The sequence below is a fragment of the Eucyclogobius newberryi genome, unplaced genomic scaffold (genome assembly GCF_026437365.1).
Source record: "Eucyclogobius newberryi isolate DKJ021-1_F unplaced genomic scaffold, fEucNew1.0.hap1 SCAF_237, whole genome shotgun sequence".
Lineage (NCBI taxonomy): Eukaryota > Metazoa > Chordata > Actinopteri > Gobiiformes > Gobiidae > Eucyclogobius > Eucyclogobius newberryi.
Window position 1 is genome coordinate 1 of NW_027315876.1, and position 65,825 is coordinate 65,825.

At 41.4% G+C, this 65,825-nt stretch overlaps 6 protein-coding genes and 1 pseudogene across 7 annotated transcripts; 3 read left to right on the plus strand and 4 right to left on the minus strand.

Annotated features, from left to right (window-relative positions):
• Window positions 1-1,985: 1,985 nt before the first annotated feature.
• Window positions 1,986-4,520, plus strand: LOC140372488 (3-keto-steroid reductase/17-beta-hydroxysteroid dehydrogenase 7-like; the record flags this gene model as incomplete). The annotated part of the gene is made up of 8 exons (XM_072459587.1): window positions 1,986-2,198; window positions 2,295-2,387; window positions 2,615-2,729; window positions 3,495-3,689; window positions 3,758-3,871; window positions 3,945-4,001; window positions 4,191-4,289; window positions 4,389-4,520. Coding segments are annotated over 8 exons (1,018 nt in total), but the record flags the coding sequence as incomplete, so codon positions are not given.
• A 1,382-nt stretch (window positions 4,521-5,902) lies between these two features.
• LOC140372487 (SERPINE1 mRNA-binding protein 1-like) lies at window positions 5,903-9,989 on the plus strand. Of its 2 annotated transcripts, none has more exons than XM_072459585.1 (9): window positions 5,903-6,280; window positions 7,304-7,487; window positions 7,631-7,774; window positions 7,852-7,923; window positions 7,995-8,069; window positions 8,157-8,328; window positions 8,418-8,459; window positions 8,605-8,778; window positions 8,882-9,989. In XM_072459585.1, the coding sequence occupies exons 1-9, from the start codon at window positions 6,025-6,027 to the stop codon at window positions 8,936-8,938; spliced, it is 1,176 nt and encodes a 391-aa protein (XP_072315686.1). In that variant the 5' UTR covers window positions 5,903-6,024; the 3' UTR covers window positions 8,939-9,989. The 2 variants fall into 2 exon arrangements, with proteins under 2 accessions (XP_072315686.1, XP_072315687.1); XM_072459586.1 differs by having other exon boundaries at window positions 5,905-6,280; window positions 8,160-8,328.
• A 1,179-nt stretch (window positions 9,990-11,168) lies between these two features.
• LOC140372478 (interleukin-12 receptor subunit beta-2-like) lies at window positions 11,169-21,846 on the minus strand. Its single transcript, XM_072459576.1, has 16 exons — window positions 21,812-21,846; window positions 21,708-21,760; window positions 20,701-20,976; window positions 19,870-19,981; window positions 19,185-19,375; window positions 18,783-18,925; window positions 18,068-18,203; window positions 17,155-17,219; window positions 16,296-16,494; window positions 16,039-16,215; window positions 15,100-15,198; window positions 14,572-14,715; window positions 13,099-13,230; window positions 12,917-13,013; window positions 12,757-12,841; window positions 11,169-11,728 (listed from the first exon to the last, which is right to left on the minus strand). Exons 1-16 carry the CDS (start codon window positions 21,844-21,846, stop codon window positions 11,315-11,317), a joined length of 2,358 nt encoding a protein of 785 aa, XP_072315677.1. The 3' UTR covers window positions 11,169-11,314.
• Window positions 21,847-28,627: 6,781 nt separating this feature from the next.
• LOC140372479 (interleukin-12 receptor subunit beta-2-like) lies at window positions 28,628-37,171 on the minus strand (annotated as a pseudogene).
• A 1,595-nt stretch (window positions 37,172-38,766) lies between these two features.
• On the minus strand, window positions 38,767-43,005 carry LOC140372484 (cytochrome P450 2J4-like). The gene is made up of 9 exons (XM_072459580.1): window positions 42,824-43,005; window positions 42,608-42,757; window positions 42,113-42,216; window positions 41,403-41,459; window positions 41,076-41,252; window positions 40,690-40,828; window positions 40,312-40,499; window positions 39,887-40,028; window positions 38,767-39,094 (listed from the first exon to the last, which is right to left on the minus strand). The coding sequence occupies exons 1-9, from the start codon at window positions 42,933-42,935 to the stop codon at window positions 38,919-38,921; spliced, it is 1,245 nt and encodes a 414-aa protein (XP_072315681.1). The 5' UTR covers window positions 42,936-43,005; the 3' UTR covers window positions 38,767-38,918.
• Window positions 43,006-45,121: 2,116 nt separating this feature from the next.
• Window positions 45,122-53,631, plus strand: LOC140372485 (cytochrome P450 2J2-like). The gene is made up of 9 exons (XM_072459581.1): window positions 45,122-45,364; window positions 45,518-45,680; window positions 45,768-45,917; window positions 46,531-46,691; window positions 51,079-51,255; window positions 51,811-51,952; window positions 52,259-52,446; window positions 52,732-52,873; window positions 53,204-53,631. The coding sequence occupies exons 1-9, from the start codon at window positions 45,182-45,184 to the stop codon at window positions 53,377-53,379; spliced, it is 1,482 nt and encodes a 493-aa protein (XP_072315682.1). The 5' UTR covers window positions 45,122-45,181; the 3' UTR covers window positions 53,380-53,631.
• A 6,510-nt stretch (window positions 53,632-60,141) lies between these two features.
• LOC140372482 (cytochrome P450 2J4-like) lies at window positions 60,142-64,406 on the minus strand. Its single transcript, XM_072459579.1, has 9 exons — window positions 64,182-64,406; window positions 63,510-63,672; window positions 63,294-63,443; window positions 62,742-62,902; window positions 62,415-62,591; window positions 62,029-62,167; window positions 61,651-61,838; window positions 61,226-61,367; window positions 60,142-60,469 (listed from the first exon to the last, which is right to left on the minus strand). Exons 1-9 carry the CDS (start codon window positions 64,389-64,391, stop codon window positions 60,294-60,296), a joined length of 1,506 nt encoding a protein of 501 aa, XP_072315680.1. The 5' UTR covers window positions 64,392-64,406; the 3' UTR covers window positions 60,142-60,293.
• Window positions 64,407-65,825: the final 1,419 nt, after the last annotated feature.

A 65,825-nucleotide genomic window follows, 5' to 3' on the forward strand; every position in this document is an offset into this window, starting at 1 on the left:
GAAGTACTTACTACGCTTGAATCATTCTTTTTAAACGTATAAACAATAAATTAATGATGGATTTTATGTCAAGAAAGTGCAGTTATTATAAAGTGTTGCTCATATAGTCACTGTAAAACGATTCTACAGGTTATTGAAAAACCTAAGCATGATAATATGTACTTCTGTAATGCAGCAAACATATTTAAATCAGTGTTTCCCGTCTGTGTTGTAGATCTACCTGCCTCAGCCGGTCCTGTGTCAGGACGCTCTGTACAGCGTCATGCTCACCTGTTGGAGGAGGAACACCAAAGATCGACCCTCCTTCCTGGAAATACACCGAGCCCTTTTAGACAAATCATGTTTAACTGAAGAGGACGACTGCGTTTAGGACCGTGTCGGCTGTGGATGATCCAGGTTTAAGCTAATTTTTCAGTCAAAATACTCTACAACTGCCAATTTGTACTGAACATTGAGCTGTACGTGTGAAGAGAAGGAAGACTATATTTTCTTTTTCTAATGGTTTTCACGCCACAATGAGATGAGTCACGGGCAAAAAACATGAACTTTAAACGTTCCTAACATTTTTAGGAAACCAAACTAAAATGTAGCAATGACTTAACTGCACTTTTAGATTGAATTGTGTGTTTCTGATGTAGGGGTGGGTTGTATTGGCAAAAAATACATTTCTCAATATTTTTTAGCATTACCTTGATGTGGATATTTTAACAGCGCATTGAGAATGTGCTAAAATGTGCCTGTGAATGTCTTGGTTGAGGTATCGCACAAAGCATGATTAGACTGTCAAATGAACCACAAAAGAGCAGAAATATCACTTATAATTATACCCTTGTTTTGGAAGATTACACTAGATGTTTCTGTCGCTTTTTTAGGTAATTTTTAATAGTTTCAATTACAGCCGATACACTCAACAATATTCTATCTATATTTTGCATATCCTTAAACCAGCATTTAAAAAAATATATATATATATATCTCCCACCTCTATTCAGATGTTGTGTTTTGGAAGACTGCTTGAATGTAGAGTGAAATATGTCATCTCAACTTCTCACAAACTGCGCACATCAGCAAACAACATCTGTGACATCTTCTTGCAGTGATTTTTATCTTGTATGTGACTGTATTTACTAGTATTATACGTGTTATATATTTATAACAGTTTTATAACTTGTTTGTGTTTGTCCACATTGCTCTGCTCTTATAGAAGCAGTTCATGTTTTAATTGTTTTTTTTATATCTTATACTCATGAACAACTGCAACAGGCAACATTCCCATCTGATTGAGTGTGTTTAGAAAGAAAGATTGTTTGCTGTTGTATTATATTTCTGTTGTATAATGAAGGTCTAAAGTAAAAGACATTTGGTTTTACATAGTCCGAGGTAAAGTTTTTGACCAATACACATGAATACTATTTTTCAGCTCAGTTTCTCCAAAAGGACTACACAATTGTGTCACGTGTTGGCAAAAGTGTAAATGGATTATTAAGTATCTGATTGTGTGAAATGAATGTATACCCATTGTTGATTTCATTGTACTTTATCAGGGCCAGAATTAAACCTGAGCTGAACTGAGAGTGTAATTTATTTATAAGGTGGTGTGAATGTTTCATTAAACACAGGGTGACCAAACCATGCACTGATTGGCTGGTAGCTGCACCGCATGACAACTTCAGGGGAGGAGCCAAGCATTTATTTACAACCTGATGCTGGTCCATCTGGAAACCTGCTGCTTCTGATCCTGAATTAAAACTCAAAAAGGATGAACAAAGTGGTTTTGGTTACAGGCGCAAATAGGTAGGCTAATGTTATTTTTCATATTTACTTTTTTAAATATAATTTTTCTATGCGTTGTGACTTGGTGAATTGTTGCCTTGAGCATTCAGTACTCTTGTCATATATATATATACACACACACACACACACACACATAATTAAAGAGTTCTAGAGCCAAATGTCATGTCATCTCAAAGTTGTTGTCCTCACAGTGGGGTTGGTCTGGCCCTGTGTGAGAAGCTGCTGGATGAGAAGCTGCTGGATGAGGAGGTCCAGTTGTGTCTGGGCTGCAGAAACATGCAGCGCGCCCAGACAGCGCGCTCAGCCCTGCTCCGCTCACACCCTTCAGCTCAGGTGGACGTGCTTCAGGTGGACACCAGCAGCACCGCCTCTGTGCTCAGGGCAGCACAGGAGTTCAAACTAAGGTGGGACAGCGAGAGCGCTACAATTACAGCACATTTAAAATATAGCAATCTCATGCCACTCAGACAAATGACTAATTCGATTCAGTCATGGTGCAGGTATAGCCGACTGGACTACCTCTACCTGAACGCAGGAATCATGCCAAACCCTCAGTTTGATGTTAAAGCATTTTTCCACGGCCTCCTCAATGGGTATGTTTGTTCTGTTCATTTAGTCAGGTTATCTTTTATTCAGTTTTAAAACTGTTCACATAAATGGCATCCTTTTTCATGAATTAAATTATACTCAACACTTGTTTTATCGTTAACTTTCAGTTCCATTTTGACTTGTGCAAATTACAAAAATATAAATCGCTTACAACGCCTCACCCAGAATATGAATCATTAATAAATCATTTGAAAATGTGTTTATATTGCAGCCGAGTCATAGGAATGCTTGCCACAGGATCTGGAATCCTTACACAGAAAGACAGCGTTACTCCTGATGCTTTTCAAGAAGTGTTTGCCACAAACCTCTTTGGTCACTTTCTATTGGTGAGTCTTATTCTCTGTCTGAGTCTGATTTGGCCTCATTTTCCATTTTGTGCTGAAATAAAATCAAAGAGATGACTGCCCTTGAAATAGACATAGTTGACACACGATCTGCACATTGCTTAGCAACATAAACTCATTAAATATGAATGTGTCAGAGTCTCCAGTCCTGCAGGTCACAGCAGACACTGATGGAGTCTGATGTCCAGGTCAAGGTATCTTTACTCTCCCACTCAGGGAAATTGGTTTTGCCGCATCACTCAACATAAAAAAAAAACATTTTAACAGACACATGATATGCAAAACAAACAAGAGTAAAAATTAAAAGGGCAAGAGGAATGTCACAATAACAATGGAAATGTGCCTTTACAAGTGCCATTAAGGTGCTTCACAGCTTTAGGAATAACTGTGGCCCCGGCCTCTTTGTGCTACAACCAGGAGCGCTATATGTTTGCTAAAGAACAGAGTTGAGGGATAACCAACTACGGTTTCTGCTTTAAGGTAATTATACAACTATTTAAAAGGTGAAATCATCACGCAGTTTTTCTGAGGCCTTCTTGCTGGGTATGTTTGTTCTGAGCTCAGCTTCTGGGCTGCTCAGGTCTTTCTATGTAGTTTGTATGTGTCTCCCCATGGGTGGGTTTCCTCTAGGTGGGTTGCCCCAGTGGATTTGAAAGAATGTAGTGGACAAATTTCTACGAAGACGATAGCGTGCATGTTGACATTTAAACTTAAAGCTACAATATATAGTATCTTGTGTTTGAATAGTTCAGGGAGCTGGAGTCAGTCCTCTGTCAAGATGGACAGACATCACAGCTGATCTGGACCTCATCGAGTAACGCACAGCGCTCGTCCTTCTCACTGGAGGACGTCCAGCACAGAAGAGGCTCACAGCCTTATAGCTCCTCCAAATACGCTTCTGATCTGCTCAGCTTAGCCCTCAACAGTCATTATAACCAGAAGGTCAGTGTCTCTCAAATAACCTTTTTCCCTTCCATTTTATTTGACTCAAGTTGATGCTGTTATTTTAGGGTCTCTACTCCTCAGTGACATGTCCAGGTTTTGTTATGACAAACCTCACATACAGAGTCTTCCCATCATTCCCAGCTTTCCTTTGGACACTTCTGATGCCTGTCTTTTGGCTTGTAAATGGAAGATTTCATTATTTTAAACCTGTTTGTGCTCAAATTATTTACGTATTTACGAACATTATTGCAGATAAGGATGTTCACCAACACTTTCACTCTGACACCTCTAAATGGAGCTGAAGCTTTGGTAAGCAAATAACTTTAAGAGAACCTATGCATGAACCATGATGTCAATGTATAAAGATTGACAAAAAGCAGAAATAAAATGATAGCCCTTTGTGAAAGTGCACTAACATTCAAAAGTAATGTTACTGTGTTAGTATGTTTTATTACACCACAGCATTTAAAACTAAAGTAGCATTAATTCCTTCTCCAGTTTTGGCTGTTTAAACAAAAGCCTGAATCACTGGACCCTTACAGCAAGTACCATAGTTTAACATCTGGGCTCGGGAACACGTACACACAAGCACGGAAAGTAAGGACGGCGATATTTCTGACGGCACATTTAAAGATTTGAGAATTACAAGTACTTGTTTTAAGATAATTAATAGTACTCTTATTTGTTTCTTTACAGATGGATATCGACTTGAAAACATCAGAAGTTCTCTATGAAAAATTGCTTCAACTAGAAAGAGAAGTAAAGAGGAAACTTCAGGATCAACAAGAGACAAAAATATCCACGGGTTTCAAAATTATTGAAAATTAGGGCTGTCATAACGATCAAAAATGATATTTTGATTGGTGAGAAGCCCTCAAAATATCACCTATAACAGGATGCTCATTACAAGACCCTTTATTGGTTGGTCTGAAAGTAAATACATTGGCATTTAATACAAGACAGGTCATCAAAGTGTGTGATAATAAAATTCAAAAGTACTCAGTAGATTTCCTCGTACTTTCATCAGCGTCTTCTTCAGTCTCTGTTACGAGTGGCTATGACCATGTTGTTTATCCCCTGCTCCTCGTGGTGAAATCCACTGTAGGCTGCGATCAGGCTGTCTGTGTCGTCCCAAAAGTTGATATAGGTCTCAGAGTACGGAGGCGCTGGCAGATGTGGAGCCATACATCTGTGAGCCTGGTCCCCGAGGTCCACTTCATCACAGTCCCCTTCACCGCCGCTCAGTTTTGGGTTACAAAAAGCCCAAACCATCCCACAGAAATAGACAAAAAAAGTGCCCATTACCATCACCATGAGTGCATAGGACTCTATCATAGCTTTAGTGACTGAAGAGGGCATCGCTGTGTTCCCAGTCGGACTTTGGGAGCAGACTAGTCTCTCGCTGTATGGGACGTCCATCACATTAGGACTTAAAGCAGCCAGGCACCTTTTATTGGCATTAGTTATAGCAGAAATCTTTTATATAAACACAAACACGCGTCATTCTTTCTTTTTAGTGAAGAATGTTAACATGTTTTGTCATTTGTTGTAATGAGCACTTTTGCACTGGTGTGGGGACTGGATCAGTAGAACTACTCGGACACATTACTGCACACGGGGCCCTTAACCTGCAAACTCGAGAGAAGAATGTAGATTTCGCATTAGGAGAATTAAGCACTGATACAAGGATATTTTTCTATTACAACACACATGATTCTAGTGTTTACTCATAATTGTAATGTGTTAGGCCTGTGTTTTTTGAACAAAAGTAGGCCAAGTAGCTGTTCTTGTTTGACAAGGTAAAGCAGGGCTGTAATAAAGATAATTATGGCCGGGACCATCACATATTTTTCTTGAAAGACATACATTCTCCCTTGAATTCTCCCTTCTTTCTGTCTGTTGTGTCAAACTTACCCTTTAAGCTAAGTAAAACCACTCACTTATCTATGCACGGCGCTTCCTCCGAGTCCAGTTTGACTCAAAAGAGTAAAATTAACTGACAATATTATTGTGCTGTTTCAGCCTGAGGGTGATTTGTATGAAAAGTTCAACTTGCAGTGTAGACATGTCCCACGCTGCTCTCTACAACAAACAGTAGACAGTGTAGCCTTATGGGTAATGTAGTTTACGACCTTCTGTCAGCCGTTGGATCTCATTGGGTCGGACTCGTAAAGAACTACGCACCCCTCCCGCGCTACTGCCAGTGTCCCGGATGTCTACCGCACCGGAAGAGAAGTCCGACCTTTTCCAGCCATCTTGTGGCTTCATCTAGCGAAGTGTTCGCACCAAGCCTCGTAGAATCGGAGGAAAATCCTGCTGAAGGGGCGCCATCATGCCCGGACAAATGCAAGAAGGTTTTGGCTGTGCCATAACCAATCGGTACGACCAATTATTTGACGACGAGTCGGATCCGTACGAGGCGTTATTGCAGGCCGAGGCCAAGAAGAAGAAGGAGGCTGCAGCGCCTGCCACCAAGACCGCAGCCCAGGCGGCAAAGCAGCCAAAAAAGGAGTCCCAGAAAGAAAGGAAGGTCCCTCTGGCTGACAAGAAGGAAGACACACAAGCCCCCGTCCCACTTAAGAAAGATGGTAAGTATGCACCTAATACGAAGGCTGCCCTCTGGCAGATAGCCTGCCAGTGCTAACGCCTGCACTAGCCCCGCTGCTCATGCCCCATGACATGAGGACCTCATGGTCTCTTTTGTGCCCGGATCGTCCTCTAGAACAGTCTCTTTACACCGCGTTGTCTCGGCTGTGCGCGGGGCGCGCGGCCTTTTGGCTCTAGCTGTTTTCAGGCAAACACGTTTTAGATCGTGCCGCTGCAGGCCTGAGGCCCTGAACCTCAAACCTGTTGGCCTGCTCCGTGTTTGACTCGTTTTAACTTAAAATTTCTTGTGTCAAAACATTGATAATGACCAGACCACTGCACACACTTGTTGGCCAACCTTTTTTGCCTTGGGCCGTATTGGTCCCCACATTTAGCCAAAACATAATCGTAATCCGTCTAGAAGCATATTAATAGTTATTGTAACAGTAAACAAACGTGTTTAAGTGCGTGGCGGGCTTAGAGCAGGTTTCGGACCGTCATACAGGTGTATTTGTCAGCTCGCTGTCTCGTGGAAACGGACCTCGTGGTTTGTGCGGGGCGTGTTGTGCACTACCTCATCTCTGCCACTTCTCATTGGCTCAGTGCTGTCATTTTACACAGTCTCGTCATGAGTGGCTGCACCGCATGAGCGCTTATTGTATGTATTTTATCTCATTAGTTTATATTGATACACTCGGGGTGTGATGCCCATTGGGTCATCTTTGGAGCAGAGCAGAGGAGACAGGTGGACAGCCTGTTGCTCCAGCAGCTGCTCTGCTAGACTGTCTATTTTGGTATATCTTAGTTGGGCAATGGGAGGGATCAGTAGTGTCACACTCGGCCACTGAAATCTACTACTAGAGGTCAAAAGTGTAAACAGAAGGTTTTGAGCCATTGTTTGTCTCTGTCAGAAGGATGATGTCACTCTTCATGACTGACATATTGCATGCTGAATTTTTAAATCATGTTTGAGTGCATCTACACACTGTTTCATGGACTCTTGACTTATTTTGTGTTGCTTGCAGGAGCTGGCATGAGGAGAATGGGCCGTAAGCCTGAAGGCGAAGGGCCCGGACCCAGAGTCCAAGGCGAGGGTCGTCCTCCCACAGACAGACGACCGCCGACCGAGAGGCGACCACCGCGCCGCTTTGAGAAACCGGCCGGAGAGGCAGGAGAAAAGCCCGAGGGGGGGGAATTCTCTGTGGAAAAGTGAGTTGACTAAAGTTCATAATACCATAAGATTTAGAAATGTATTTAAACTGTAAAGAGTGGAGTAGCTGCAGATAAAAGTGAGATGAGGCTTTTATCATGATCTGTCAGAAGTATTTTATTCTTTGTTATTTTGTGTTCAGACCTGCAGGCGACCGACCAATGAGAGGACGTGGAGGTGGCAGAGGTGCCCGTGGAGGTGGCAGAGGGCGCGGCATGGGCCGTGGCGATGGCTTTGATTCCCGAGGAAAGCGCGAATTTGATCGTCACAGCGGCAGCGACCGATCGTAAGTCTGCCAGCCATCTTTGATTTGATTTAATGTTTGATATCCTCGGGTCTTGGCTAAAGCAAATGTTGTTTCAGTGGTCTTAAAGGTGAGGAGAAGCGTGGAGGAAGTGGATCTCACAACTGGGGCACTGTCAAGGATGAATTAAAGTAAGTTTGTTCACAACAAGAGTATTGTCAAATGTTTTTGTGCGGTTTAAAGACTGGTCACCTTTCTGCAGCGAACTCGACCAATCAAACGTGACTGAGGAAAACCCTGAGGGGGAGGAGCACCCACCCGCTGACTCTGAGAACAAGTAAATCTATGACATGTCTCTAAGGGAAATGGTCTGATGGGACATTTTGTGGTACTGATGCACAGTTTGCTTTCCTTGCATTTATTGAAGGGAGAATGAGGCAGAAGAGGTGAAAGAGGAAGGTCCAAAGGAGATGACTCTGGACGAATGGAAAGCCGTGCAGGACAAGGAACGCGCCAAAGTGGAATTCAACATCCGCAAGGCCAACGAGGGAGCTGACTGGAACAAGGGCTTTGTGCTGCACAAGTCCAAGGCTGAAGTAAGCCCAGGATGAGCCTCCAGACATTTGAAGCTTATTTTTAAATATCTGGATCAAGTGCAAGGTTCAACTTTCTTTTTCTTTCCCAGGATAAGAAGGAAGAGGTGATTGAACCTGAAATTGAAGAGAAGGTATGTTTTGTGATTTTTTTTTTTTTTTTTTTTTTTTTTTTTTTATTTATTTATTTATTTATTTATTTTTTTTGTATTGCATGTTATATTTTGTTTTATCTTTTTATTATTTATGTAATACAAACATAATAACCTATTTCGTCAGGTTGAGGACGAGCACCACTTTAGAAAACCAGCCAATGACATCACGTCCAAGCTGGAGATTAACTTTGGAGACCTGGGACGTCCCGGCCGCGGCCGTGGAGGACCTCGTGGTGGCAGAGGCGGGAGAGGCCGTGGGGAACCCACCAGGCCGGTCCGTGCACCAAGGCCTGAAAGGGTAAATACAACTTTATTTTCATCTCAGTGCTGTAAAAGTGATATACTGCTTGTCTTTGGTAATAGTCTTCATTTTATTTAAGAAGCATTGTGTTTTCCCCCAGTCGTCCACTTCTGTGCCCAACGTGGACGACCCGGAGGCCTTCCCGGCCCTGGGTTAGGCTTCACACTGGAGCCTGAGCACCTCCACTACGAGGCTTGCATGATCCTGGATCCTTCAGCAGAGTGAAATGATGGATAAGACTGTCATTAACTGTGGCACTCAATGTGAGAACTGATTTTGCGTAATAAAAACAAAACGAAGATGGAAAAAAGAAATTACAAAAAAAGTCAAAAAAGAAAAGGACTTCTTGCTACTTGGGAGCAGCTTTATTGGTAGAGGTTTTGTACTTGGAAACAAAGTAGCAGGGATGTTTTCATACAGTGTTTCAGAGGTTATGCATTGTCCATGATTTTTTGTAATTGCTGCTTGAGAATATGCATTCGAAATGTATGAGTATTTTAAGCTGGGTGTGTGCCATTGCTTTCTTGCTTTACAGTAGGCTCGGCCACACCAGATGTTTCACTCAATGACATTTATTGATTTTCTTTCTTTAGCACTGGGAATATTGTTTTATACTTTGTACAGGAGGTCTATTCTTCGATGATCTTTGGCCTGTAAATTGAACTATTTTCATAAATTTAGACTATTTCACATGGTGAAAATGGGACTAACTGGTCTCTGACCAGATATTTCCTCCTTGATCTGCTGAAACGGCTCTGAATTCTAGGTATTTTCTATGGAAGTGTTCATTGATAAAATTAGGTCATTTTCAGGATTATGAGGTCACAGCTAAATTTACATTAATCCTGAGCACTGTTTGATGGATCATCTGAATGCTTGGACTCATGTCCTTTGGGTGGCATTACGGGTGCTAACTTCCCCAGCTCCTAATTAGCTTAAGCCAAGTGCAGTGAAATGCCTTGTCTTTTTCTAAACGTTGGTCATTTCATTGGCCCTTTCCAGACTTGTACACACTCCACTCTGTATTTGGGCTCGGCTCCATTGTGCTGCTGCGCTCTACTCTTTGCTGGTGAACGCCCTGTTGCCCTCTGCATAATCGCTCTGAAAGAAGTGCAGTTCATTGTGTGAAACAGCTGAAGACTCAACATGTGTGTGAATTTAGCCCTGCTATTGGAGACCTCTGTCGGTAAATAAAGGCGGTCGATACATTTTTTGCACTGTGACTTTTGTTTTGTCTTGCTGTTTTTATTTGCGCACAAACACACTTGCGTTTAATTTTTTTTTCCAACTACAAATTATGTATGGTCATAGATTTGAGTAATTATACTCTAGTTCAAAACATTGTTCTGGTCTGTTAACTGCAATTGTATGAAAGAAAAGAAATTGGCAATTGTGCACTCTGATTTGACTATCCAGAATATTTGCAATTCTAAGGCTAGATTATCTAGAGCGTGCACAAAGCAAAGTGCTTCACACAACAGGAAAAAATACATTATCACAAAGACATGAAAGAAATAAACCTTTTATATGAATTCAATTGAACAATTTTGCCGACCTGAATCATACATTTTATCCTTGCTTAGTGATGCACCAGATGGAAAACCAAATCTATTGGAACACTGGCGCTCATATTTGACTGGTGTCTGGGATATGCACATCGCCTTAAGCTTGATTCTTTCCCATTGTACAATTTACTAAGATGAACTGGCCCATGTCATGTTTTTAAAATTGCAAGGTTTATTCATCCCCTGAGTTCTCGAGACAGAACTCATAAGATAAGATAATGCTTCACAAAATGGCAGATTTGACACAGGTACAGTCCTTATTCTTGGAAACTTGAGGTAGTTCATTCAAATGACAATGTTACAGCAACAAATGATCTTTGATTAAAGAAATCACAGGTGGCCATAATATTATCACTTGATTATAACGTGGACACGTATTTGACAAAGGCAAGCGCTGTATTCTGCCACTTTTCCAACAGAACCAGTATTAGCAGATTGTAGGACGAACAGACCTCCACTCCAGTTCACGCGCTTCACCTGTCAACACGCGCTTCACCTGTCAACAGTTCAGGTTCTTCCTTGGATGCACAACAATTGGGAACACCCCTATGAGCTGCAGTTCTGTAAATGTTCTGACCAAGTTGTCTATCTTACAAATACAAATATGGGTTTTAATGGGAACAATTGTAATGCTGATTTATTCTTAACCACAAAAACAAAGACAATTTGTTTGTTGATTGATGTTTCGGTTCCCAAGACAGTTGTCCAATCAGCGTGAGTCTCTCATTTGGGTTGCCATTTTCAAAGCTGAAATCCAGTTGAAAGTCCTCTCTCTGATCCGGATCTCTACCTAAAAGCCTAGCCAATCACGAGTCAGTGCTATTGCAGCCTCTGCAGCTCAGTGAGACATGGCCTGTCCTTACAGTGTCCTCTATCTGCAGGTTAAGTCACTGCAACACAGGTCGAGTTGTCACTGTCGCTCCTTTTTAAAACTGTAAGAGTGCAGGCTACAAACACTTCTGTCCCACTCACTGGTCAATAACTAAAGAAAAAAAATCTGTTCCGTCAATCCTGACAGCATCAAGAGTCAACTTTGGTCCAAAATCAAGTGGCTCTTGGAAGAAACTGTGACTTGGAAAGGTGGGCAAATCTTCATCGTCTTCCCCCACCTCCAACATGTCTGACGTCCCGTGAGAGGATATGTAATCAGTCTCATTAGTGTCCAAGGAGCAAGTCTGAGTATGTCCTGAACTGTCCGAATCATGTGAGAAGCTCTTGATGTAGGTGGAGCGGGGGTACAGGGGCGTAGAGGACTCTGAATCTAAGCTCAAACTGGTTTGGGGGAGCAGCAGAGGGCGGGGCAACTCCTGGATATCCACAAAGACAAGGTCCTCCTCGCTCACAGTGGAGGTGCTGAGCTGAAGCTGGAGATTCACTTTGCCCTGCACATAGAGGAGCAAAGCGACAACAACATCATCAATACAAGATCTTGGTTTAAAAAGAATAAAAGTAACACTGGAATGAAATAAATCTTTTGACAAAGCAGAAGCGAATTGAACAATGCCACAGTGAATGTAACAAAGAACGTGTGATATTTCTATGGTGACTTTTTTGGACATGCAGTGTAAATTTCCTAAACTTTGAAAATTACTTTATCTTTATCAGAAGTATTATAAGACCACATGATTACAATAAAAAATATGATTCAGTGTTGAAAATGGCATAATGTTTATACTATATGTCAATGATTTTATGGTAAAACAATTATAGGTGTTTTCTTTTATGCTGGTATTGAACATTTGATGTATTGAACCTTTTCCTATTAGTAGTGTCACAACTCTTAAAATGTGTACATCATAGATGTATATGAGTTGAATACACACAGGTAAATAACATTACACAAAGGTCCAAAGCTCCAAAAGCATAACAAATGTGAGCTTTCACTTCAGACTGGAAGCTTCTCTCGCGTCACTGTGCCATTGTAATAATTACTTTGATGCTGGATGCCCTGACTTATTTAAATATCTGGGTCATTTAATTATTTGGGGTCAGCTACTGCTTTGACAATAATCCAGGAAAAATAGAATATTTTGGGGAGGGTTATCCATGTGATGCATGGATCACATGGATGTAGTTTGGTTGGCCCTTAAGACCACATGATTATAGCACAATGTTCAACTTGACATCTGCGACTTGACTTTATTCTGCAGCACAAAGCACCACTCTCCTCTGCTCCAGGCTTGTGAACATTGGCCGCTCATCCTTGTGAAGACTGAAGGATTTTATGTACAAATTGAACCATGATATCAGCTGTACCTTTCAGTGATGACTCCATGTGTATGTTACTGCGAGTGTGTTTGGTCAAAACAGACCCAGCGGTTCATTTATCAATTGTTCTTGATTAATCACATGTTAACGTGTTAAGCAGCACTGGTCTAAATATATTATTAGATATTAGTCATTTTTATACCTTCTCTTTTAGACAATCTTTTGCCCATTTACTGTTTGCAGGGTCAGGAATATCAGGCAGGCAAAACTGGAAATGCACCAAAATCCTGAGGAAAGATGAATAACATCCAGTCAGGGCATGTTTGCTCATCATCTTCTATATGTTTCAAGTGTATTTTTACCTTTCCTTCACTGCTGACATTTGATATGCACAGAGAATAAACATCAGCAAAATAAACACGAGAGCCAACGTAACGATAAGGACCATCTCTGAATCTTCTGCAAGAGTAACACACATGTACGTGATACAGTAATGAGCTATGGCATCACACTTCATAATTTGAAATATTCAACGGCTGCTTACGTTGGATGAAGAAATTGACTTTTTGACCTGGCTGGCTTTCTCCTTTAGCGGTGGAGGCCGTGATCCAAATGCTGTGGCTCCCTGGAGTCAGGTCTCTCAAAACCAAAGACCTCTGTGACGCTGATACATTGTCTAAAAGAGGAAAATGTGCAATATGTTGTTAGATTCATAAGAGAAAAAACATCTAAAACCCCCTGATAAATCAAATCTGTCCTCTAGCCTCAACAGTCAGCGTATTCACTTATACCTCCACTGTACATGTCTGAACCCTTTCACTCTGGCCTCTCCGTAACAGACATGAGCTGTGTTTATGATCTCACCATCTCTCTGTGGTCCACTCGTTACCATGGACCCACCTCTGGCCAAAACAACCTCTTGGCTGTATTGCTGTATGGTTCGTTGTAATCCCTCAATCGTCCTAACTAGAACCAGGAAGTACCATCACATTAGTCCTGTTCTCAGGTCTCTGCACTGCCCCCTGTGGCTCAGAGAAGAGACTTTAAAGCAGCTCTGCTTGTGTACAAGTCTCTCCATGGCCCAGCACCAAAGTACATCTTGGATATGTTAGTGCCATATGAACCATCTCGGACTCTGAGGACCTCAGGGACCGGCCTCCTGCTGGTGCCCAGAGTCAGGACAAAACATGGGGAATCTGCGTTTCAGTTTTATGCAGCTAAAATCTGGAACATTCTTCTTGAAGATGTGAGACAGGCTTCTACTCTGACAATGTTCAAATCTAAGCTAAAAACAGTTTTGTTTAGCTGTGCATATTACTGAAAGGATTTTTTTCTTTGCACTCTTCTCTTTTGTTTGTGATTTTATTAGTTTAAACAATCAGTTGGATTGATAATTTTTAATTTAGTTAATTTTATTGTATTTCTGTTTCTGTAATTTCTTTGTGATTTTAATGCATTTTTCCTGCATTCAAAGTGCTTCACACAGAAGCACTTTGAATTGCCTTGTGTATGAAATGTGCTCTACAAATAAACTTGCCTTAGCAGAAACGGTTTCAATTGAAGTCGTCTGGATTTTCAAATTGCGTCCAAACTCTTTTTACTGATTCACTTTACACTTTACTTGCCATTACACCAACTCGTTCCTAGGAGATTGAAACTGACTCCGGATGGCAGTCACATCAGATCAGATGATGGTAATGAGCGTGAATGGTTGAATATATTCGAAGGCTTCCTAAATATGACCATTTACTCCGAGGAAGAAAAACTAGACTTTCTTTACAGTTTACACTCTTAGATTGTTGTTATTGTCTAGATGTATTTTTTTGCCATTCGTGCACATTTTGCATAATGTTTTTTCTCATTTCCCTCTTCACTCCGGTTCAAATAATCATTAACATAAGACCTTCAGTAATTTTCTATGCCTCTGTTGTAGAAGAAGTACCCACTCTCTCATTTACTCTCCATTCATTTTCTATGACAAAATGATGTCAAAGGCAAATGTAATATGTTGTCTTACAGGCCTTCTCACTGCTGCTTTCCTTTAAGTAAACGGTGTACTTTGTGATGCAGCCGCCGCGTTGACTTATATGGAGCTCGGGCCAGGTCACGGTGACTGTCGTTCCCTCCAACTTCTCCTCCACAGAGGGCCCTGCTGTGGGGACTGAAAACAACAGTTCACATAATAAATGTTCCCTCGTCATTAACTTGTATTTGTGTTTGTTTGTTTTATGATCCCCACGTTTGAATCATCAGTATTGTCCTGCATTGACCTGGCTTGAGTGCTCTGGAAATGTCAGTTTGCTCCTCTATCTCTGTCCACTTCTCTGCACTTAAATATGATTAGGGGAAAAAAGTAGGGTTTATACATTTAACAGGGCCATTTTTCATGGATTTATTTTTAAGTCAATGGATTTGTTTCTTTTACCAAGCCCTTTTAGATCATCTGGGTTATAATTAACACAATTATAGTAAAAATGAACTAAAAAACAGATAAAAGCATAAATAGTATAGCGTTTTATTTCAGTGTATTTCGTATTGTCCTTACCCATAACTGCTGTGTTGATATCAGTAAACTCAAGCCGTTCCACTGAGTTTTTATTGAAAACATACACAGCTCCGTCATAGCACACGAACGGCTCCATATCTGCAAAAAAACACAATTCTTTTGTTTGTTTACTTCCAACAAGGACATTATTTATACAGATATGGAACTATGGTTGGTTGGAAAGTATAACAGACATTGGACATTTTTTAAAGTGGCCTAATGCCCAGAGTATTATGACATTTTCAGAAATGGCCACAAGGTTTAGTAAAGGAATACATGATGGAATGACCAACGTTTGTTAGTAGGATTTTGTATTAACTACTAATGTAACTACTCTAGTTCTCAAAGCAGTGGTCTCCAGCCTTATTACCTCTGTGAGCTACTTTCACGAGAACAAAATGTTCCTAAATATTTTATTGCATTTATTTATCCGGTTAAGGCCCAAAGTCACTGGTATAGGCTCCAGTCACCTACGACCCCTAACAGGAACACGCGGTATAAAATGAATGAAGGATATTTATCCAGCGTGCTCACAGCATGTATTTCATTAACATGCACTGTCCTGACTAAATAAATAAAGAGGTTATTTTGGCCGGAACAAACTGTAATTTCTGTTGTCAACATTTATCTCAATAGATAATACAAACTTCTATTATCTATTATTATCAAAGTGTATTTATATAGCGCTTTTCCACCTTGAAGGCACTATACAGTAAATATTTTAGAGTAAGTAAAGTTTTTCAGTTATTAATCCTCCTTTTCAAATATGTATGTTTGTATTCATTTATTTATATGTACCATAAGTATTATGAATTAATACTTTTTATGTGCCATTTATCAGAGGAAAAGGCCACCTTAATCAGATTATGTTATTGTCATTGGTTGAGGCTTTTTTGTTGAACTAAACGAACAAACCCACAGAAATATCTCACATCTCACCTTTAATGACGAAATGGCTGATGTTTGGGTCCAACCTGAGCCACTGGAGCTCATCCAGTTTCTGACCTTTGGGGAACCATTCGATCACATGTTCAAGGGGAAGGGGTGCACTTACACCCTGTCTCCAGGAGATGGTGACATTGTGGTTGTTTATCACTGACACAAGAAGAGGCTTGGCTGAACAGAGACAAAGCAGAAATAGCACGAGTACATAAGATAGAACATATAGAACCCATGTTTTTCAATTGAATAGTTACTTTTAGCAGTGTGGATGGTGATATTGGCAGGAGGAGAACATCCCCTTTTGTTGCAGGCGCTGACTGTTATGTCACAGTTCAAACAAAAAGGCACCGGATAATTTTGTTTATCCGAGCTGGCATTTGGCCTAAATGTTGAGTTTTGGGATGTGATGATGTAGTTCAAAATGTTTCCTCGAGCCGCAGAGACTTCTAGTTTCTGAAAAAGAGAAGAGAAAAAACACATGCAGCTATAATTACCTGAGAAAATATTGAACTTATATGTTTTGGATATGTATGTAGATGACAATACAAGCAAAAGTTTGAGGCGACTGTGTTCTACTGCATCATTGACTTTGACTGCACCTTTAAAACGGACCTTATAGAATCACTACTGGATTTCAGATTCATTTGCGTGTAACTCTGCATTGTACATGTATTTTCTATGCAGCCCTGCATTTCTTCTGAAGTGAAACCTGCGCTTGGTTTCAGGTACTCCACAGTGCTTAAGTTAAAAGCAGCTCGCATGTGTGTGAATGTGGTCAGAAGCACCGAGTGCGCTGTGCGTGCCAGACTCTCACACCTCTGAAGTGGTCAAACCGATGACCTTTAGGTTGAAGAGAACTCAGACTAAATGAAGAAGTGAAAGTGCTGTTAATAAAAGGATGTAGAGCTTATATAAGTGTAGTTAAAGTGAAGCAACTTTGCACAGTTCCACAGTATTGCAGTTATTTATGTATTATCATTATGTGTTTACTGCCATACTGTGCGAAGTTCCAAGCAAAGCAATACAATCCCCATAGAGACAAGCAGATGCCACAATGTTACAGTGTGCATCTTTAACATAAGCAATGACTATACAACAAAAACACAGACATACCTTCCAGTAGACTCTCATGGAGCGGTCCTCTACAGCGTACCACGTGTCCAGAGCGCGAGCCGGAGCTGAAAACATGAATACTTTACATATCGCTGTAACCATATACAAATACAACCCCCCCTGCTCAGTAGGCATGTCACAATAATTATTATATCGTTCTCCTGTTCATATTTTTGGAGGCACAATATTTATTCCGTGTACATTTCCTCTGCACAGTGGGGATTTTTTTTTTTTAAGCCCAATATGATTTGAGCAGCAGAGCAGCAGGTTGAATTAATGCTCTCTTCACAATCAGAGTTTTACACCTTCAGGATGTACCCGAGTTTGTTCATTTCTTTAAAATAGTATCTACAAAACACAGCGTACTCAGTATTTGCTTGCGAAATAAAAGTTTCAACGTATTGATTTGTTGTTTTGGTCGAATGTTTACATGTTACATTTCACTTCTTGATGAGAAGGTAACACAATTTGAAACCACTTCCATCTCGGTGCAAAATGCTTTAACTTAAATGCTTGGATGTGAAACTTCTACTTGACTGGTAAAGTAGAAGTTAACTTAATTTACGTCACTGTCGTTAAACTTATCTTCACTCCATCTGAAGGACAAATCCTGTGTTGCTTTTTCCTTCTTCACTTCTTCTTACAGTAAGAAATGACTTGAAGATTTTCAATGTACTTAACTTTTATCTTAATAAAATCGACCCACAGTTCCCATCGACTGTTTCAGTGGCTGGTTAGAAAAAGATTTCTAGGAAGTTGATTGCAAAGATATTACACCACAAAGTCACCGAACGCTCAACAGCAGTCGCACTTTCAATCAGGAAGCTCAACAAAGTAATAAGCTTGTTCTCTATCATTAAACAGTTTAATGTTTATACGATCAAGATGAAAGCAAAAGACATTCACACTTTACCTTCTTCTTGAGTCCATCTGGAGACGGTTCTGCTCCAGTCGCTCCACAGTCCCGTTTTAAACCTGGATCTCGCTCTGAAATGGTGCGGTTTATAGGGCAGCAGCGACTGGACCAGGGCCGAACCATTGGCCACAACCTGCAAATGAAATATAGCATTTGTAACTAAGAGAAAGAAAGGCATTTCAGATCGCATTGTTTGAATCCATTACAACAGAAGCTGGAACACCACAGCTGCCCTTTTTACCTCATGTTATAAGAACTATTTTCCCTTTACATTCAACCTTTAAAGCTGCTCTATGTAACTTTCCTGCTTAAGCTGGTGGTGGTGGTTAAGCTCCTCTCATTGCTTTATCTGGAATGTCCCACACTATAGCATTAAACTTAAACATCTGACTATAGGGCAAGCCACAAGCCACAAAACTCTGCTCTAATAATCTTTCACGTAGTTTGTCTTAACCTTTTCCAACACAAACTAAAACCCAGGTTCTTTTCTACATAATGTCAAATGCACCAATAATACCTGGAGTAAAAAACAGTTTTGACTGAAGTGAAATTTCATTTGTTTTTGATACTAAGTTCACTTTTACCCAGCAGCAGCAGCAGCAGCACTCATTTCTGCCTTTGGCTTTGATTCAGCGAGGCAACAGTGAGTATGAGTAAGCTGAATGTAAATGTCAAACTGACGTGTGAACCTTTCTTGAACTTAGGTACTTGCCCAATGTGGATGTGTCCAATGCGCGTCATCTTCTACTTTGTAATTAATATCTAGGTGATGAGTTGATGGAGATTGCTTTAATTTGACAGAGCAGTTTCTGGATGAACAGTCCACTTGATGCAGAACAGGGGCCGAGGGCATCACTGGGGACAAAAAGATGCAAAACATAAGTCAAAATGCATCACATGAGGTCTTATGATCCACCAAAATAATCCTTTTAAGATTAACATACAGGACTGTTTTAAGATTAATTAATGATATCTTTATAATATTAGTGTCACTTTTACAATTTGGTATATCATTATTCGCAGAGCTACTCTTCCAATGATTCACTTTTCTATTATTCATTCATACATGCAGTGAGTCAAACTTATACATGAGAGGTGCATTGTGGGTACTCACTAATGTCACTCAGGGTGTAGTTTGTTTCGGGGGTCTCTGCGGACCCCAGCTTGTTTGTGACTCTGGCCCGAACTGAGATGACCTGGACTGAACTGTCCAGGGTGAAACGTGCCCTCGCAGAAGGACTTCCCTCTGCAGAGACACGGAAGGACTTCGATCCTCCTGATGCATTATGGGTAAATGTCCTTACCCTGGAACAAAGATTTGAACATGACATGGAGTTACATTCATGGCCTTGTTTATGTGCTATAATTCTGTTTCAGTCTTTGCTTGGCCTTGTTTTTAGACAATCTATAAAACATCATAATTTTTTCTTAAATGGCCCGTGAGCTTGATTAGACAGGATAGTACAGAGTGAAATGGGGGGTGAGAGAAGGGAAGACATGCAGTAAACTGTCAGAGTCGGGAATCAGCGGCCGGCTGCATAAGTGTAATGTGACCTGACCGCTCGGCCACCGGGCAGCATCATACTTTTAATAGATACATTATATAATCATCATTTTCAATAGACAGAAAATAGAGGAAAGGTTTTCTGGCCCACAGGCTTCATCAGAGAGGAAATGATTCAAAATGGTTCAAGTCAAGACTCCCCAGCTTTACATAACCCTGCATTTCACTTTAATTGAACTGTTTTCCATTAATTTGATAACAACATAAGGCCAAAAGCAGTGCAATAATACTATACCATAATTGCTGGTCATTTCGTATGTACGTCTCCTGTCCACTGGCCCAAGAGCAAACCACAGCGAAAGAAATGTGGTAAACGCACGAAAAGGTGGTGGGAAGATCTGGCGGGTCTGTGAAAACACCAACGCGGTTATCACCTGCTGACGTGACAAATGAAAGTGCAAGTTTAAACATGTTTCTTTTCTGCACGCATGCACAACGTTTTGGGAAAGGGTGTTTGTAACAAGTTTATTTGACACTTTTAAAGAGTGCGGCTAGAACTGTAATAAAGAAAGTGGAACTATGAATTTCCTTTCGTGGATCACCAGACAGCTTCATACAGTCATTATAGCCTGCAAGAGCCCACTACTGTAACTTTGGGCTTCAAATACAGCACAGGACGACATTTGACCTCTTAGTTCCAACATGGGCCTGTGTTACGTGTCCCACCAAACATAACGTGGTGCTCATCAGCGGTGCCACCCTCATTACACCGATGATTTACAACATCTTTCTATTCCAGTGTCCGACCTACGACTTCAGGGATTCTTGTATTGTTTGTTCTAAAATTGCAGATGTTCCAAACCACTTTTTAACCCTGAAAATTCATGCTGGAACGCTGGTTTTCTCCACACAACTTGTGCCTCTGTGACGAGTTCTAGGAGCTAAACCGTGAACATAACGGTGGGAGAATGAATTACATTAGAAAACCCACATTTCACATTGTTTTTCCCTCACGGCTAAACTAACAAACCTTTCTAGTCCTCCTCTTGTTCCCACATCAGAAGCTTGAATATGCAACCGTCCCGTCAAGTGGGGTGCGTGCGTCAACCCCGTTTTGAATACTCACATCCCGCCGAAATGTCCAGCCCACAGGAGTCGGGCTTGTCGTCAGTGTTGCTTTTGATGTCGTCACAGTCACAGCTGAAGGTGCGGCCCTCCGTCAGGCTGACCACGTCCAGGTAAATGGTGGTAGAGTTGTGCTTTTGGTGCTCCTGGGGTTTTGGGGGGTGCCCGGCGTACATAGAGGGTCTGCACTCTACGTTAAAGGTGCAGTAAACCCTAAATGTGGAGGTTCTCTGCACCACGTGACCAGCGCTGGACCAGATCTTACAGGACTTGTCACCTGAATGAGAACATGACCATGTAATGTAATGTAATGTATGTAATGTAAAAGTATTCATTCATTGTGGTCCAAATAAAACAGAAAACAAACAGCGAGTCTTCTGCTATAAACGATAAGGAGCTTTGTTCTCATAATACATAAATACATAAATAGCTATATTGCAAAAGCTTTTATTTTTGTACTTATTGTATGTATGTTTTTGCACTGACATCAATTGTTTTTGTCAGACATCAGCAAAACAAGTCCACTTATGAGTATAAATAATAGCCTTAACCTGTACTATCAATCAATCAATCAATCAAACTTTACAACAGCAACAACCGAACCAAATCACTTTTCATTAGTGCATTAAAAGATAAAACAAGTCAAAGTATCAACCAAGACAATAAAAATACAACAAAATTACAGTTAGGAATTAAAAGCGAGGTACTGTAAAGTATTGCACATTTTTTTGAATTAGGGAGGGGTTCAAGCATTTGACATTAATTAATATAAAGGCCAAGAAACCATGGATGTAAAAGCCAAAGCTGCAACTTTCAATGCGTTGTTAGAATGGACAGTTATTTTACAATTTCAAAGTCGATCTACGTCTTTTACTTACTGTAACGTAAACCACAAACCAAACTTTAATTATGTGGTTAGTGTACACAATATCAATAATGCAAATGAAAATGTCAGAAAGCACTAATAAAACACGGTGGTTAGTTGTGGAAAGATGAAGTCAAACTCACCCGTGCACGTCTGAAGAAGCGCGGTCAGGATGGACAACAGCAGCTTCATTATCCTCAGCCCGCATCAACCGTCTCCTCAAGGTCACTTCACAAGGTCACTTCACATGGTCACGTGAGCTGCCCGGTGCAAAGTGGACATGTCTTTACTAAAAGTGGAGTTAGAGAGGCTCATTACACCAAACTGACTGAACTGTAACGCAATGACGTCAACGGGCTTCACGTGGTTCTGAAAATGAGATGAAGTCGAAATGAAACATTCCCTCAACATGTTTACGCTGTTTAAGCCGTGAATAAAGGTGGATCTTTGATTAGAGCCATGTTCAGGCTGAAAGTGTTTCACAGTTTGGGTAAGTGACGAGGTCACGCCCCCGCGGCACGCGCTGTAACCAAGGGGCGGGGTCAAGGAGGGAAACCACAGCAACCAGTTACAGCAACAGAGTGTACTCCAGAGAGTGTACTACAGAGAGTGTACTGCAGAGAGTGTACTGCAAACAGTGTACTGCAGAGTGTACTACAGAGAATGTAATAATAATAATAATAATAATAATAATAATAATAATAACTTTTATTTATATAGCGCTTTTCAGTGACCCAAAGACGCTGAACATATATAAAAAAAAGGGGGGGGGGTATTTACAGACAGGGGGGACAACACGTACAATACACATTAATATACAGATAAAATGAACAAGACAGAAGAAGTAGAGAGAAAAAGATGGGGATGTAACAGGGGGTAGAAGAGTAGGCAATGGGGTAGAGGAGGCTAGGGGTAGGGGAGGTCATAGGCTTGGGTGAAGAGGTATGTTTTTAGGCGGGATTTGAATGTTGTGAGTGAGGGAGAGTGGCGGACAGGTTGGGGGAGGGAGTTCCAGAGTCAGGGTGCTGTTCGGGAGAATGCTCTGTCGCCAAAACTTTTGAGTCGGGATGTTGGTGCAGTCAGGGTGAGAGAGGAGGAGGATCGGAGAGCTCGGGAGGGGCGGTGGGGGAGGGGCGGAGGGCTCGGGTGGGGCGGTGGGGGATGAGGAGGTCAGACAGGTAGGGGGGGTCAAGGTGGTGAAGAGCTTTGAAGGTGAGGAGGAGTATTTTAAATGTACTGCAGAGAGTGTACTACAGAGAGTGTACTGCAGAGAGTGTACTGCAAACAGTGTACTGCAGAGAGTGTACTACAGAGAGTGTACTGCAGAGAGTGTACTACAGAGAGTGTACTGCAGAGAGTGCACTGCAGAGAGTGTACTACAGAGAGTGTACTGCAGAGAGTGTACTCCAGAGAATGTACTGCAGAGAGTGTACTGCAAACAGTGTACTGCAGAGAGTGTACTACAGAGAGTGTACTGCAGAGAGTGTACTCCAGAGAATGTACTACAGAGAGTGTACTGCAGAGAGTGTACTGCAAACAGTGTACTGCAGAGAGTGTACTACAGAGAGTGTACTGCAGAGAGTGTACTACAGAGAGTGTACTGCAGAGAGTGCACTGCAGAGAGTGTACTCCAGAGAATGTACTGCAGAGAGTGTACTGCAAACAGTGTACTGCAGAGAGTGTACTACAGAGAGTGTACTGCAGAGAGTGTACTCCAGAGAATGTACTACAGAGAGTATACTCCAGAGAGTGTACTCCAGAGTGTACTGCAGAGAGTGTACTACAGAGAGTGTACTGCAAAGAGTGTACTCCAGAGTGTACTACAGAGAGTGTACTGCAAAGAGTGTACTCCAGAGTGTACTGCAGAGAGTGTACTCAAGAGAGTGTACTACAGAGAGTGTACTCCAGAGAATATACTACAGAGAGTGTACTCCAGAGAGTGTACTCCAGAGTGTACTGCAGAGAGTGTACTCCAGAGAGTGTACTCCAGAGAGTATACTCCAGAGTGTACTCCAGAGAGTGTACTCCAGAGAGTGTACTCCAGAGAGTGTACTCCAGAGTGTGTACTCCAGAGAGTACTCCAGAGAGTGTACTCCAGAGAGTGTACTCCAGAGAGTGTACTCCAGAGAGTGTACTCCAAAGAGTGTACTCCAGAGAGTGTACTCCAAGGAGTGTACTCCACAGAGTGTACTGCAGAGAGTGTACTCCAGAGAGTGTACTCCAGAGAGTGTACTCCAGAGAGTGTACTGCAGCGAGTGTACTCCATAGAGTGTACTCCAGAGAGTGTACTCCATAGAGTGTACTCCAGAGAGTGTACTGCAGAGAGTGTACTGCAGAGAGTGTGTACTCCAGAGAGTGTACTGCAGCGAGTGTACTCCATAGAGTGTACTCCAGAGAGTGTACTCCATAGAGTGTACTCCAGAGAATATACTACAGAGAGTGTACTCCAGAGAGTGTACTCCAGAGTGTACTGCAGAGAGTGTACTCCAGAGAGTGTACTCCAGAGAGTATACTCCAGAGTGTACTCCAGAGAGTGTACTCCAGAGAGTGTACTCCAGAGAGTGTACTCCAGAGTGTGTACTCCAGAGAGTACTCCAGAGAGTGTACTCCAGAGAGTGTACTCCAGAGAGTGTACTCCAGAGAGTGTACTCCAAAGAGTGTACTCCAGAGAGTGTACTCCAAGGAGTGTACTCCACAGAGTGTACTGCAGAGAGTGTACTCCAGAGAGTGTACTCCAGAGAGTGTACTCCAGAGAGTGTACTGCAGCGAGTGTACTCCATAGAGTGTACTCCAGAGAGTGTACTCCATAGAGTGTACTCCAGAGAGTGTACTGCAGAGAGTGTACTGCAGAGAGTGTGTACTCCAGAGAGTGTACTGCAGCGAGTGTACTCCATAGAGTGTACTCCAGAGAGTGTACTCCATAGAGTGTACTCCAGAGAGTGTACTCCAGAGAGTGTACTCCAGAGAGTGTGTACTCCAGAGTAGAAAAAGCTTCAGTTGTAGTCATCTGGACTCAGTTTGAAAAATTAGACGTTTCGACTCTCATCCAAGAGTCATTGTCAATAAAATAATTTAGATCGAGAACTCCGATATTAATACTGTTCTGTGGTAAGACCCGCCCATTGGGCGGAGCCTTCCTGAAGTAGCAAGAGTTGTTTGTTTCAACAGAAACTCCCCCCTTGTATCTACCGAGCTAGCCTATTCAGAATCTTAATGGGCTATTAGAATCCTCTTTGTCTTTGTGAGACCCTGGCTCAACCACCCTGAGTACCTGATTAGCATCTGAATGTCCTCTACCTTTCCAGGGGTTCAGTATTCCATTATAGATACCAGGAAGATTGAATCTTAGCCCTCCATTTCTGTTTAAAGAAGGTCTTTCTTTTTTAACAAAAATAGCTTCCTTGACTCCTCTTTCAAACCATCTTTTCTCCCTGCTTAAAACCTTCACCTCACCGTCTTCAAACGAGTGATTAGAGGCTTCAAGATGGAGATGCACGGCGCTCTGAGGTCCTGAACTTGTATTTCTTCTGTGCTGATAAAGCCTCTTGTGTAGAGGCTGTTTCGTCTCACCTATGTAACGTTCTTTACAGCTTTCTTCACTGCATTGGATCGAATAAACTACATTGCTCTGTTTTTGAGTCGGCAACTTGTCCTTTGGGTGAACCAGTTTTTGTCTTAAAGTGTTTCCTGGTTTAAAATAAACAGGGACTTCGTGTTGTCTAAAAATTCTCTGCAGTTTTTCCGACAGGCCAGACACATAAGGGATAGAGACACCCTTCCTTCTCTGTTCAGTTTCCCTTTTGTCCTGCTTCTTGGTTCTCTTCACTCTGTTGAGAGCCCAAGCGGGGTAACCACAGGCTGAGAGGGCATTTCGGACATGTTTTTCCTCTTTCTTCTTGCCCTCTGAGCTGGTGGGCACACCTTGAGCTCTGTGTTGTAAGGTTCTGATCACACCCAGCTTGTGCTGTAGTGGGTGGTTGGAACCAAAGAGCAGATACTGGTCCGTGTGTGTAGGTTTCCTATATACTTCTATTTGGAGTTTCCCGTCCTCTCCTCTGATCGTGGAACAATCAAGAAAGGCCAAGCGATTCTCCTTAGCGTCTTCTCTTGTAAACCTGATATGTGGGTCCACAGCATTGATGTGATCAGAGAAGGTTTCCAGCTCTTGTTTCTTAATTGTTACAAAAGTATCATCGACATAGCGGAGCCACAGTTTTGGGGCTATGCCTGAGAAAGAGGCCAGTGCCTTCTTCTCAAAGTGCTCCATGTACAGGTTGGCCACTATGGGAGAGACGGGCGAGCCCATGGCACAGCCATGAATCTGTCTGTAAAATTGTCCCCGGAATTGAAAGTAAGTGGTGTTCAGACAGATGTCCAACAGTTTACATATGTGTTCAGGTGTCAGTTTGGTCCTTTCCTGTAGGGTGGTGTCTTCCTGCAGTCTGATCCTCACCGCTGCTACTGCATCAATGGTTGGGATGCAGGTGAACAGGGACACCACATCATATGAAACCATGAGGTCATCTGGGTCCAGTTGGAGATGTTTCACTTTATCCACAAAGTTGTGCGTGTTTTCCACATGATGTTCCGAATTCCCCACAAGCGGAGCCAATATAGTTGTTAAATGCTTGGCCACATTGTAAGTGATGGAATCTGTGCTGCACACTATGGGTCTGAGTGGAACCTCCTTTTTGTGTATTTTTGGAAGGCCATAAATGCAAGGCATGGCTTCACCAGGATACAGTCTGTAATACATGTACATATACATATTTGAAGGCGGTGGTTTGGCACTCTTCAGGGTCGCTGTGACACGTAACCTCAGGTCTGCAGCCTCCGATTCAGTCATTTTGTTCTTCCTAATTGAAGAGTGCCAAACCACCTCCTTCAAATATCACATCTGAAGAGAGAATAGCACTTTCAGCACTGGAAAAAGATCATAGCATCAACATCCTCCCAGCAGACAAGGGACGTTGCACTGTGATTCTCAACGCAGCTGATTACGAAGCCAAAGTCCACACCCTCCTCGAGGACACGACCACATACGAGCGCTTGAAAAGAGATCCGACCAGTGGCTACAAGAAGAAAGTGATAGACTGTTTACAAAGGCTGGAAAAAGAGGAAGCGATAGACCGGCCTCTGTATTACAGACTGTATCCTGGGGAAGCCATGCCTTGCATTTCAATAAATTCTTTTATTGACAATGACTCTTGGATGAGAGTCGAAACGTCTAATTTTTCAAACTGAGTCCAGATGACTACAACTGAAGCTTTTTCTACTATGGAACACTCCTGGACGAATGAGGGATTACACCGACATATGTACTCCAGAGTGTACTCTAGAGAGTGTACTCCAGAGTGTCCTCCAGAGTGTACTGCAGAGTGTACTCTAGAAAGTGTACTCCAGAGTGTACTCCAGAGAGTGTACTCCAGAGTGTGTACTCCAGAGAGTGTGTACTCCAGACAGTACTCCAGAGAGTACTCCAGAGAGTGTACTCCAGAGAGTGTACTCCAGAGTGTACTCTAGAGAGTGTACCCCAGAGAGTGTACTGCAGTGTACTGCAGAGAGTGTACTCCAGAGAGTGTACTCCAGAGAGTATACTCCAGAGTGTACTCCAGAGAGTGTACTCCAGAGAGTGTACTCCAGAGAGTGTACTTCAGAGTGTATACTCCAGAGAGTGTGTACTCCAGACAGTACTCCAGAGAGTACTCCAGAGAGTGTACTCCAGAGAGTGTACTCCAGAGAGTGTACTCTAGAGAGTGTACCCCAGAGAGTGTACTCCAGAGTGTACTGCAGAGAGTGTACTCCAGAGAGTGTACTCCAGAGAGTGTACTCCAAAGAGTGTACTCCAGAGAGTATACTCCAAAGAGTGTACTCCAGAGAGTATACTCCAGAGTGTACTCCAGAGAGTGTACCCTAGAGAGTGTACCCCAGAGAGTGTACTCCAGAGCGTGTACTCCAGAGAGTGTACTACAGAGAGAGTACTCCAGAGCGTGTACTCCAGAGCGTGTACTCCAGAGCGTGTACTCCAGAGAGTGTACTACAGAGAGAGTACTCCAGAGCGTGTACTCCAGAGCGTGTACTCCAGAGAGTGTACTACAGAGAGTGTACTACAGTGAGTGTATCCGAGCTGAACAACTGATCTGAGACTTACAAGATGACACTGGCTCCAAATGCAAACAGAAAGTTCAAACTGTAGTTTAGAAGTTGCATGACTCATTTCCCATAGTCATATATATATATATAGATAGATAGAAATAAAAACAGTGCATGGAAATTATTTTGAAATGACACTACACACCAGATAATCCATTTTAAGATAAACTACGTAGCTACATCTCAAAACTCTCAGTCTTGTGCGTTCACAGAAGTTGGGAAAACTTCAGTTAGGATAAAAAGAATAAAGGATTAGAATAAGTTAGTAATGTAAATGAGTAGTATTCATAGTATTCAATAGTATTCAATAGTTGGCTACTTGTTACAGGGAATAGTCAAAGTTAGTGAAAATGTAAATTCATCACACATACACTTTATAGTACCTTTTTCTTGGGAGAGTAGACTATATATACATGTGAATATACAAATATATATACTACAATCTACTATAACGAAAATGGAAGTGAGACTGTTTTTTTTGCCCAGGTGCCAAGACATCTGTACTTGACACTGCACAAGGGTTTTTGAGGGACTTCCCCTTCGTTTGATCAGGGTGGGACTTGAACTTATTTAACTTGCTTCAGTCAATTCTGAAAAGGGATCGAGGGGGAGGGGGGACTTTATGATACAGTTTCAGGGCAAAAAATACTGCTTGATGGTGAAGTAATTGTTTGTCTGGTTTTATTACAATACATTTAATCAACAAAATCAAAAATAATTCTAAATTGAAACAGAAATGAAATACAAACAATAGACACTTAACATAAAAAATTCAGGCAAGATTGATTATTATTTATTGAACACCAGAAAAGTGAATACAGGGAGAGCTGAGACGGCCTTAATGTCCGTCTCCTTGAGTTTGTTCCTCGGACCACTTTGGGCAGATTAAAGATCCAAATCCAAAAGTCCACTAATCCACTTCATCAGATCCATCTTCAGCTAGTTCCACGAGCAGCAAGTCCGGTTTAAAATCCATTCTCTCAGTCCGTTTCCATTAAAGACATGTTAATTTCATCCGTTTTAGACCCGGAGGGGCATTGAACAGTGTCCAGATTTAGCCCAATAGGAGAGTCATTCAGATCCACTCGTACATTGGACAATAATCCTGCAATAAATCCCTCAAACTGATCTATGGATGTGTTTTGCTCTTCACTGCACTTCAACTCCTCGTCTTCAGGAAAACACAAGGCAGTTTGTGGTTTATAGTTGACATGATCCATTCTAATGCTCGAATTGTAAATGTCATGTGTAGATTCTGCTAAAATCAAAGTGGATTCGGTCCGCGATGGTCCCGTCTCCACGAGGACAGAGGGGTACAGCTCCTCCCCCTCGTTCTGTGACAGTAAACTGATGGGGGACAAAGGCGGGTCGTTGAATGAGGAACATAAGGATGGCTCACTGCTCTCCAACTGCAAAATACAAGGAAATGTTCAATGATTACGGATGAATTAATTGATGACACATATCTGAGTAAAAGTTGTATTTAGTGGTGGGCTTTTGTAGCCTTTGGGCATTCAAGTTATGCTTAACCCATGTCCAATGACACAATGAAGGCAAAAGCGCAAATCTCATTTTATCACAATATTCATTTCATGGTATGATATTTTTTGAGATATTGTGGAGAGACAGAAACGTAGAAATACTGCCTTTTCCTTTAAAATGCATTTGCGTTAATCATTACTGTCATATTTTTTTCTAAAACGCCTGACTAAAATGAGCCCCAAATGAAACTGAAGCTCCTGAACTTTTTGGAACACAAACAATTGGCCTTTATGAAGCTGAGACTCTGTAGTTTTGGATTCTGATGTCTGTTTACTCTAATTATGAGTAAAAACAAGCTACATATGAATGAGTAAAGCTGGTTTCTGGAAGGATGGTCTGACTCTGACTCTAGTTTGAGCTTTTATTGGTTTTAAACTTAAGGTAAATTCACTAAAATGAGTTTCAGGGATTTGTAATAAAGCAAAAATGTGCTTCATTACAAAAATGTGCAGGCAAATTCCATACAAAAGTCCTATTATTGTTTTAAAAGAAATGAGAGGGTTACAGCTTCATTTTTACGTCCAACATATCAAACAGCTTGAGAGTTCCCTTTTAGCAGATGTGGACAAAATGGAATAAAGAAAAATTCAAGTGTAAAGGGTCATTTTTCTGCACTGACATGTCCCAGAGGATCATGGTCTTTGTAGTTTCCTTATGATTTTTAGCTGCTGCTGCAACGAAACAATTCATGTAAACAAAGCATTACATTGACAATACAGTATCACGATATATTGCTTTTTTGTTTCTTCCTTACAATAAAGATGTTTTCCTCCAGGAGTTTGATAGCGTTGCTGTTTTTTAGCTGTGGCAGGTTGTGCCCGAGCCACTCTGGGCCCCATGCAACGCACTTCTGTTTAATCCTAGAGAAAAGCAAACATAATATCATAGCTTGGTTAGATCAAATATGTCTTCACAGCCTTAAGGACATTTTGCTTTTGATTGTCATAGTTACACATGCAGAGGACACATTTCGCTATGGGGACAATAAAGTGTAAATTCACCTTAACACATAAGCAATAACAAGGTAAAAAGTATCAAATTAGTCTGCATTTTAATATTAAGTGTATTTGTTTGAAGCTTTGTTTGAATGAGCACAAGTAACATGAGTTATTTCAAAAAAGCCCAGTCCTCTTTTGTACCCGTACTGGATGTAGACAAGGGCAAAGAGCTGTTTCTTCCACAGTTAAAGTTCCTTATACAAAGGCTTCAGTTCTCATTCATTTTGTGGTTTTTGGTTTTGGTGGCGGCTCGACCGTTTATATTCTGAAGCTGTCACACGTCTGGATCACACGTTTTGAAATGACACTTGTATTGACATGTGTCCTTTATTATGTCTCCATGAAGATGTACGTTTGTCTGGAATGTTCCACAGTATGGCGCCACCACTATTCTTTTTAGCAACAAAAACTCCTGAACTTGACTAAATGCAAGAGGCTAGATAAGTTAAATGCCTAATTGTGGAACATTCCAGACAATCCAATAACATTTCCATAGAAACGAGCAGGTGTGAGAAAAGCTACATAGTGCACCTTTCAATTACCTTTGCCGCACACATTTCCAGCACATCAGGTTGACTATGATGGCAATAAATAAGGTGATGATGAAGATGATGACCACCACAAGGCCAACTGCAGAACACATGAGAGAGGAAGGGTTTGTTTAGTGAAAACATGTTATTTTAAGTTGTTTTATTCACAGACAGAAAGCACTGAGCCTGCCCACACTCTGTCCCTGGCACTTGCAGACACTCTCACCTTAACCAAATGCTTAAAGTATTCTATGTTTTTAACCCTGTTTTAAAGATGTTGGTGATACCGGAGAGTATTTTTTGATTGATTCAATATTGAAGATTTTGCTGATATTTGGCTGAAATATTTTCACTGAGCGGCCCCAGTCTCTTTGTGCCTTTGTCCTCTAAACGATCCATATTGGACCATCCCTGAATGTGTCATGACTAATAATTTCCATTTTATTTTAACATTTTTATTTTGTGTACCTACTTGCATCAAAGTTTGGTTTGTGGTTTATAGAAGAACTTAGGAGCTTGTTGAATAATATCCAACAACTATAAAATGTGATGTCTGTAACCTGGAGGAGTGGGCGGGTGGGAGAAGATACGAGGTCCCCTCGGACCCTCTCCGGCTGCAGTGGAGGCGGTCATCTCCAGAGCCAGGGTGCCCTCTGGACAGTCCAGCCAGTGCTGTCTGGGTCCTGGCGCTGGCACAGACACTGAGCGGAAATAAAGGGCCAAATTGTAGGAAATATACACCACACAATAGTCAGAACCACAAGGGTACTTTTCACAACCACACAAACTGCTTACTGGTGTTTTTGGGGGAACGGCAGCAAGAACTATACACTATATATATATATATATATATATATATATATATATATATATATATATGCTACTGGCCATAAAGCAGTTATAACCTGCCATAAAGAGGCACATGGTGGGTCTCTTGAGCCTCTGCTGCATGTTGCATGTGGTGCACTTTGCCATGCAGCTTCCTGTTTACGCTTTGAGTACAGCCACTTCTCATATACTTATGATTCACTCCAAAGAAATAAGATTCTCATTAAAGCCACTCATCCATTGACTACACCTCAAAATAACTATTTTTTGTGCATAGTTACAGTGTGATGTTATGGCACTGAACATCAACTCCTTCTGATACAACTAAATGTCTTTTTACAATATGTATGTTTAAGTTCTACTTTAAAGTTAGGGTTTATACTTTTACATCTATTTTAGTCCTGTTTTACACCAAATGTTTTCAGATCTAGTGGCACATTTGGCTCATTGTTGACTGCGTAAGAAGTGGTTGGATTAAACCGCTTTACTGGAATAAGCCAAAAAACCCTGCGGACAAATTGACTCTTTGTGGGAGGGAGACAGGCTGCAGGGTGCTCACTTTCCATGAGGTAAATGGTAGAGGTGACTGCATTTCCTCACACTCAAGCACACGAGGAAGTGAGAAGTGTGCCAGTTTTTACTAAAGACAAACACAATCAAATGATCCAACTCTGTGTAAGGTTTTGGGAAAATTGTCAAATTGAAGCAAACCAGAAGCTTTTCAACAAATATTAAGCCATCAAATTGTAGAGGATCTTTAGATATTCAACTCAACAGGCCTATTGAAGTTTGCTTATACATTTTGCTGTTTGAGTGGTGTATACGTCTAAGTTTAACTCACCTTTGAGCTGGGAGCTGCTGGAGTCCAACGCATGATTCTGATTCTGATTCTGATGATAGTAAATGGTGTAAGATGTGATGAAGCCTCTCCTCTGCTCCACTGGCAGCTCGTCCCACTTCACCAGGACTTTGTTGGTCTCATGGGCCAAAACTGTCAGGTCTGGACCAAACTGCGGCTCTGGGCAAAACACAAAGAAGTGAGAAAAGGACTTGGAAAGATAAAGGGGATTTGGTAAATTCAAAGAGGCCAAAACTCACTTAGATGTTTGGAGTAGACGACAGAAGATGATGGAGCACAGACGCCCCTTGTGGTCACAGCATAGACAGAAATATTGTAAAGTACACCTGGCGTCAGACCTTTGGAAAAGCATTCAAGATAGTTTAAAGAAAGATAACAACTTATATACAACCATTAAGATATATGTTATTAAAATGCACTAATATAGTCTATATATATATATATATATATATATATATATATATATATATATATATATATATATATATATATATATATATATATATATATATATATATATATATATATATATATATATATGTACGTTGAATAAACAAAGAATCATTGCTAACTTTTTAGTTACAGAACCCATCTAAGTCGCAATGCTGTGGCCGGCCACTAGAGGTCAGTGTTAACGTTCAGCTCACTTCACCTTTTACAGTTGCATAGTTGTGATCTTTGGACACAGTTTTCCAGTGCAGTGCTGTTGGGGGAAGGGTGGTCCACTCTGTTACATAACTCAGCAGTTCCTCCTGTTGTTCAGGGCTGGCCCAGGTCACAGTCAGGGCACTGCCATTTACCGAAGGAGTCAATTCTCTCAACCCTGGCCCAGGTGCATCTAGGAAAACCCCAACACAAAACAATGTATAGCCTATATGTATGTTTTTGTAGAGGGAGCACATTGAAACTGACCTTTTGGTGGAGTATCTAAAGTTTTCCAGGGAAGTTTTAAAAAACAAACTCATGTTCTCATTAGAGAAGCACATCAAAGTAATTACATTATAACTCTCGCTCTAAGAAAGTGTTGTCAATATATTTGATTTATAATGACAATATAATCAGATATAAAGCCAGAATAACCATTCAATTATTCCAAAAAATCAGAGGCACAAAAAACAAATTGTACTTTTATCAAAACATATCCACACATAAGAATTATTAAAGGAGCATTGTGTAACTTTTCTAGTGGGGGTTTGGCCACCTGCTTGTCTCCATGGAGATGTTATTGCTTTGCCTGTTCCAAAGTATGGCTTAAACTCACCTGATGATTGATATATAGATATTTTTTTTAAACACAATATTCTGGGCTCGCCTTTCCACTGATCCGACCTGACACTTGGCCTGATGGTGGCACCTGTTTGTCTCCATGGAGATGGACATACAGTGAAACATTCCAGGCAAAGCAATAACTTATGAAGACTGATACGTAGTGCACTTAAAACTAAAACAAAAATCTTACTGAAATAGAAGTAGTTGAAGTACTATTTATTCCAAATGTTACTCAAGTATGTGTAAGTCCCTGTGGTACTTCTGTCTGCCTTGTACAGTACCTGATTGTGTGAGGGGGACAGTGGCGGGCGGGGACGTCCCATACGGGGTGACAGCAGTGACGCTGATTGGTTGTAACAATGGAACTTTGGCAGAGCACACGGGAGTACAACTGTGTTCCTGTTTTTGACCTTCTCCAAAGACGACCTCATATCGATCGACCTCGCCACTGTAATCGTGAGCTGGAGGAGGCTGAAGAAGAAGACGTTCAACTAGAACAGTTCACCACGCTTGTTTAATGGGTGTTAAATGAGTTATTTGGCATCAGCAGTACCTTCCAGAACACCATCACTTCTTGTTGCTCCTCTTTCATAGTAATTACTGAATCCCTCCAGACATGCAGCGGCTGCGAAGGCCCTGTGTATAAAGATATGTACGTTTATTTCAATTAGTCAATAGAAAGTTCTACAATTGTCTTGTGTCTGTTTGCGTTCATCCGTTTATATTTATTAATACATTTCTCTTTTCTCAATACCTTTCACTCCATCCATACATCTGTTTAGTGTTTATTTAAGAACAGCTCTAATCACAGTATGCTTAAGTACATTCTCTTTCCTCTGCACATTCTCACATGTTATTCTAGACCAGGGAAATTATTAAATGCCATAAATAGTAATCTGGATCAGTGAAAAACAAACACTATACCTTTGCCGGGAGTTTTCTTCAAAAACGATGGGCTCCATTTGCTGCAAACCTTTCTTCTGACAGTGAGAGCATTAGTATCTGTTTGTTGAAATAGTTTGGTGCATGTTTTCACCTGAAACTCGTAGTCTGTAAGTGGGCGTAACCCTGTCATTTGAACCGAACCATCTTCAATTTCTAAGACTTCTACCTCTTCCTGTAAAGCATACATAAGTACTAGTAAAGATGTTTCAATGCATAGTAATGTTTGTGGTAATGGGTGTGTATGTTTGGAAGGCAGTGGCAGGAAAAGACGGGAGCCAGAGTTTATAGATTTAGAGTTAAAGATGCACGATGTAACTTTTGTGTGCCTGGGATGTTCCACAGTGAGGCTTTGAACGTAGATATTTTTGGTGATAAAAAAGAATGAATAAGTTAGCAAGCTATGTTTACAACAGAAAACAGAAAGTGACACGTTGCACCTTTAAGCATCACTGTGATCGTTTATGTAAGATGCTTTGGAGATTAGAGCAGAGCGAGCAGAGTGAAGCAGTTTAGACTTGGACCGAGGATGTGTGATTAAAAAGGACAGAGAAGAAGAAGAAGAAGAAGAAGAAGAAGAAGAAGAAGAAGAAGAAGAAGAAGAAGAAGAAGAAGAAGAAGAAGAAGAAGAAGAAGAAGAAGAAGAAGAAGAAGATACAAGCGGTTGGAGGGGGATTTTTGGCCAAGCTAGAGAAAAAATACAGAATATTTGCCTCAGATAATGTGGTGGAAATGACCCGGTGCCCGTTTGCCGTGCGCACTCTTATGTACGGCTCAAGATTTTCAGAAGATTCATGGGAGTTCCATCGCAAAACGGCGACCAAAGATTCATTCTTAAAGTCTATTTGCGTAACGTGAGGTGTTTCAGGGACCACTGCAAAAAAAAGTGACAGTTCACCACAAAAAATCAGGTTCATTGTAAAAAAAAAAATACACAAATCTGGCAGAACATTATGGCCACTGACAGTCACAGTAAATTCATAGATTTGAACACATTTGACGACAATAAAATATCATCCTTGCAATGGTCAAGTTTAAATAAACCTGCCAAACTGCCTCATAAAGTCTTGTGGGCTGTTCCTGGTCTGCAAAAGTGTGGTCATTATTTGCTTTGCCAGATCAAATAAAAGTTTGGGAGCAGGACCACACCCCTTTTACGCCCCTTCCTGCGGCTACACTATGTAAGTATCCAGGTCACACACATCAGTGTTGTTGATTTCGTGCCCCTCCTTTGCCACCCTCTTTCATTTATTCTAATTCATCTCCTAGACGGGGGTATCGAGGCCCGGGAGCCTTCAGCCCTCATCGCCAGAAGCCCCAAAACGGCATCAACTTCTGTACATTTGTATTGTTCATGTTTCTCGTGTGCCAGTAAACACTTGGCATCGTCGCTGGTGTTGTGGTCCTTGCTAGTGAATTAAAAAAAAAACGACAAGATTAAACCAAGCCTTTGCATTTCACATGGCTTCACTTAAATGTATTCATTGTTTTTTGGGAGTTATATTTCACATTTATAAAGTCAAACGTGTGGTCATAATGTTACACCAGACTATTATGTATTAACACAGTCCATATCAATACCGATATCACTGAGGGAGAAGGTCAGTGGATCCGATCGTGAATTTCCAAAGTGATTGTGGGCAAAAACAGTCAACTTGTACGTCAAAGGATCAGCAAATATTTTGTGTGGTATCGAACAGTTTTCTTCATCCTGCACCTTTCGGGAATAAACCAGTGAACCATTTCCTCTACAACAAATAACATACAGCACATCATTAATTAGATTGAAGCAGTGGCAGTTGTTCAATGCAGATCAGCGAAAAGACATCTTACATGTCGACAGAAACATTGTAGGCGGTGGGGTCATGCGTCTCTTTTCCTTTATTCCATTTGCAGTCGACAAAGTCAGCATTTCTCGTAGTTTCACAGCTGATGTTTAAAGGTTTATCTGGTGGCACTTCAAAAAGATATAAATATGAGTCATTTACATTTTATTGTAAATGACTCATATACTTAGTGCAGTGTAACGTCTGCACTATTATTCCGACAACTACTACTCGCCTCACATTAAAAGTAACTGTAACTTCGTCAGTGTAAATAAAAAGTACTTACGGCCACTGCGTAGAGTTATCCCAGTGACGTAGTAATCTGCCCCAGGATCCTGTTTCTTGCAGTACACCAAGGACAGTGGCTCTCGAAAGTTGGTTAGAGAGAATATTGCGGTGCAGTTGATGAATTTCCATGGCAACACTCTTTCCTTTTCCATCTCTAAATATATATGTGATCTGCAAGACTTGGAGCTTTTAGAAACATGAGATGGATAGATGAATAGATGTGATTTCAGGATGTGTTTTGAACTTACAGGTGTGGACATCGGTGAACGTGGCAGTGCAGAGTCAGGTTGGACCCCATGAGGAAGGGAACAGGCGGCTCCACAGTCAAAGATCCGAGATGGTTGAACTTGGTGCAGGATGAGGTAAGCAAAATCCAGTCTGCAAATGAGAGCAAAACTTAACTGCGACTTTTGTACATCTTTTTTCTCATGAACGCTTGTTGTTTTCCAGATTGTGGAAAGACACGTAGAAATAAGGTCACGCTCCATTAGAAACCACAGACGAACTGCACCATTGTTTTCACACAACTTTGTCCTCACCTGACCCTGGTAACCCTTTGTGCAAGTGTGCATGCAGAACTTGAGAAGAACAAACACTAAATTGTGGGATAAACTTGGACCTGGACAGGACTAAACTGGACTCAAATAAACCAGGACCAAACACGGTCAAGTGTGAGCGCATCCTTATTCTCAGTGAAGATCTTTAATCTGATTTGAGTTAAGTAAAAGTCTATTGTCCCTCGGAGGGAAAGTTGTCTTTGGCAGTGGTACTTGGGTGCAGAGTCATAAATAAAAGAGCCAAATGAACCCATTGCACCACGGCCCCTAAAGTTCATCTCAAGACTTGAACCAACTTTTGACTTGATTCAAATTGTGATCAAGAACTTGCAAGTTTGTTTTATATAGCACAGTTTACACCTGGACAAAACCAAGCCTTTGTTTATTCTTCTTTAAATGTTAGTTTGTCTTTGCATTTGGTTTGGATCAGATTGCATTATTTGGTCCAAAACCAGTCAAGTAAACCTGATTAACACTGAGCATGGTGTAGTATTGAGTACCTATTGTATCTGTATTCTAACCAAACCTCTCAGGACCCATGGAACTACAAAATATAAACTTTTTGAGGGATTTAGACAGATTACAACGCAGTACTCACAGATGCTGTACAAGAGGAGTAAGATATGGCCACTCCAACTGACTGGAGGCATTTCAGATCATTCTTTAGGTCCAGACAACACTCAACATGACCAAGTACCTGTAAAACAAAGACTTTCTTCATTCAAAATTAACTTTACTACTATTTTAAACAAAGAAGTTCCTACCTCTGCCATGTATTCTGGTATGACATTCAGAGCTTGAATCTTCTTGTGCTGCGGCAGTTACAGGCATTTGTTTCTTTGCTAAAACATGACTTCATTATTGAACATTTGTCATAATCCTCTATGACAATGATCACACATAATCTAATCTAATAATCATAAATATGATTACCTAATTTTAAGTTAGTCAGCCAGGAAGCATACTCTGTGAGAATCTGTCTTCGTATGAAGGTTTTTGTCAGTGTGAAACATCTTAAGGAGGTCACTGACCTAGTTGAGAGCTTTGCTTTGACACGTCTTTCTTCAGCGCCTTTCATCTCCACAATGAGGCTAAACATTCAGATTGTGCTCATAAAACATGCTGCATATGCAAAAGGAAACCCAATGTCAAGACAAAAACATGCTGACCAAAATTGTGTGACAAATCCTTTGATCTCATTTTAATGTCAAAATTGTAGAAAAAAAACAAAAAAAGAATCCTCAGTTTATTTTCCATTTCATACTTCAAATGCATTTGAGGGGAAACCCATTTCATGTTTGTGTCAATGACAAATACAGTTCTTCAGGGTTTCGTCATTTTTTTACAAATGTGGCATGTGGCTGCCATAGCAACACTTGACTAGTGACGTCAGTAATGGTTGGAACAAAATTGCTGATGAAAAGTTTGATTATATTTATTTGATTGTTTACAATGTCATAGAAAAAGCTCACATTGCAAAGCATGTCAGAGGTTCTCATTTTATATTTGATTCAAGCTCAAACACAGTAGTTTTTAGTTAGTAAAATGCCTCATCATGGAGATTATCTGAGTTTGACACAAAGGTTGTAGGGCTTTGGAGTGCGCACAATTCCCATGTCAGCATCCAGAGTGGGCTGCTCTCCCTCGGGTGCAAAGAAGGTGAACTGCTGCAGGAGCCCAGAGAAAAACAGGAACAACTCCATACGAGCCAGCTGTTCACCCAGACACACACGCTTACCTGACAACAGACAGTGTTCAGCGTAAAGGTTCTATCCACAACAGACAGACATACATTTTAAACCCATTCTTAAGTTGATGTTTACAACAAATACCAAATTGTTATTACAATGTGTCTCGTTAAAACACTTGGGACTGAATGAATGTGTAAAATAAGACATTCAATTGGACTTTAAAGTATCTCATTTAGAAATAATATTGAGTCATTGTATATGTTTAAAGAATTACAAATGTAAATCCTCTATTAACCCTATTCTGCACGCATCTGCATACAATTGTATGAGGAGCAGTAAGACACTAAACACTTATTATATTATATTTTCAGCAGAAATGTGACCATTTCAAATAATAGATAATGTTAAAAATGTGTACATTTTTCCATTTACTCTCCTTTTTTTAGCGGGAGTGTCTACTGAGCCGCGGCGTGCGGCCGAAACTGCTAGGCTATTTTGTGCCGCAGCTCCTGAAACTGCTGGGCTATTTGACCGCGGCGGGTTAGACCGCGCCAGGTTAGGGTTAGGGTCAGGGTCAGGGTTAGGGTTAGGGTTAGGGTTAGGGTTAGGGTTAGGGTTAGGGTTAAGGTTAGGGTTAGGGTTAGGGTTAGGGTCAGGGTCAGGGTCAGGGTTAGCCATGAGGCTATATGGCCGTGCCGCTGCTCCTGAAACTGCTGGGCCATTTGACCGCGCCGCGGCTCTGTAGCCACAGCCTTTTTTAGCACCTGGCTTGATAAATAATGCTTACTTATAGTAAGGAGCCAACAAATTTGACAATATTTACTGAATCTAAAACCAACCAATAGAAAAGGGCAGGAAGCCGTCTCTCTTCCTGAATTTCCCATTTTCATCCAGAAAGTGCCCAGGGTTGAAGGTGTGTGGTGATTCCCACATCGATGTGTCATGAAGCACCGAGTCTAAGTTACCAACAACCATGACACCCTAAAAAGAAAAGATAGATTTAGACACACTTTCATGTATTCAAAGATTAATACATTATTATAGGTAAACTACTTTACATACGTGAAAGTTTAAAAAAAAGCTTAGGTAGATAAATAATATTAAATCACTAAAAACCTACCAAGATGCAGTAAACCAGACCAGCACGCCAGGTATTTGTTTTAAATGTAGATACAATTATTAAGAAATTAAGGAAGAATAAAGATGGAAATGTGGAGAACTCTTCTTAGAGTTAAAGAATAACTTTAGTCAGTAAAGAGCAAACCTTGGGTATGGTATAATTCTCCAGAGTGGTCTCTTTAGTGGTCATGTGCACCACATTGAGGGGAATGATGTTTCCCATTCTCTGCACCTCGTGGATCACTGCGTTTGTGTAGTGCAGATGGTCTCTGTCCTGCATTGAGGGCAAGCGAGACGACCCCACCACCGCATCAATCTCAGTCTGGACCTTCTCTAAAACAGGAAGAAAGTAACCACTTTTTGTACATTTTTTTAAGTTAACAGAAAGGTGGTTCCAGATAATATCAGATTACTAAAAGTAATAACAGTGAACCAAATACAATTGTGACTTTCTGAGTCTCTATGTTTATTCTTGGTCTGTAATATTCAGCCCTGGACAAAATGCTTCCAATATCAAACCCACCTTGGATGTGCGGGAAGTGAATCATGTACAGTAATGCCCAGTTCAATGTTGTTGTGGTGGTCTCTGTGCCAGCAACAAACAAATCCATGGCAGATAAACATAAATTCTTCAGATCAAATCCAGCCTCTTTGTCTTCTTTCTGTGGATGAAACAAACACATGTATTATTGGTTCATTATCGGCATGAAGAGAATTTAGTTTATGGAGTAGAAAAAGGTGATTTAAAGTTGAAATTTTGAGGAAGGTAATATCAAGCATTAAAATTATTAACATTTTATTTATTCCTTATTTAAAAAAAGGCCCAAAACATCCAACAAAACCTACATCTAAATGAGCAACTTCCCCCATATAATGTGCGGCTGGTGCTGAGCCTTTGGCATCACCTACCTCTGATATTACTGAGAGGAAGCAGTCGATATAGTCTCGTGGATTCGATGGGTCGTGGGATTCTTTGTGTTCATCAATCCTGGCTTGAACATAGTCGATTATGTTTTGAGTCAGAATGAAAATCTTTTGATGAGGTCCAGGGAGCCTCTTCATCAGCCAGGGAGCGACATTGTAAATCTATAAGAACAGGTACTCACATTCTGTACTAATTGTCTTTGTAATGTTTGGTAAAACATGAACATTTAATAAAACATAAAACAAAAAGTCCCGTTTTTATTTTGTTGAACTGAAGAGTCCCATGGACACTGAATGGGACAGAAAACTGACCTGGGCCCAAATGCTGCCCTCTTCTTTAATAAGGTCCTTGAAGTTGAGCAGAATCTTCTGATTGTGGCAGTATGGCCTGCGGGCAGACCATGCCACTTCCTATTGGCTAATCATTAGGGCCGTTGGCCAATAAAATGTTGTTCCGTTTTGTCATTCATCCTCTGACCTACGCACTTCCTGGGTCTGGGTGTTGCTCCACGTACCTCCGCTCTCCAGTGCCGTGGCCTGTCACCTGGCGCCGCTTTGTTAACGCTCCGATGTGATCTCTGCTGACTCGGGATTGTTGTGGTCTCGCTGTCATAGCCCCACAACGCGTGGTCCCGGGCAGCTAACGTGATGTAACCTAAACTCTCTGGAGCGGCGGTGTGCGCTGGAGCCGTTGCCTTGCCTTGCCCTCTGTTGATATGGATGTCTGTGCCCTGTGTTGTCCAGATCCACTGGACTCTTAAAAGACTATACATCCACGCATAAAGAACTGATATGAACTGTGTTGTTACCTAAGCCTGTGTTAAAGTATTTATTAAATTAATAGCCTGTTAAATAAATCACATGTGAAACTGGAATCTGCCTCTGTATAATCAAGAACGAATCTGTGTGTCCTTTTAGTTAGTTTTCCGGGTGTAAGCCCGGTGGCGTTGTTGGTTTTATTTTCTTTATTTTTATTTAATTTAAATTAGTTTAAAACATTTATAGTACCACCAGAATGCCACATGATGCTGCTTGTTGTTGTATTCCATGCATTCACCAAACACCAAACAACAGATGATGTTTGACACAGCCTTGTTCAAAGATGTGTGAGGGTTAATGACTTCACCTGTAACAAGCAACAACGAAGAACCATTAAACAAACCAATACCATCTTTGTGTTGACATTTGATTGAGGTGAGAGTCTTGGTGACTTTGAATTGGTCTTCTCATGGACGTATCACTCTCCTGCCTAAGGCCCATAGCTAAGGGGAGAGGATCCCTAAAGCCCTAAAGGCAACTTGTGTGTCTACACCCTGACACGCCAGCGGTGTAACGGGCTTTCAATGTAAGTTCATGTATAATCGCCCAAAAAAAGCTGTACCAATCATCTTGATTGTCCCTGTGGAGACTTTAGGGGAATTTAGAGGCTCCATAGAAGTGTAAGCATTACAAAAAATAATAATGTAGCAAATAAAAATAATGAAAAGAAAAATGTACACCTGTGATGTGTGTAGTACCTTTCTGTTGAGCTAAAACCTGGATGAGATACTGGCACTCCTGTTGAATGGCCGGTTCCAGCGACTTCTTGCCCAGACCAAAGTTTCTGAGAGTGTGAAGAGCAAACCGCCTTTGCTGCTTCCATAAGTAACCATTGGACGCCACAAGACCTGAATAAATGAATAAAACATGAATAAATGGTAAAGTATTTTGTTTTTCCACATTTCAAAACACACCTGAATTCCCAATCAGATCTTCAAAAATAGGTAAGGTTGGTCGGTCCACGTAGTCCTCTCCTCTGACGGCCAGAGCCTCTCTCACAAGTCTGTATCCGTTTATAACAACCATTTGTCCCCCAAACAAACGAAGGCTGAAGATGTTCCCATATTTCTTGGCAAACTGGAGAAGCAAAGGAAATAGTATTTATTCCAAGTACTACTGTTACTTCTAAATATTATCACTTAAGAAGAAGTACAAAGTAGTAGTTGGATAAATCACTGAAGTGAAAGTTTAAAAGAAAAATATTTGAGGAAACTAAAAGTAATTATATGAGTTATTTTGTTTATCAACTATTCTACCTAACCTGACATTTGACTGCATGTCCTCCCCTCTCTCAGCCCCATGTCACTGTGTCCTTTCCTGTCTAATAAAGCCTACGGGAATTGGAGGAACAAACATGAAATTTTATTATTCTATTCTATGGAAGAGAGTTTTTTAAATATCCATCTTAATTTGTACGTTTTGAATTATTTCGTAGAATAAGAAGAAAAAACACAGCAACAAGCGTGCGTGCGTGCGTGCGTTTGTGCGTGCGTGTCTCATTAAATTAAAAAACAACAAAATTACACTGTCTTATGGTAGTATGGTGCCTGTTTAACAATTCTTAGAATAAACAAGGCCAATAATGTAACTAATGTTTCAACATGTTTACTCTCTTGTATTTGTATGACCCACAACCATCCTTCTGTTTTTTTATATTTCAAAATGTTATTTCAAATATGTAAAAAAAAAAAAGAAGGAAAAAAAGCCAGACAACTTGAACTATTTAACTATGACCAATATACTGTATGCATGCCTACAAAATCACATGATAAGAGGTTGAGCTGATTATTTTATAGCCATATTCCAAAGGCCGTGGCTGCAGAGGTCAGAGCGGTCAAGTAGCCCATTAGTTTCAGGAGCCGCGGCACGGCCATATAGCCTCATAGCTAACCCTGACCCTGACCCTAACCCTGACCCTAACCCTAACCCTAACCTTAACCCTAACCCTGACCCTAACCTTAACCTTAACCTTAACCCTAACCCTAACCCTAACCCTGACCCTGACCCTAACCCTGACCCTAACCCTGACCTTAACCCTAACCCTGACCCTAACCCTAACCCTAACCCTAACCCTAACTTTAACCTTAACCCTAACCCTAACCCTAACCTTAACCTTAACCTTAACCCTAACCCTAACCCTGACCCTAACCCTAACCCTAACCCTAACCTTAACCCTAAACCTAACCCGGCGCGTTCTAACCCGGCACGGTCAAATAGCCCAGCAGTTTCGGCCGTGCGCCGCGGCTCTGTAGACACTCCCTATTCCAAAATGGATTAAATTTTCATAAAATTTCTACGAACAATAGCCCATATATACCCCATCCTTCATTTGTCCAGGAGTGTTCCATTGTAGAAAAAGATTCAGTTGTAATCATCTGACAAAATAGTCCAGATGACTAAAACTGAATATTTTTCTACAATACCCGATAATGATGATGATCTTTTATATATATATATATATATATATATATATATATATATATATAAATATATATATATTTTTTAAATATTTGGATAACAAAGGAACTCGACAGTATTTACCGTATTTTCCGGATTATAAATCGCACCGGCCAAAAAATGCATGATTGAGAAGGGAAAAAACACATAAATCACACTGGAGTATAAGTCGCATTTTTTTGGGAAATTAATTTGATGAAATCCAAAACCATAAACAGACGTTTCATCTTGAAATGCAGTTTAAAATAATAATAGATTAGAGAACATGGTGAATAGGTGTACGTATGCTAACGCTAACACCTTCAGCTACAACGAGGAGACAACGAACTGTGGTAAGTGTCTGGTATGTTAACGTAACATATTAACAGTTATTCAGATAACTATAGCATAAAGAACATGCTTTCACCTTTTCAACAAGTTTACCAAAGCATCAGTATTACCTCAAATCACTAAATCCATTGAATTCTTCTTCCTCTGTGTCACTTCTAAACAACTCCACAAACTCCAGACGTAGAGGAAATGCCCATTCTTATTCTGTGTTGTTTAGAGTCTAGAGCGCCCTCATGCCAGTGTGAAAATAATAAATAATATCACATATAAATCGCTCTGGAGGCAGGTGCGATTTATAATCCGGAAAATACGGTAATCTGTTTTTGTCCTTATCTAACCCAGGCTTGCAGAGAGTCAGTAAACAGCCCCCACTCCTCTCACTCTCTGGTCTCAAAGGGTTCAACACAATAACAGTATTACATAACCATTCCTGTGTTTGCCTTGGCCTCTGCTCATTTGTTTTGCAGCAACAGAGGAGCAGAGAGATGATTTTCCAAACTATTTTTGAGTGTCTGAATTTTTGGGGTTGGTGCCTTTTGGTTTTTACCATTTTAATTTTGGTTGACCTGGTAAAAAATGGAAGAGCACAGAACTTTCCACCAGGACCACCGGCTGTGCCTTTTCTTGGAAACATCTTCACTAGTTTGGACATAAAATCAATAGACAAGGTAAGCTTAAAGAACGTTATTTTATTTTATTTTTTAATGTGGCAAGCTCCCAAACCAAACACTTCACCTATACAAAAGAAGAGGTCATAAATATAATAAAACTATGTCATTAATGTTATACTGGAACATGACTTACCTTCTGTTCCTCAACAGCTTACTGAGGACTATGGCCCAGTCTTCAGTTTGCGGAGAGGTAGCGATAAAATAGTGTTTGTGTCTGGATACAAGATGGTCAGAGAGGCTCTCGTCAGCCAACTGGACAGCTTCACAGAGCGACCAGAAATTCCTCTATTTCATGTCATTTTCAAAGGAATTGGTCAGTAAACAGTACAATGATAACAGATGATAATTATGATAGTGGTAGGGCTATGTATATTTGATGATAAACCAACTTTGCACACAGGCATAGCTTTGAGTAATGGTTACCTGTGGAAGAAGCAAAGGAAGTTCGCCAGCACCCATCTACGTTATTTTGGAGAAGGACAGAGGACCCAGGAGAAGTACATTGAGGAAGAATGTCATTTCCTGTGTGAGAGCTTCAAAGAAGAGCAAGGTAATTGGATCCCAAGAATAAGTTGCGTTCATGTGACATCATAAGATTCCCTCAGCCCAGAAGGCCAGCTAAAATGAATATTGTTGAAATGCAGGTTTTTGTTGTAATACTATAAGTTCTTAGGTATAGTCACTAAGAGGTTTAACAAGTGTGAATTTACCTTTGAGATATTTAAAGTCCAATGCCATCAATAAGGAAATGTGTGTCTTTCCTGCCATCTGAGGTTATGACATAATTCTAGAACGTGAATGCAACCTAGTGGCAGTATTTTAGATTACAGCTGTTTAGTTCACAGATATCTCTTTTTGACTTTTTCACTCTTAGTCATTTGCAATTTTCCTGGTGAAACCTGGTGAACAAAGTGCAATGTCTTTTCCAACATAAAAACGAAACCTTTTCATTTTACAAATGTCCACGTTTATTTCAGTCATGTCATGTCCTTGACAGTTCAGTCTGTATCATCCATTTCTTTGTGCCTTTTCCCGTCTGCTAAAAGTACATTCCAAAATTATCCATCTGTTGTTTCACTGTAGGAGATCTGAATGTATTTCATGTATTTTATTGTGCATTTCTACTTAAAACTATCTGAAAGACACATGTTATGTCTTTCCAGAGAGACCGTTCAACCCCCAGGCCACCATAACTAATGGTGTGAGCAACATCATCAGTTCTGTGCTGTTTGGACACCGCTTCGAGTACACAGACGACCGCTTCCGTAGGATTCTTCAGCTGGACACCGAGGCTGTTCTTTTGGCTGGCTCTCCAATTGCACAAGCAAGTCTATTACAGCGTGGATTTTAAATCGGGTTAAAAAAAATTAAGGCATGTTTGATGTTATGAAGGGATGGCACGAGACACAACATCGAGATTCAGTTCACAATTTATTTATTCAATTTATCTATGCTTCAGTTTAAAATGGCTTTTGTGTCAAGAAGTGGGTGATATTGTCAAAATGAATATCCTGATAACAATAATCAGAAGATATTGTGACAATCCAACAGAAATGTGCGAAAATGTGTGTTTATATTAGTTGATGATGTTTGAGTATCAGACAAATGTGAAATTACTTCATAATTACCCACAAAAAAGTAGAAATATTCCTTTTACCATTGTTAACATTTATTCAATATATTTTTAAGGAATCCGTTTATGTTGTTGTTGTTGTTGTTGTTGTTGTTGTTTTATGGCGGTTGGCATCCGAGTGTTGCAGACTTTATTCCTCAGACGTTTCGTAGTCCTCAGACTCTGTCGTAGTCCGTAAAAGTACTCCTCCCATTGCTTTGGTGTTACAAAGCCCATGAGGTCATGATGTGTTTTTGTGACTAGAGTAGTTGTTGTGTCAGAGACCAACCGGCCTTATTCCAGGGAGACTCTTCTTCACCTTCCTCGCCCTCTTTGACGTTCGGTGCTTTGGAAGTACAAAGCCCATGAGATCATGGGACGTCTTTGTTGTTTTACAAAGCCCATGAGGTCATGGGACGTCTTTGTCGTTTTATCCTTTAGAAGTCCTTCTTCCATCACTTTGGCGTTTCTAGGCCCATGAAGTCCAAGCGCGTTAGAACATCCTCTTGCTCCTCATCCTCGGCTCAGTCTCCAACACCCCCCACCTCTATAAACGTTTCCCAGCCCTGTGCTACATAAGTAATCAACCACAGCCTGACACAAACCCTGTGACTGGATCGCCAGAACGTTCCGCAGATTGAACTCCCGCCCATTATTCCGAAACCACAAGGCCAACCCGGCCCTTTCCCTATCATAAGCCTCACAGCAAATCAGCACATGCTCGACAGTCTCTGGCACCCGACAGTGACCACACAGACCGGTCGGATGTTTGCCTATCCTACTCAGTGACCAATTGAGTCCAGTATGGCCAATCCTCATGCGGGCGAAGGCCCTTTCCTCCCACGCGTTCCTGCCCATAGACCCGCAAGGACCCACACTACCCTGTATGTGATAGAGATGCCGTCCAGTAACACAGTGGCTCCAAAATTCCTGCCAAAGGCCGACCACATGACTCTTGATAACGGGCTTGATTTCAGACTTGCCCAACTCAACCGCCACATCAATTGATGGCCGCCGAAGGGAACGTTTAGCCAGTGCATCAGCCATTTCGTTACCATCCACCCCCACATGCGCAGGGACCCAAATGAAGGAAACCCTCACATCCTTCCTGGACAGGGAGAGCATCAGACAGAAGATGCCATTCAACACATCCTGTCTGCAATCCGATTTCCCAGATTTAATGCTTTGCAATGCAGAAAGGCTGTCAGAGGCCACCACAATGCCGCAACACTGCAAAGCAGATTCCGCCCATTCCAACGCCAACCGTATCGCTATAAGTTCCGACGTGAAAACAGAAAGGCGATCTGTCAACCTCTTCTTGACCGCTAGCCCCAGGTCAGGCACAAAATAAGCGGCGCCAGTACGCCCACTCTCAGGATCCCTAGACCCGTCGGTATAAATAAACACATCACCTGAGTGCTTATCAATGAGCGCTTGAACGGCAAACTGCGGTGCCCTCCCAGCGACTCCTCTAAGCTTGCCATGCAAGCTAACATCAACAGGAGCCGGGACAAACTTCCACGGAGCTATAGCAGACAAAGCCACCGACGGGCTCACACGCAGATCACCAACCCCCGCAAGCCGCGCCTTCGCATTTTCCTACCTGGCTGAAAATCATACCGCCAGCCTCACTCTGCCCCCCATCAACCCTGAGAAAGTCCCTCACCGGGTGAGAGCTCGTATGACCTTGCACATTCACCCAGTAAGCCAACAGAAGTTCTAGCCTCCGGAGCCGTAACGGCAATTCCCCCAACTCAACCTGCAGCGCCGAGACAGGGGAGGTCCTAAAAGCCCTACAGCAGATGCGCAAGGCCTGGGCTTGCTTCACATCAAGCTTCTTTAAGTTAGTCTCAGCCGCAGACATGTAGGCTATACAGCCATAATCAATAGCCGCCCTCATGACGGCCCGATAAATACCCAGGAGCGACCTTCTGCTGGCCCCCCAGTCCTGGCCGGATAGACAACGAAGCAAGTTATTCACCCTTTTGCATTTACCACTGACCTCATCAATGTGCCGACGCCAACTAAGCCTCTCGTCAAAGGTGACCCCCAAGAACCTCACCTCCCTGACCTGTTCGAGCACCTGCCCATGCAGTCGAAGGGAGACGTCCCTATGCCCATTGAAGAAACAGATCACTTGAGACTTCCGTACGGACAGTTTAAACCCCCACTTCAGGGTCCAATGCTCCACCTGCTGTATTGCCCTTTGCAGTTTCGCCTCGTAAAACCAGAGATTCCTCCCTCTCACCCATAGAGCGCCATCGTCAGCATAAAGGCTCCTCCCAACAGACCCATCCACGTCGTCAAAGATGTTCTTAATCATAACATTGAACAAGATAGGGCTACACACACTCCCCTGCGGGATCCCATTCTCCACCCCATAGACCCCAGAGTAAGCAGCGCCCACTCTGGTTTGGATACGCCGGCCAGACAGAAAGCTCCGGACCCAGTTAAACAGTTTACCCTTCACACCACACTTCCGCCAGCTTAATGAGGAGCCCATCCTTCCAAACCATATTGTACGCCTTCTCCACATCAAAGAGCACCGCAATAACCTTTTCTTTCTGAGCCCTGGCCAGCTGGATATCAGATTCCAAACACAACACGGAATCCATGGTGTTCCTGCCCCTACGGAAACCACTCTGGTGCGCGGGAAGCAAACCCTGACTCTCCAAGAAGTAATCCAACCGCTCGGTAACCATGCGCTCCATCGTTTTCCCGAGCTGCGACGTCAAGGCAATCGGCCTATAACTTGAAGGGTCAGACGCTGGCCTACCCGGCTTCAGAACCGGCACCACCGTAGACTGTTTCCACGCAGATGGAACACAACCTGAATCCCAAACACGGTTGAAAAGACCCAGGACTAGCCCAAGCGTGTCATCAGTCAAATGAGAGAGCATGTCATAGCACACCTCATCTTTACCCGGGGCTGTCTGTTTCGCCTTAGAAAGTGCTCTCCTTAGCTCAAACAAACTAAACGGAAGGTCAAGGTCATCTTGAGTCGAAGGCTGGTGCCCAATCAGCTCAGAATTCTGGGCCAAAGTACTCTCCCTGTAGTGCCTTTCCGCAGGTCAGAGATTGTCAGAGCTGTGCACCGACACAAAGGTGCTGGCCAACAGTTCAGCTTTGTCAACGTCGCTGACTGCTTCAACACCATTCAGTATTAGGACCGGGGTCCCATGACGGCGCTCAACCCCATGCATCCGCTTAATCATCCCCCAAACATCCCCGAGACGCGTTTCTCTCCCAATTTTGGAACAATACCGCCTCCAATAGGCACTCTTGGCCGTTCTCACAGTTTTCCGCACAACAGCGCGGGCCCTCTTGTAGTCAATGAGGGCATCCTCAGTGTGGGCAACCCTTAGCCGGCGAAACGCCGCATTTCTCGCCCTAACAGCATGACCACATGCTTCAGTCCACCACGGCACCCGCTTCCTATGTCCACTACCACCACTCTTAGAAATCGTGCCTACCGCTGACTGCGTGATGAGCGAGACAATTGCACTATTGAGATCATCCACCTGAGTCAATCCTCCTTCCTGCAGAACCCTAGAACCATCATCAGCTTTCCTCAGGAAAGCCCCAATCCGTTTATGTCTTTGTCTAACTGCATTTAAATTTCTAGGGCGGAGTTTAGAGCAGAGACAGAACCAATCACATAAACCCAGAAGTGACGCAAAAAACGCGACACGCTTAACCAGATATTACGTAGCCAATGTCAACAAGGCGTGTTCCGCGTTATCCGTCCCCAAACGTAGAAAATGTCTCCTGAATCGCGATGACGCCCTTCGCATAATCGCATCTAACGCACGTTCATCACGGCGAGTAGAGCGGACTTTCCTGATTGTTTAAACCAAAGCGAGAGCAGAAGTAAACACCGGGTCCGCCATCTTGAATGTTTTGGAACGGGGGGTGAAAAGCTACTTCCGTATCGTCAGTGTGACGCGTAAAAACCTCCGCCTGGGATTGGATAGGTAAATTGAGGATCGACGACTTCAATGGTTAACACGTATTTGTTTATTTATAAGTGTTTAAGTCAAGCCTTAATAAATATTCTTGGTAATAATCGTTGAACACCCACCGTGGTATCTTTCCTCAGTTATATGATGTGTTCCCTGGTCTGATGAAGCACTTACCGGGGCCACATCACACAGTCCACAAGAACTACAATCAGATCCTGGACTTCCTGATGCAAGAAATAAAGAAGCACCAAGAGGAAGTAAACCCGGACGACCCTCGCGACTACATAGACGTTTTCCTGGGAGAGATAGAGAAGGTGAGACAAGCCAAGCTACTGGAACCGACATAGTCTAAAGGCAAAATCACTATTGTTAATCTGAAAATGTTGTGATTTCATTTGATGAATATAGCCGGATAATGGATGTCGTTACTTTAAAGAAGGATCATTGTCAAACATTTATGATAATATCAAAGGTTTCAAGAGCAGACAACGACACAGTCCTGGATTAAAGAGGGATTACATTGGAAATATTGTTTGTAAAATGTAATGATAGCAATGGAAACTATATTTTCAATCTTTAATTGCACAGAATTACCCACCATCTTAATGTTAAACTCGTTTAAATGACCATTCATTCATTCGACCTGTTTCGCATATTTTATTCTATATTGTGTGTGTTATCTTATTTAACGTATTCCATGTTTTATTGTTGGTTTTATTGACATATTATTTTGATATTCTGTACTTGTGTATTCTGTAATCACAGGCTGCCCATGAAAAAGAGAACTACTCTCATTGAGGTCTTCCCCTGTATAAATGAAATTTAAAAATATATATATATTCAAAAGTAAATGTTTTCTTTTTTTTTAGAAAAAGGAGGACCCCCTCGCTGGCTTTAACCTGGACACTTTGCTGGTGTGCACCTTAGACCTAATGGAGGCTGGAACTGAAACAACTGCAACCACTCTGCGCTGGGCCATGGTCCTAATGATGAACTACCCAGAGATACAGGGTTAGTTATCCAAGCTGCAGTTTTGAGAATACTGTTGGGTTTTGAAGGTATAAAGCTTGGGATTGTGTCGTGTCATAGATCTTTTTGTTAGCCTAATGAAAACCAGTGAAACCAGTAGGGATTTATTCACGGCTCTTTTGCTTTCAAGGACTTATGATCACAAAAATAAGCACAGATGAACCCAAACAAATCAGTTTCTGCCCCTAAATAATGTCACTAGTTACACAAATTTAACTAAACTTTAAGTTAGTCAGCCAATGGAAACTGAAACTTAATGTGCATTTCAGCTTTGTCTTTGTCTCTCAGCAAAGGTGCAGGCAGAGATAGATGCTGTGATTGGACAGTCTCGACAGCCCAACCTGACAGACCGGCCCAACATGCCCTACACTGACGCTGTGATCCACGAGGTGCAGAGGTTTGCAAATATTCTGCCCCTGGGATTCCCCAAAATGGCCAGTAAAGACACCACTTTTGGCGGATATTTTATACCCAAGGTAACTAGTGATTGTGTTAAGTTTCTAAATTACAACCTTTATAGGTGTTGAGAGCCCTTTTTTGCAAGTACAAATTAAAAATCACAGACAGTACATTCAGACCAGCTCATTAGTTAATTCACATGAAACAAGTCACCATTTCAGTTAGCTCGTGCAGGTCTTTGCAGTGGGAGAAGTGAGTCAAGAACCAAGACAAAAATAATGGTTAATAAATGCTGTTAGAAAATTGGATATTTGTTCATTTTTCTTTCCAACTTTTCTAAAACTGTTAATGGTCTATTTCAGGGCACTGCCATAGCCTCAAATCTTTCATCTGTGCTGTTTGACAAGAATGAATGGGAGACGCCCGATGTGTTTAACCCTGGGCACTTCCTGGATGTAGAAGGACGTTTCCGGAGAAGAGATGCATTTCTGCCATTTTCTGCAGGTTAGTGTTACACACAATAAGTCTTTAAGTCAAAACAACACAGTTTTTGTAATAAATGCTGCTAGCCTCCTGCCCATGTCTGAGATGTGAAAGTGAAAATAAGTCTACTGTTGGTAAACATATCTCCACTTCCACTGGTGGGAAGGAGGTCAAGAAAAGCTGAGGAGACTGCTATGAAAGACAGTTGCAGAAAGCTGTACAAATAATTGCCAGAGGAAGAATTGGTTGAGAGGCAAAGGGAGGCTGTGGTTGGCTAATAGTTAAAAGGGTATAGAAACATAAGCCTTTATAATTATAATTGATTGTTTAAGGTGCATCATCTTTCTGCAGGTAAGCGTGCGTGTTTGGGGGAGTACCTCGCAAAGATGCAGCTGTTCCTGTTCTTTGCGGCTATCTTGCAGCGCTTCACTTTGACTGCGCCTCCAGGAGAGATGCCCAGTCTGGTTGGGGTCCAGGGGTTCACAATCTCCCCTGAACAGTTTCGGATGATGGCCGTACCGCGCTAAACTTGGAAATAGATATTGAAAATGTATTACATCAATGCCTACGATAATAAAGTCAAAACAACACTCAACATGACCAAGTACCTGTAAAACAAAGACTTTCTTCATTCAGAATGAACTTTCCAACTATTTTAAACAGAGACGTTCCTACCTCAGCCATATATAGAGTTTGAATCTTCTTGTGCTGCGGTAGATAAAGGCATTTCTGTTTCTTTGCTAAAACATGACTTCATTATTGAACATTTGTTACAAATTATCACAAATAATCTGGTTTAATAATCATACATATGCTTACCTTAGTTTACGTTTAAACCTTGGTTTAGTTTGTTTTGTATTCTTTGCAGCACTTTGGAGACTTTGTGTTGACAAAATGTACTATACATAAATAAAGGCAAGGCAAGTTTATTTGTAGAGCACATTTCATACACAAGGCAATTCAAAGTGCTTCACACAATAAGTTACAGACCAATGAAGGGGAAACCAAATAAATCAACTTTACTATATTTTATTACCAACTATATCAACTTTACGAGACTGTATTAAACTATATTTTGATATACGCTGAAATTATGAAGGGTTTACCTCTTACACGCACAAGCGGACACATATCCCATTGTTCCTCTAAGCCACTCTCTGATGAGGAAGACACCTGTGCAGGAGAAGCTGCAGACGAGCTCAAGGTCAACTGTGTGTGAAACGACAGCGAGTGGAAAAATACAGAGAAGACCAATGAGGCGTTACTTCATAATACGCCCCATATTGAAATGTTATAAAATGTTCAGTGCAAGGTTTTTTGGCACGTCCGGACCGCCCGTGTAAGTTGCCGTCACATTCGATAGGGACAGATGGTAAGCGCTCTGATTACCTGTATTAGAATTGTACTGGCAGGGATTAAACATTTGATTCATTCTAACTATTCTGATTTGACCGACAACCTAACCAGCGAGTGTTCTAACCCACTCCCCAAGCACCTGCTCTGCTGCTGCACTTGGACACCGGCACAATGGGCTATTGTGTCCAGCAGAAGGATTTACATGTTCAATTGTAATTGTGTTTAAATCGTAATAAATTTAAAGGTACAGAGTACCACCTCAAAATAGTCCCAGACCCGTCTTTTAGTATTTAAAATGTCAAAAATAGGTCACAGAATAGTCTGTCTGCCAGTTAACAATTAAATCACAAACAGTTTAAGAAATAAAATCGAAGAGCGCAAAGAAAAATCCTTTCAGTCATATGCACAGCTAAACAAAACTGTTTTTAGCTTAGATTTGAACATTGCCAACGAAGCCTGTCTCACATCTTTAGGAAGACTATTCCAGATTTTAGCTGCATAAAACTGAAACGCACATTCCCCATGTTTAGTCCTGACTCTGGCACCAGCAGGAGGCCGGTCTATGTTTAGTCCTGACTCTGACACCAGCAGGAGGCCGGTCCATGTTTAGTCCTGACTCTGGTACCAGCAGGAGGCCAGTACCTGAAGTCCTCAGAGTCCGAGATGGTTCATATGGCACTAACATGCCCAAGATGTACTTTGGTGCTAGGCCATGGAGAGACTTGTATACAAGCAGAGTTGCTTTAAAGTCTATTCTCAGCTAGTGCAGAGACCTGAGAACAGGACTAATGTGATGGTACTTCCTGGTTCTGGATGTACTGCAGCTGTTTTACAGCTCGTTTGGAGAGGCCAGTGAGCAGGCCGTTACAGTAGTCTAATCTACTGGAGACAAATGGATAAGTCTCTCCAAATCTGGTTTAGACACTATATTTTTTTATATTGGCAATGTTTTAGATGGTAAAAAGCTGCTGATGTTATTGATTTGATGTGGCTTTATTACCCCAAGCTTTCTATCTTGGTTTGTAGGCCAAAGACGATGATTTCAGTCTTGTCTGAGTTCAGCTGGAGAAAGTTGTTTTGCATCCACACACTGATCTGTTGGGTGCAGTGACAGAGTGAATCCACTGGTCCAAATTCACCTGCCAACAGTGAAACATAGATCTGAGTGTCGTCTGCATAATTGTGATAGGACACATTTCCACTGCTTATAAACTGACCTAACGGCAGCATGTAGAGGTTGAACAGAAGGGGTCCCAGCACTGACCCTTGGGGCACCCCACAGGTTAGGGCAGTCCTTCTCAAATAGTGGGGCGCGCCCTCCTGGGGGGTGCAGTGTGATAACTGGGGGGGCGCGTGTGACCCCATTTTTAATTTTCTAATGGCCCATTCACTCTGCGGCGTCAAAGCGTCCAGTTTACATTCAAAGTCTATGTGGACGTGTGTTTTTGCGGCGCGAATCCTGCATTTTGAGCGTTGGACGCAACACGTCGGGGGCGCTTGAGCGTCGGGATGCTTTGGACGCGCCACCAGAGCGGCCAGATTTTGGAATCTGGCTCAGCGTGTCAACAAGACTGAATAAACGCGTTGAACGACCGGTTTGTTACACACGGAGGTCAGTCAGCGTGAGTAGCTTTTTTATTGCATTTTTTATCTTAGGCAAAGCAAGGGGCCCCACCACTGACGGCGCTGGAGCGCAAAGCAGCTCAGTGCGAGCCCAAAGTGGAGCCACGGAACGCACAAGCTCAAAGGAGGAGAGGGAGAGGGAGGGAAAGAGAGAGGAGGAGACAGGTAGTTCCAGAGCGTAATCTTACCTGAAAATGCTTTTTTCTTCTTCACAAATCTGTTTCTTGTTGGCTTGAGCCAAAGGAAAGTGACTTTCTCAAGTTTCAAGCCCCTCACCCGAGATGATCTCACTAATAAATTATATAATGCTTAAAAGAGCTACAATGAGGGGGCAATAAGCATACATTTATATTATTTAATCCATTTGTGCCCTTTTTACTTTCAAATTAATACGCTGTATTAAAAAGTAGGGAAATTAATTGTTATTAAAAAAAAACACAATATAAATGTTTCCTTACTTTTTTCTGATGATTGTGAATAATTGTAAAATTGTGATATTTCTCTTCATGATAATCGTGACTAAAATGAGTATTGTGACATCCCTAATAATGAAACAAACAAAAGTCACCCAAAAGCTAATAAGACGAGGAAATATGAGGAAGCGTATGCAGCACTTGGCTTCACTGTGACTGAGGTGGAGACGAGGAAAGACCACCGTGTCTACTGTGTCTTACAATGTTGGCAGTGACAGCATGAAGCCAAATAAATTACACATCAATAAAACACACACTTTGTTTCGCAAACATATCGGGGGTGCGGCATTTATACGCTCACCGTATTTATAGTCGCGGCGGAGAGTAGGGGGGGCCAAGTGTTTTCTTCTTCCTAGGGGGGGGCTTATCAGAAATAATTGAGAAACACTGGGTTAGGGGCATGTGGTCTGAGACACAGACACATTTCAACAAAGTGCTTCCTGTCTTCCAGATAGGACCTTAACCAGTTTAGGGCAGTGCCACTGATGCCCACCCAGTCATCTAGTCTCTGTAAGAGGATCTCATGATCTACTGTTTCAAAAGCAGCACTCAGATCTAACAGAATTAAGGCTGTGGCTTTGCCCGTGTCTATGTTCACTATCGGCAGGTGACTATGGACCAGTAGATTCACTCTGTCACTGCATCCAACAGATCAGTGTGTGGATGCAAAACAACTTTCTCCAGCTGAACTCAGACAAGACTGAAATAATCGTTTTTGGCCCACAGAAACAAAGAGAAAGTGTTAGCGGTCACCTCCAGAGTCTCGCTCTAAAACCTACAAACCAAATTAGAAATCTGGGGGTAATAATGGACTCAGACTTGAACTTTAATAGCCCCGTCAAATCAATAACATCAGCAGCTTTTTACCATCTAAAAAACATTGCCAAAATCAAAAATATACTGTCAAAACCAGATTTAGAGAGACTTATCCACGCGTTTGTCTCCAGTAGATTAGACTACTGTAACGGCCTGCTCACTGGTCTCTCCAAACGAGCTGTAAAACAGCTGCAGTACATCCAGAATGCTGCTGCTCGGGTCCAGACCAGAACCAGGAAGTACCATCACATTAGTCCTGTTCTCAGGTCTCTGCACTGGCTCCCTGTGGCTCAGAGAATAGACTTTAAAGCAGCTCTGCTTGTGTACAAGTCTCTCCATGGCCCAGCACCAAAGTACATCTTGGATATGTTAGTGCCATATGAACCATCTCGGACTCTGAGGACCTCAGGGACCGGCCTCCTGCTGGTGCCCAGAGTCAGGACAAAACATGGGGAATCTGCGTTTCAGTTTTATGCAGCTAAAATCTGGAACAGTCTTCCTGAAGATGTGAGACAGGCTTCTACTCTGACAATGTTCAAATCTAAGCTAAAAACAGTTTTGTTTAGCTGCGCATATGACTGAAAGGATTTTTTCTTTGCACTCTTCTCTTTTGTTTGTGATTTTATTAGTTTAGAAAATCAGTTGGATTGATAATTTTTAATTTAGTTAATTTTATTGTATTTCTGTAATTTCTTTGTGATTTGAATGCATTTTTCCTGCTGTGTGAAGCACTTTGAATTGCCTTGTGTATGAAATGTGCTCTACAAATAAACTTGCCTTGCCTTGCCTATGTTCAGGAGGATGTCACTTGTCACCTTGACAAGAGCAGTCTCAGTGCTGTGATGAGGTCTAAAACCTGACTGAAAAACATCAAATTAGTTGCTTATTAAGAGAAAATCTGTGAGCTGTTGGTAAACAACCTTTTCAGGACTTTGCCCCAAAATGGCAGATTAGAGATGGGCCGGTAATTATTAACTATGTGAGTAAATGGTGCTAACAAACTGTTCAGCACAGACTTTAGAAATCTGGTGGGTAACACATCGAGGCAGCATGTATATGAACTCACACTGGTGACGATCTCTTTGACAGTTTTGTCAGTTACAGGTGCAAAGTGAGTTAGCATTGTGGTATTTATAGCATTTTTAAAGCCCTGAACTTTGTCATTAAAGAATAATGCAAACTCACTACACTTGGATGTGGAAATGAGTTCTAACGGCAGCTGAGCTGGAGGGTTTGTAAATCTGTTTACTGTGGCAAACAGGACACGCGAGTTTTCAAATGCTTTAATGCTTCAAAAAATTTCAGAATTCTTTTCCTAGTTCTACATAAAATTAGGTTGTATATGTTCAACTTCTCTCTGTAAATCTCTTCATAGGGCCAATGCTGTCCAGAACATTCAAAACTCTAGATGTAACAGAGTTCAACAAATCATTTACATTAGAACATGAGACATTTTCAAAGTTTATCATTTCCATAAACAGTGTCATCATTTATGTGTCTCCTCCGAACAACTGCAGGACCAGCCTCTGAACAGCTGCAGGACCAGCCTCTGAACAGCTAAAGGACCAGCCTCTGAACAGCTGCAGGACCAGCCGGTGGTTTGGGAAAAACAGACAGGTCAAAGAAGACACAGAAATGATCAGACAGAGCAACATCGACCACATTGACATTTGAAATATTTACCCCCTTTGTAATTATGAGATCTAGAGTGTGCCTTCTGCTGTGGGTGGGGCCACTCTGCTGTGGGTGGGGCCACTCACATGCTGAGTAAGACTGAAGGTTTCAAGGACAGCATCAAGCCCTTTAGCGTTTCTGTCACAAATATTATCAACATGCACATTGAAATCACCTGTAATGACCAAACCATCAAAGTCTGTGCATACGACTGAAAGTATCTCAGTAAAATTATCAAAACGTTGGCAGTGCTGGGGAGGCTTGTATAAAACAATGAAGAGAATGGATGGAGACCGTTTTAGCTCCATTTTAAAGGATACATACTCAAATGATGAAAACACCCCAAAAGGCAACCTGCGGGTCATTATTTCATCTCTAAAGACAGCACAGACTCCACCCCCTTTCCCCCCCGTGTTTCAGATTCAAACTTAAAGTTAAGTGGAGCAGATTCTATTAGAACTACATTCCCTGTGTTTTTGTCAAGCCATGTTTCAGTTAAAAACATAAAATCAAGATTATAAGAAGAAATACAATTATTATTTAAGAGTGATTTGTTTCATAAGGATCTGACATTTAGCACAGCAAGTTTCAGACTAGCTTCAGTGGGACTTGGCATTATCCATGGGAGATACCAGGTGAAAGGCGAGGGGGGATAGGTGGTGGGGCTTTTGTTAATGTAGTCGGCTTGTGTGGAGAATAGTTGATAAGTATTGACATAACTCTTGATCTTGCTATATTGGGCATGAGTGGAGTCATCTTAAGGCCTGATTTGATCAGACATTCAAGATGGCTGGGAAGGCCCCTGGGTTGAGGGTAGAGATGAGAAGGAGTGAGGAATCTTTAGTGGGAGTAGATGTTGCAGGGGGGACCCAGGGTTGCTCTGAAGGCAGGGGCGATGACAGGGAGGTTGTCGGGCCTGTCACAGAAGGGTCCAAGGCCTTTGAAGATGGTTGTGGTGCTGTTGCTGATGAGCCCTTCGCTAAAGTTGGATTGGATTGTAAGTCAATCAACCAGAAAGCATACTCTGTGAGAATCTGTCTTCATATGAAAGTTTTTGTCTGTGTGAAACATCTTAAGGAGGTCACTGTCCTAGTTGAGAGCACAGACAAAAACATGCTGACCAAAATTGTGCAACAAATCATTTGATCACATTTTAATGTCAAAAATGTAGAAACATTATCAGTTTATTTTCCATTTCATACTTCAAATGCATTTGAGGGAAACCCCTTTTCATGTTTGTGTCAATGACAAATACAGTTCTTCAGGGTTTTGTCATTTTTTACAAATGTGGCATGTGGCTGCCATAGCAACACTTGACTAGTGACGTCAGTAATGGTTGGAACAAAATTGCTGATGAAAAGTTTGATTATATTTATTTGATTGTTTACAATGTCATAGAAAAAGCTCACATTGCAAAGCATGTCAGAGGTTCTCATTTTATATTTGATTCAAGCTCAAACACAGTAGTTTTTAGTTAGTAAAATGCCTCATCATGGAGATTATCTGAGTTTGACACAAAGGTTGTAGGGCTTTGGAGTGCGCACAATTCCCATGTCAGCATCCAGAGTGGGCTGCTCTCCCTCGGGTGCAAAGAAGGTGAACTGCTGCAGGAGCCCAGAGAAAAACAGGAACAACTCCATACGAGCCAGCTGTTCACCCAGACACACACGCTTACCTGACAACAGACAGTGTTCAGCGTAAAGGTTCTATCCACAACAGACAGACATACATTTTAAACCCATTCTTAAGTTGATGTTTACAACAAATACCAAATTGTTATTACAATGTGTCTCGTTAAAACACTTGGGACTGAATGAATATGTAAAATAAGACATTCAATTGGACTTTAAAGTATCTCATTTAGAAATAATATTGAGTCATTGTATATGTTTAAAGAATTACAAATGTAAATCCTCTATTAACCCTATTCTGCACGCATCTGCATACAATTGTATGAGGAGCAGTAAGACACTAAACACTTATTATATTATATTTTCAGCAGAAATGTGACCATTTCAAATAATAGATAATGTTAAAAATTTGTACATTTTTCCATTTACTCTCCTTTTTTTAGCGGGAGTGTCTACTGAGCCGCGGCGTGCGGCCGAAACTGCTAGGCTATTTTGTGCCGCAGCTCCTGAAACTGCTGGGCTATTTGACCGCGGCGGGTTAGACCGCGCCAGGTTAGGGTTAGGGTCAGGGTTAGGGTTAGGGTTAAGGTTAAGGTTAGGGTTAGGGTTAGGGTCAGGGTCAGGGTCAGGGTTAGCCATGAGGCTATATGGCCGTGCCGCTGCTCCTGAAACTGCTGGGCCATTTGACCGCGCCGCGGCTCTGTAGCCACAGCCTTTTTTAGCACCTGGCTTGATAAATAATGCTTACTTATAGTAAGGAGCCAACAAATTTGACAATATTTACTGAATCTAACACCAACCAATAGAAAAGGGCAGGAAGCCGTCTCTCTTCCTGAATTTCCCATTTTCATCCAGAAAGTGCCCAGGGTTGAAGGTGTGTGGTGATTCCCACATCGATGTGTCATGAAGCACCGAGTCTAAGTTACCAACAACCATGACACCCTAAAAAGAAAAGATAGATTTAGACACACTTTCATGTATTCAAAGATTAATACATTATTATAGGTAAACTACTTTACATACGTGAAAGTTTAAAAAAAAGCTTAGGTAGATAAATAATATTAAATCACTAAAAACCTACCAAGATGCAGTAAACCAGACCAGCACGCCAGGTATTTGTTTTAAATGTAGATACAATTATTAAGAAATTAAGGAAGAATAAAGATGGAAATGTGGAGAACTCTTCTTAGAGTTAAAGAATAACTTTAGTCAGTAAAGAGCAAACCTTGGGTATGGTATAATTCTCCAGAGTGGTCTCTTTAGTGGTCATGTGCACCACATTGAGGGGAATGATGTTTCCCATTCTCTGCACCTCGTGGATCACTGCGTTTGTGTAGTGCAGATGGTCTCTGTCCTGCATTGAGGGCAAGCGAGACGACCCCACCACCGCATCAATCTCAGTCTGGACCTTCTCTAAAACAGGAAGAAAGTAACCACTTTTTGTACATTTTTTTAAGTTAACAGAAAGGTGGTTCCAGGTAATATCAGATTACTAAAAGTAATAACAGTGAACCAAATACAATTGTGACTTTCTGAGTCTCTATGTTTATTCTTGGTCTGTAATATTCAGCCCTGGACAAAATGCTTCCAATATCAAACCCACCTTGGATGTGCGGGAAGTGAATCATGTACAGTAATGCCCAGTTCAATGTTGTTGTGGTGGTCTCTGTGCCAGCAACAAACAAATCCATGGCAGATAAACATAAATTCTTCAGATCAAATCCAGCCTCTTTGTCTTCTTTCTGTGGATGAAACAAACACATGTATTATTGGTTCATTATCGGCATGAAGAGAATTTAGTTTATGGAGTAGAAAAAGGTGATTTAAAGTTGAAATTTTGAGGAAGTTAAAATCAAGCATTAAAATTATTAACATTTTATTTATTCCTTATTTAAAAAAAGGCCCAAAACATCCAACAAAACCTACATCTAAATGAGCAACTTCCCCCATATAATGTGCGGCTGGTGCTGAGCCTTTGGCATCACCTACCTCTGATATTACTGAGAGGAAGCAGTCGATATAGTCTCGTGGATTCGATGGGTCGTGGGATTCTTTGTGTTCATCAATCTTGACGTGAACATAGTCGATTATGTTTTGAGTCAGAATGAAAATCTTTTGATGAGGTCCAGGGAGCCTCTTCATCAGCCAGGGGGCGACATTGTAAATCTATAAGAACAGGTACTCACATTCTGTACTAATTGTCTTTGTAATGTTTGGTAAAACATGAACATTTAATAAAACATAAAACAAAAAGTCCCGTTTTTATTTTGTTGAACTGAAGAGTCCCATGGACACTGAATGGGACAGAAAACTGACCTGGAACCAAATGCTGCCCTCTTCTTTAATAAGGTCCTTGAAGTTGAGCAGAATCTTCTGATGCTGCTTGTTGTTGTATTCCATGCGTTCACCAAACACCAAACAACAGATGATGTTTGACACAGCCTTGTTCAAAGATGTGTGAGGGTTAATGACTTCACCTGAAACAAGCAACAACGAAGAACCATTAAACAAACCAATACCATCTTTGTGTTGACATTTGATTGAGGTGAGAGTCTTGGTGACTTTGAATTGGTCTTCTCATGGACGTATCACTCTCCTGCCTAAGGCCCATAGCTAAGGGGAGAGGATCCCTAAAGCCCTAAAGGCAACTTGTGTGTCTACACCCTGACACGCCAGCGGTGTAACGGGCTTTCAATGTAAGTTCATGTATAATCGCCCAAAAAAAGCTGTACCAATCATCTTGATTGTCCCTGTGGAGACTTTAGGGGAATTTAGAGGCTCCATAGAAGTGTAAGCATTACAAAAAATAATAATGTAGCAAATAAAAATAATGAAAAGAAAAATGTACACCTGTGATGTGTGTAGTACCTTTCTGTTGAGCTAAAACCTGGATGAGATACTGGCACTCCTGTTGAATGGCCGGTTCCAGCGACTTCTTGCCCAGACCAAAGTTTCTGAGAGTGTGAAGAGCAAACCGCCTTTGCTGCTTCCATAAGTAACCATTGGACGCCACAAGACCTGAATAAATGAATAAAACATGAATAAATGGTAAAGTATTTTGTTTTTCCACATTTCAAAACACACCTGAATTCCCAATCAGATCTTCAAAAATAGGTAAGGTTGGTCGGTCCACGTAGTCCTCTCCTCTGACGGCCAGAGCCTCTCTCACAAGTCTGTATCCGTTTATAACAACCATTTGTCCCCCAAACAAACGAAGGCTGAAGATGTTCCCATATTTCTTGGCAAACTGGAGAAGCAAAGGAAATAGTATTTATTCCAAGTACTACTGTTACTTCTAAATATTATCACTTAAGAAGAAGTACAAAGTAGTAGTTGGATAAATCACTGAAGTGAAAGTTTAAAAGAAAAATATTTGAGGAAACTAAAAGTAATTATATGAGTTATTTTGTTTATCAACTATTCTACCTAACCTGACATTTGACTGCATGTCCTCCCCTCTCTCAGCCCCATGTCACTGTGTCCTTTCCTGTCTAATAAAGCCTACGGGAATTGGAGGAACAAACATGAAATTTTATTATTCTATTCTATGGAAGAGAGTTTTTAAAATATCCATCTTAATTTGTACGTTTTGAATTATTTCGTAGAATAAGAAGAAAAAACACAGGAGTGCGTGCGTGCGTGCGTGCGTTTGTGTGTGCGTGCGTTTGTGCGTTTGTGCGTGCCTTTGCCTGAAGTGGAAAGTAGAAACAATCAAGTTGAAGGAGGTGTTTCTGTGTGGGACGTTCTGCAGCTTACCTGAGCAAAATCCAGGTGAATTGTCGAAGGGTTAATGCGAAATACATCACCAAAAAACGGAGCCGGCCATGGACCAGGAGGATAGTCTCCAGGCCGCCAGTATTTAACAAAATCGGCAAAAAGGGCAAAAAGGGCCAAAATGAATAAAAACACCAAAATGCTTTTCAAATCTAGCCATTCCAGCCCAAGCACCTGAAACAAAGCCTCCATCTCTGAGCAGTTTGTGTTGTCTCTGTTTCGCTGCTGCACAAAAAGCACATGTTACGCAACTGCATTTGGAAGGAGGGTCCTAACATCAGAGTGACTCAGCACATTATTTGAGCAGACTATATTACGTGTGAAGTGGAACAAACTGTCATGCAATGGGGGAAAAAAGCTTCTAACATGTCCATTGTCATTCTCTATTTAGTTCATTCACGCGTTAGTTCAGGTTACGTGGCGCTGCCAGCTCCTGGGAGCCCGAACCCGGAGGAGGAGACCAGAAGCTGCTCGCCTTCTGATTGGCTGAGTGTCAGAAGTTACCTACGAAATAAATAGGTTGTTGTTGTTGTTGTTGTTGTTGTTGTTGTTGTTGTTGTTGTTGTTGTTGTTGTTGTGTCCTGAAATATATTTATTTTTGGTTGGAAATATGTGATGTAGTTTCAACTATTGTGAAATGTCCTTAATCCTCTGTATGAGGACTACATTATGTCTCATTAAATTAAAAAACAACAAAATTACACTGTCTTATGGTAGTATGGTGCCTGTTTAACAATTCTTAGAATAAACAAGGCCAATAATGTAACTAATGTTTCAACATGTTTACTCTCTTGTATTTGTATGACCCACAACCATCCTTCTGTTTTTTTATATTTCAAAATGTTATTTCAAATATGTAAAAAAAAAAAAGAAGGAAAAAAAGCCAGACAACTTGAACTATTTAACTATGACCAATATACTGTATGCATGCCTACAAAATCACATGATAAGAGGTTGAGCTGATTATTTTATAGCCATATTCCAAAGGCCGTGGCTGCAGAGGTCAGAGCGGTCAAGTAGCCCATTAGTTTCAGGAGCCGCGGCACGGCCATATAGCCTCATAGCTAACCCTGACCCTGACCCTAACCCTGACCCTGACCCTAACCCTAACCTTAACCCTAACCCTGACCCTGACCCTAACCCTAACCTTAACCCTAACCCTAACCCTGACCCTGACCCTAACCCTAAACCTAACCCGGCGCGTTCTAACCCGGCACGGTCAAATAGCCCAGCAGTTTCGGCCGTGCGCCGCGGCTCTGTAGACACTCCCTATTCCAAAATGGATTAAATTTTCATAAAATTTCTACAAACAATAGCCCATATATACCCCATCCTTCATTTGTCCAGGAGTGTTCCATTGTAGAAAAAGATTCAGTTGTAATCATCTGACAAAATAGTCCAGATGACTAAAACTGAATATTTTTCTACAATACCCGATAATGATGATGATCTTTTATATATATATATAAATAAATATATATATATATTTAAATATTTGGATAACAAAGGAACTCGACAGTATTTACCGTATTTTCCGGATTATAAATCGCACCGGCCAAAAAATGCATGATTGAGAAGGGAAAAAACACATAAATCACACTGGAGTATAAGTCGCATTTTTTTGGG

Coding starts and splice junctions, on each gene's coding strand:
- LOC140372484 (XM_072459580.1), bottom strand. CDS start 42,935: ATGGTTGTTATAAACGGATACAGACTTGTGAGAGAGGCTCTGGCCGTC. Junction 42,758..42,823: donor AGATCTGATTGGGAATTCAG/GTGTGTTTTGAA, acceptor TCATTTATTCAG/GTCTTGTGGCGTCCAATGGT. Junction 40,829..41,075: donor TCCTCTCAGTAATATCAGAG/GTAGGTGATGCC, acceptor TTTCATCCACAG/AAAGAAGACAAAGAGGCTGG.
- LOC140372482 (XM_072459579.1), bottom strand. CDS start 64,391: ATGGAGGCTTTGTTTCAGGTGCTTGGGCTGGAATGGCTAGATTTGAAA. Junction 62,592..62,741: donor AGGGCAGCATTTGGTTCCAG/GTCAGTTTTCTG, acceptor CTGTTCTTATAG/ATTTACAATGTCGCCCCCTG. Junction 61,839..62,028: donor TCACTTCCCGCACATCCAAG/GTGGGTTTGATA, acceptor TTCCTGTTTTAG/AGAAGGTCCAGACTGAGATT.
- LOC140372485 (XM_072459581.1), top strand. CDS start 45,182: ATGATTTTCCAAACTATTTTTGAGTGTCTGAATTTTTGGGGTTGGTGC. Junction 46,692..51,078: donor CTGGCTCTCCAATTGCACAA/GCAAGTCTATTA, acceptor ATCTTTCCTCAG/TTATATGATGTGTTCCCTGG. Junction 52,447..52,731: donor GCGGATATTTTATACCCAAG/GTAACTAGTGAT, acceptor GGTCTATTTCAG/GGCACTGCCATAGCCTCAAA.
- LOC140372487 (XM_072459585.1), top strand. CDS start 6,025: ATGCCCGGACAAATGCAAGAAGGTTTTGGCTGTGCCATAACCAATCGG. Junction 7,924..7,994: donor ACTGTCAAGGATGAATTAAA/GTAAGTTTGTTC, acceptor ACCTTTCTGCAG/CGAACTCGACCAATCAAACG. Junction 8,329..8,417: donor TGCACAAGTCCAAGGCTGAA/GTAAGCCCAGGA, acceptor TTTCTTTCCCAG/GATAAGAAGGAAGAGGTGAT.
- LOC140372478 (XM_072459576.1), bottom strand. CDS start 21,846: ATGTCCACTTTGCACCGGGCAGCTCACGTGACCAT. Junction 18,926..19,184: donor CTACACCCTGAGTGACATTA/GTGAGTACCCAC, acceptor TTTTGTCCCCAG/TGATGCCCTCGGCCCCTGTT. Junction 15,199..16,038: donor CAGCCATTTCGTCATTAAAG/GTGAGATGTGAG, acceptor GTTTTTTTGCAG/ATATGGAGCCGTTCGTGTGC.